The 65,706-nt window shown below is 38.2% G+C and overlaps 3 protein-coding genes, 1 long non-coding RNA gene and 1 pseudogene across 4 annotated transcripts; all 5 read left to right on the top strand.

Annotated features, from left to right (window-relative positions):
* Window positions 1–23,082: 23,082 nt before the first annotated feature.
* On the top strand, window positions 23,083–28,013 carry LOC131536707 (gastrula zinc finger protein XlCGF49.1-like). The gene has a single exon (XM_058769765.1). The coding sequence runs from the start codon at window positions 23,880–23,882 to the stop codon at window positions 24,594–24,596; it is 717 nt and encodes a 238-aa protein (XP_058625748.1). The 5' UTR covers window positions 23,083–23,879; the 3' UTR covers window positions 24,597–28,013.
* A 1,606-nt stretch (window positions 28,014–29,619) lies between these two features.
* Window positions 29,620–31,068, top strand: LOC131536719 (uncharacterized). The gene is made up of 3 exons (XR_009270056.1): window positions 29,620–30,253; window positions 30,558–30,621; window positions 30,959–31,068. It is a non-coding gene; the product is annotated as an uncharacterized LOC131536719 (long non-coding RNA).
* Window positions 31,069–37,599: 6,531 nt separating this feature from the next.
* LOC131536688 (gastrula zinc finger protein XlCGF57.1-like) lies at window positions 37,600–44,232 on the top strand (annotated as a pseudogene).
* A 143-nt stretch (window positions 44,233–44,375) lies between these two features.
* Window positions 44,376–50,850, top strand: LOC131536689 (zinc finger protein OZF-like). The gene is made up of 2 exons (XM_058769730.1): window positions 44,376–47,095; window positions 49,012–50,850. The coding sequence occupies exons 1-2, from the start codon at window positions 47,065–47,067 to the stop codon at window positions 50,394–50,396; spliced, it is 1,416 nt and encodes a 471-aa protein (XP_058625713.1). The 5' UTR covers window positions 44,376–47,064; the 3' UTR covers window positions 50,397–50,850.
* Window positions 50,851–54,700: 3,850 nt separating this feature from the next.
* Window positions 54,701–60,026, top strand: LOC131536698 (gastrula zinc finger protein XlCGF8.2DB-like). Its single transcript, XM_058769743.1, has 2 exons — window positions 54,701–54,825; window positions 57,197–60,026. Exons 1-2 carry the CDS (start codon window positions 54,717–54,719, stop codon window positions 58,129–58,131), a joined length of 1,044 nt encoding a protein of 347 aa, XP_058625726.1. The 5' UTR covers window positions 54,701–54,716; the 3' UTR covers window positions 58,132–60,026.
* The last annotated feature ends 5,680 nt before the right edge of the window (window positions 60,027–65,706 follow it).

Below are 65,706 nucleotides of genomic sequence, written 5' to 3'. Positions count from 1 at the left end.
TGGTGCAAGCATCATGATATGGGCATGTTTCTCCTACTATGGTGTTGGGCCTATTTATCGCATACCAGGGATCATGGATCAGTTTGCATATGTTAAAATACTTGAAGAGGTCATGTTGCCCTATGCTGAAGAGGACATGCCCTTGAAATGGTTGTTTCAACAAGACAATGACCCCAAACACACTAGTAAACGAGCAAAGTCTTGGTTCCAAACCAACAAAATTAATGTTATGGAGTGGCCAGCCCAATCTCGGACCTTAATCCAATCGAGAACTTGTGGGGTGATATCAAAATGCTGTTTCTGAAGCAAAACCAAGAAATGTGAATGAATTGTGGAATGTTGTTAAAGAATCATGGAGTGGAATAACAGCTGAGAGGTGCCACAAGTTGGTTGACTCCATGCCACACAGATGTGAAGCAGTTTTAAAAAACTGTGGTCATACAACTAAATATTAGTTTAGCGATTCACAGGATTGCTAAATCCTAGAAACAAAAACGTTTGTACAAAATAGTTTTGAGTTTGTACAGTCAAAGGCAGACACTGCTATTTTTTTGAACACACCCCTTTCAACTAATTGCCCAATTGCACAGCCTTAAGAGCGTGCATATCATGAATGCTGGGTCTTGTTTGTTTTCTGAGAATCTACTGCACCTACTGGTAACTTGTTTGCCACGTAGCAATAAAAAATATACTAAAAACCTTGATTATTCTGGTTAGTCACATTGTACTGCTATTATTTTGAACAATACTGTAAGCCAGCTCATAATATTCCGGTGCAACTCATTTTATATGTGCTATATATAGGTAGAGACCAGTGGCGGCTGCTGGCCTTTCAAAGAGGGGAAGCTCATTTTTGGCCTACATCATAAAAAATTGTCCATTTATTTATACTTAAATTCTGCCCTAGGTTCCTTTTCAAGAAAATGCTCTGTGACCCTGTCGTACCAACTAGGCGTCTTTTCCAGTGACGCTAGCCTACTGTATGAATGAATGAATGAACAAACAAACAAATCTAAAACAATCTAAAAAAAATTCTAAGGAAATGTGGGAATTAGGTTAAACTGAAACAAGGAATGTGGTGTATAATAGGGTTGTCACGATACCATAAAAATGTCTTACGATACTATACCAGTTTAATTTATAATTCAATTCTACGAAATGAATCAAAATGTAATAAATAAATAGATGTAAGTGAAAACAGACAATATTATTCTCTGAATACTTAATGAATGACTGGCTATTGTTATCCATGAAATGATTTAAACAAAACTCATCTTAGCACTGCACAGAAGCTGCATGAAGTGACATTTAGATGTGGCATTTATTAATTTAGACTGTATTTACAATTGCATAAATAATGTTATGAGATTAATGTTTTAAATACTAAATTCAGAATATAGAAATATGTTGGAAAATAATGTAATATGCCTACTTTTAGACGAGAAACTTAAAAACGGCCAGCAGGTGGCAGAAGTTCGTGACTGAATCACTGAGTCATTCAAATGATTCTTTCAAAACGGCTGAATCCTTCAGGAGCGAATCAAATGACTGTTTTTATGAATGGCTCAGTGAATCAGTGATTCGCCCAAGACAACGCAGATTTGGATTCGAGCACAGAAACGAAACACAAACAGCACTCTTGCTTGTGTCGTGTTGCCGAACTGTCAGGAGCATTTTTTGTTCGCATATCTTGAAATTTCTGAGTTAGCAGCATGTATATTAAAACATAACATTATAAATGAATAAAAAATATATATAATGATTGATAAGAACCAAGTGCAAATCCGCGATGGGACTGAGCTCAAATTGCTTCAGCGTCAGCGACTTTTTATTGTACAAAATCGCTGTCAATAAAAAGGAGATGCAGACCGTCCAATCATCATGCAGAAGCCGGAGTCCAGGCCAGCCCACTCCTCCATTCACCCCCAGAGGCGCTGAGCATCCGTGGGCGGGACATAATCGCAGCATTTATCCAATGACCGTCTAGTTTTGAGGCACTGAAAAAAACTGTTCAAAGCAGCCCCATTGAAGTCAATGGACGGTCGGCTTCAACGGGGAAATGCACTGACGCTACGGGAATGTATGAGAAGGAAATCAAGTCCGCCGACCTGCTATATGTAGCTGATTCTGAACGAACTCGTCTTCGAGATGAACGTGTTCTAACGCATTTTTAGTCAATAAAATGTTAACACAATATTACATATTTGACCATTAATTTTTTGACATTATAGGGGAAGCCGAGCTTCCCTTGCAGTCTTAAAGAAATCCCCACTGGTAGAGACTCTCACAGAAACCTCTCCTGCCTCATTCTTATCAGAATCTGAGAAAAAAATAATTGCAACACCGTAAATAATGACAGCGGCATTAACATACAGTTTTATGTTATTAAATAACATAGAATTTTATATGCAGAATCTTGTAATCCCAGGAAAGTACCCAGATACGTAACTGTACATTTAAATGCTGACAAATAAACACTATCTTAACTGTTTAGGCAGTTAGGCTAATCTCTTAAACAACGTCGTAATGGTATTCTCGATAATCAATATCTTTTAAAGCCTTTATTATTTCTCAACTCTGTGCAGTAAAATTCACATTATTAAAGGTTCACTTTTCATTCATGAAGACTACATGAAGAAATGTGCCAAAAACGTGTCTCGGCGAAAAATGAAATTACCGTTATAACCAGGAGATGGCAGTATAGGATCAATCATTGGCTGCAGTTGCCATTTCAACTGCCTAGGTTTTTCACGTCTTCTGATTTATATGAGCAATATCACACTCGTAGACGTGAGATATGGCTGTATATCGTCACGGCTGTGATTCGGCCGTAGGTAATCACAGCCGTGGCGATATACAGCCATATCTCACGTCTACGAGTGTGATATTGCGTTTACACAACAGTTCAATTGGCACAAGTGTGTAAATAATTTAGAAACAACAACGGAGTATCTTTAACCCTCTGGGGTCCGAGGTCATTTCGGGGCCCTTGAGATGTTTTGACATGCCCTGATATTTGTGCTTATTTCAGCTACTTAAAACATACTATTGACCAACATGTAATTTTTTTTTGTATTCAGCACAAACTGTGCTACAATAATATGTGACCAAGATGGATGTACATGTTTGCATTTTTTAGAAAAAAAAAATTATGCGTGGTTAGTAAGTTTTGGGGGAAAAAATGTAGCTGAAATAAGGCCTTAAAACCCACACTAAATAGTCCTGAACAAGACTTTAGAGTAAACAGTCTTGTAGGCTAGAATATTTACTTCAAAATTATGTGAAAATCATTCTGCTTACTCATTCACAGAAAACAATATATTGATTTAAAATTTTCAAGACATGTTTTGTGATCGAGGGTCTATATGTGAGGGAGTGGCAATGGCCATGAATATTAAGTGAGTCTCACCTGAGAGACAAAGGGCCCTCCCATAATGGCCTCTAATGGCCCATCAGTGTGACTGTGACTTTGAGGCAGGTAAGAGAGAATGTGAGGTTTTTTAAATTATTTGTATTTTATTTACAACACAGTATAATCAAAACATACATAATGAAGGTCAAAGACACATTATTGTGCACACTGATCTAACCACAGAGATGTGAACAGACTTTGAGTCATTCCTGCAACAGATTCTGTTCAACAAGTGAAACAAGTAAAGCATACCTTATATTTACGTGTGTTATTTAACTGTTTCTACTTCTTTCCATGGATTCAAGAAGAAAAAAACATAATCAGTAGAAAAGGAGCTTGTTTTAACATAGAATATCAGTGTAGTTGAACATCTGATGTTGGTGCAGCGCTCTCAGAGGAAAACAGTTTGAAGAGACATCAGGATACATCTGGTGCTGGTATCTGATTCAATAAAATACAAACAAAAAAAACATTTGTGAGCATGTTAATATCAGGAACATCTGTATATATATCATAAATATCATATATATCACTATCATAAAAAAGAGAAAGAAATCTTATATCTGAGAAACTAATTATTATTGTTTAGCACATTATTAAAATCTATTTCTGAACAGAGTAGGCTATTAATAATAAACATGTACTAAACATACGTAGACTCGTAGCATTTATCATCTTACGGTGTACATTCATATTACTTTTATTGTTTTATATAGAGCATGAAAACATCATCGCGTCATAAGAAATTTAAATACAATGAATTGCCCCTCATATTAAAAATGTTTTACACGATTTCAAACATTGTAGTCAGGAATTATAGTTTGGGAAAAACCCAACTATGATTTTGTAGTCATACAGTCTAGTATGTATGATTTTTTAGTAGCCTGTGATATGATTCTGTAGCCGCAGACTCAAGCATGCTTTGTACAATAAAAGGATGTGCTTTGTACTATAAAAATGATATTTTATATCTGAGAAACTAATTATTATTGTTTAGCATGCTATTAAAATCTATTTGTGAACAGAGTATTAATAATACACATGGTCTAAACATTCTTAGATGCGTAGCATTCATCATGTTGTCGTTTGGGAAAAACCCAGCTAACTCTTAGTAAATCTGTTCAAGTTTATGTCACAATAAAACGTTAACTAATGCAAAAAAGAAACATTACTTACTCATCTCCTCTTCTGAATGAAATCGTGTTCTTCTTTCGAGGGAAATCCTGCTTTTACTCGGCGCGTCTTCCACAAACGAACAGTAGCCGCAATGCATCTCCTCACTCTTTGTTTGTTTTGGGCGTTTGCATGTGCGCACGTCCCACGTGGCTATTTACATATGAACTGCGCGAGCCGCGGGATCACATTAGAGATAATGAGTCAGACGGGACAGACTGAACATCATGTTGGTTTCATACGGATTACTTCATCACATAATGTTTGTTTTCGATAAGACTTGTTTCATTTCAAAGTAGACACTTCAAGCTTTCTATAGATATATTTCTCATGTCTCTGTGTTGAGTATTTGCTGAGTTACAGTTCATTTTAGTGACGCGTTTCTAAAAACAGTTCGCGGAGACGGAGAAGACAGAGAGCACACCCTGTTTGTTTTCTTTATTCTTCAAAAGCACAAAGTTTGGTTGTTGTTATGAGTGTATACAAATAAAAGTAGACCCCTTACAGATTCGAATGGTGTATTGCTCTTATCTGTACGATCAAAAATGGCAGAGTAATTCAAGCTCATTTCGGCCTTATCAGGAAAATCTGCCTCAAAACGCGTATCCGCGTTTGTCGACCCCAGAGGGTTAAAAGCCCTCTTTTGTGCAGAACTACTTTCTTCCACCACGGATTTAAATCTAAAGTTGACAGTTTAACAGCTGAGTCTCCGTTACTAATCCCAAAACATTACTTTAGAGCTAGTAACGAAGGAACTTTGAGTTGCTTCATTGAAAGCTTTGTATTACTGTAGTAAAATCTTGCTGTATTATGTAAAATAAGCATTGAGAGAGGTGGACTGAGCGACTGTGTTTACCTGCATCTGATACAGGCATCTCATTCTCCTAACGTTACGTAAGGGATGATCAACGGCTAGCTGTGCATTAAAAAATCTGAATGCACAACGTGGAGGTGAAGAACCAGCTTCCGCTAAATATTCACATATTAAAGATGTTAATAATATTTGCGCTGCAATATTTGACCGGAACGATAAAAATGATGGTTATTTTCAACTGTATTACTATTCAACTTTAACTGTATGTTACTATGGTTCCCAATGTTTATAGGAAGCACTTTTGGGCGCTTCGTGGAAAAAATCCCATTCAAATAGGTTGCCATTGTACGCATAGTCGGTGCAATGGATTGTATGCCAGAAATGGCGTACGTTTGACATTTAAATAGTATGCAAACGGGCATTTTCACCTTACTCCCGGATCCGCAGACCCTACCATGCTGTCCCCGGAATAGGGTGGCTTTGGACACCTGTAGGTGTGCCCTTGTGCTGTCTGACCACTCCCCCCCCCCCACAACCAGGTCCCTGGGCCTCCTAAGTGTCCATTGGATGCTTATTCTGTGATGTAATCAGTGAGTAGTGCCCGAAACCCTACTAAAAATCCTATTTCCCTACTAGTGAATGGTGATGGGGTCAGCTATCAATCCTACCTGTCTACCATTTGTCCATTTGCCTATCTAACAGAGCGGGGTGACCAATCCTGCTTACATACTAGATGTCCATTGGCCTACTAAATTGCTGTTTTGAGGCTAATTCCCTACTAGACGTCCCATTTACCCACTAATTGGATGTAGTGGTCAGCTTGGGTGAGTGACCAGTCCCGCTTACCTACTATTTGTCCACTTCCCTACTAAAATTGCTGATAGCACCTCTAAGGGTCCAGCTTGGATGTATTCTACCTTGAGGATGGCGGCAGGCCCACTAGGTGTCCGCAGGGTTGATATTTGTCCATATCAGGACAGCTTTATTTTTTTGCTTGTTTTGGCCTGAAAACGTCACGGGGCACATGCCTGCGACCCATTGAGCCTCGCCAGTGCCCATTTGGCTGGTTTGTGAAGTACGACAAAAGACCCTCCGATCGACCTGCGCTCTCTGTGCCGCACTCCGGGGTGGCCCCCTGGCTCCCCTGTTGAATTTGGACCCGCTCACACACTTCTAAGGAAATCCCATTCTCAACCTATTCGAATGCGTTTGCCATAGTATGTTCATGGACACAGCTTAGAAAGCTCCGATTGACCCGAGTACGCCATTTGTGCATCATCACGGTCCCCTACAGCGGGCGGAAAAGTTTGGTGACCCTACCACCTCGTTTAGGGGTCAAAAGGTCAAAAAAGGGACAGCGTGTCCACCAAACTGCTACACGATTAGTTGGAGAGTGGGACGTCTCCCGTTCGGAGACGATAGGTCGTAGGACCTCAAAACTTTGCAGCGTTTACCGTCAGAGGCCCCTGAACTGGCCCCCAAAGTTTGGGTTCCCTAGCTGCTTTCTAAACCTTTTAAGTACGGCTGAGTGTGTGGCTGAAATCGGGCCTGTTTCGGAGTGTCTCCCATTGACTTGAATGGCAGAGAGAGAGATGGATGAAAAATAATGAAAAATACTTTTTGGGGTCCTAGGCCTCAGCCCTCTCGGTACATCACTCAGGGGCCCCTGACGGAGCCCCTTGTGAAATTTGGGGCCCCTGGGACCCTTCTAAAAAAGTCCCACTCTCCTCCTATTTGAATGGGCTTACCATAGTAACTTTGTGGACACGGGTCAGGGGTGTCCGATGTAGCCGAATTCTAAACCTTTGTCTCAAGGGGATGCCCTCGAGCGGGCGGAAAAGTTTGGTGGTCCTACGACCCTGTTTAGGGGTCAAACCGTCAGAAAAGGGACAGGCACATGTCTGTATTTTTCCCTGAATATTTTTGATGATTTTTTTTTTAAGTTCTTCCCAAAAGCTGAGGATTTCGGCCCTGTGATATGTTGTACGTGAGGGCCCCACGATCAAGCATTCGACGCCACCAAGCTCTAGCCCCCATATTATTGGTGTTATTAATTAAACTTTAAATAAAATCCCATTAGCAACCTATTTAATAGCGATTAGATAGTGACTTTATGGACATGGGCGGACCAACCCCAAATTCACACCAACCTCTCATCGCGGGCCCCTCAGGCGGGCGGAACAGTTTCAAGACTATGACCTTGTTTAGGGGTCAAAAGGTCAAAAAAGGGACTTTGTGTCCATTAAACTGCTACAGTGCTCTCACATGTCAGATGTAATATCACTTTTTTTAATAAGATTCAAGTGCATCCAAGGACAACATGATCTCTATTTAACATGATTAGTTTGGAGGCACTTGATGCTTTTTTAAAGAACATTCACAGCTTTTATACCTCGATTTTGTGCATGGCTTCTCGTCCATGGTGAGGCCAATTTCAAAAAATCAAATGTATGCATAAAACTACCCAATAAGCATTCAGCACACCTTAACAAACCCATTCATGTAACTTTCAAGTCATATTAATGTATAATTTGCATGCAAAATGACTTGGGAGTGAAAACAGGAAGTGAGCCCACCTGCAACCTATTTAATGGAGACCGGATAGGGGCTTTATGGACATTCTTTTTTTAAGAATAATAAACATTATTATGACATGAAAATCACATCAATGGGTTCAGTTTAATGTGTTGAGTACAGTAGAGGTGGTTTAATTAAGAACAAACATCCTACACGTGGAATAATACCATATACAGGAAGTGTCCATAAAGCACCTATTCAGTCGCCATATAATTTGACATTCTGCATTACTCCTGTCAGAAGGTCCCGCTTGCAACCTATTATATGGGGACTGGATAGGAGCTTTATGGAACTTCATTTTTTATGCATAATAAGCATTCTTATGACATGCAAATTAGGTAAATGGGTCCAACAGACTGTGTTGAGTACAGTAGAGGTGGCTTAATCAAGAAAAGAACATTCTACACCTAAATAATCCCATTTACATAAAGTGTCCAGAAAGCTACTATTTGGGGCTCATACAATAGGTTACAAGTGGGACATTCTGCATTACTCCTGTCGGAAGGTCCCGCTTGCAACCTATTATATGGGGACTGGATAGGAGCTTTATGGACATTAATTTTTTTATGCATAATAAACATTATTATATGCAAATCAGGCATATGGGTCCAACAGACTGCGTTGAGTACAGTAGAGGTGGTTTAATCATGAAAAACATCCTACACACGAATAATGCAATATACAGGAAGTGTCCATAAAACTCCTATCCAGTCCCCATAGAATAGGTTGTAAGTGGGACACATCCCATTTCCAACCTATTTAATGGGCCATGGATAGTATTTTAATGGACAGGGTCCACTTTCTAGTCTATCTGAATGGAAGTCTACTCATGTAGACTAGAAAGTGGACCGGGGAGGCGGGCAGTCCGCTTTCTAGTCTGCTTGAATGGAAGTACAGTCATGTAGACTAGAAAGTGGACCGGGGAGGCGGGCAGTCCGCTTTCTAGTCTGCTTGAATTGAAGTGCAGTCATGTAGACTAGAAAGTGGACCAGAAAAGTCTATAAATGCACCTTGGCCACAGGACCTCCCTCATTTGACATTTTGTCATTTGCTCGTTGTGTCACACTGACCACTATAATCAACCACAGCGTTGCCCAAGTCAGACATGGGTCCAGTAAACTGCCCCATTTGCTTCCGTGGCTACCAAAAATTGAGTCAGCATTTGCGAGTGACTCATAGCGTGCAGAATGTGCAGGAGAGGAAGCTGCTGTTGTCCTTGCAGTCGGGACGGGTCAACGTTAGGGAGGGCACTTGTCCCTTTGCGGGTTGTGGCAAATCCACGACCCGGATGGACCGCCACCTCCAGGGCCACACCGAGCTGAGCACATCGGCTCGTCGAGAGGCTATGTTGGCCTGTAAACGCAAAAAGATATTGAAAGAGCTGGCCGACCTCCGGGCGTCCAATCCAACCGTACCACTGGCCTCTATGCTCGACCTTCAAGACGAGCTAGAAGACCCCGCACCCATCTTAGAGGAGGAGGAGAGCCAGTGCGACAACCCTGCTTGCAAGCAGGCCCGCAAGAGGTTGGAGCACCAGGTCGCAGACTTGAATCTTCAAGTCGACAGCTTAACTTCAACACTGCAGGATGTCAGTCGGCGGTACCGCCTCCTTCGGAGAAGAAGGATCGTATCTCCTGCCTCCCAGGTTGCTCGGGTGAGCAGAAAGCTCAAGTCTCCGCTGCCCAACTGCCGCCTTTCTAAGTCCGTCATGGTCGCCATCAGACGAGAGATGCGGGCCATGATCAAGGCACTGAGGCAGCGGGTGGTGGTTCACGAGGTGGCGATAAAGGCGGCCAAGGAGGAGCGGCTGATCCCTAAATCGATGCTCCAAAAGTGCCGTTCCTTGGCCAGGGAGGCCATCCCAAAAATTCTTGGTAAGTTTTCACCCAACGGCACACATGCCTCTCCAACTTTCCCTTTCAAAGCGCGCCTTAATGGTTCTCCCTCACTCCACGCAGACCGCCTCAGGACAAAACCTGAAGCGAAAGACCAGTGGAGCTTCTATGGCCACCTCACAGCCTACCTCACCTCCATTTACGGACACCGGGCAGGGGTCTTCCAAAACATGCTAATCGAGGAGGTGGAGGGGGCGAAGAAGAGCTCCACTGAAGACTCCTATGTCATCAACGTAAGTGTTTTTCTCAGGTCTCTTGTTGAAATTTCCACAAGCGGTTACGCGATTTTTTTTTGACCGTTTCCACAGATCTCATCGCACAAGACCAACCAGCAGTTCGGGGCTGCGCAGATTGCGCTTAAGAAGGAGGAGTATGACTGGTTCCGGCAGTTCCTGGCACTGAGGTCCGGGCTGTTGGGTGGGACGGCAGCAAAGATGTTTTTACATCCAAGCCCAGCCCCTGTAAGAACTTAAATGCCTATTTCCAAGAGGCTTGGAAATCGATGGGGTTGCCCGGGTTTCCAACATTTACTGACATCCGCACTGCTATCGCCACCCATGTAAGTTCTGATGCATATTGTATGTGTGTGTGTGTCTTTGTGTATGTCTACACTCCTCTAAGTCATTGGCTACGCTTTCTTCTCTCTGTCCAGGCCAAGAACAGCCACAAGCCGGAAGAACGATACAAAATCTCACAGTTCATGTGTCACGACACATCCACTGCTGACAGATTTTATGCAGTTAACCTCAACCCGACGCAGGCGTTGGAACATCGCCTGCTTTTCGAGCAAGCCCTCGAGGGACCTGAATCCTCCCCTGTCAAGGGGGAGGCTGTCCCAAAACCCACCAAACGCAAGCGGGCCGCCGCCACTGCCACCAAAGCCAGAAAGAAACCTGTCAAGGCTCCCAGCCCATCATCTTCCTCAGCCAGCAAAACCAGCCAGGTAAGTCAATCTCTTTCTGGTCTGCTTTAACAGTTTTGAAAGTTCAGACAAATTGCCGATTACCTTCTAATTCTTTCTAGGAGGGCACAGATATTTGTATAATGGCATAGGTTGCAAGTGGGATCTCCAGATCTCAGCATTGGAAAGCTCTAGAGTCTTTAAATCTCCTCAAGGCATAGATGTGCACATGAGTGCAGGTTTCGATTAAGATAGGAGCACAAGTCCTGTCTCTCTGGACCTTTCCAGAGCTGAGATCTGGACATCCCACCTGCAGCCTTTTCCATTATACAAAATAGGAGGTTGGTGGACAGTGGAATTTTGGCACCAAATTTGGTTCTACACACTCAGCGAGGCCTGCTGAGTGCTGATAAATAGGTTTTATTAAAATATTTAATCCTGAAAGGTCTTAAAAGTTTGGTGGCACTACAACATGTCTGTATTTTTCCCTGAATATTTTTGATGATTTTTTTTTTAAGTTCTTCCCAAAAGCTGAGGATTTCGGCCCTGTGATATGTTGTACGTGAGGGCCCCACGATCAAGCATTAGACGCCACCAAGCTCTAGCCCCCATATTATTAGTGTTATTAACTAAACTGTAAATAAAACATGATTGGTTTGGAGGCAATTTATGCTTTTTTAAAGAACATTCACAGCTTTTATACCTCGATTTTGTGCATGGCTTCTCGTCCATGGTGAGGCAAATTTCAAATAATCAAATGTATGCATAAAACTACCCAATAAGCATTCAGCACACCTTAACAAACCCATTCATGTAACTGTCAAGTCATATTAATGTATAATTTGCATGCAAAATGACTTGGGAGTGAAAACAGGAAGTGAGCCCACCTGCAACCTATTTAATCTTCTATACTGGGCCTGTGGACACATGTTAACAAAGTGTATTTTTCATAAGCATGAGCGATATGCTTGATGAAACCACCGTTACTGTACACAGGACACTCAACTGAACCCATTCATGTCAGTTTCATGTTATAATACTGTATAATTTGCATAAAAACTGAATATACATGGAACCACTTTAAATGACCCATTTGGGATGCATCCCAATTCCAACCTATATAATGGGCCTGAGATAGGTGTTTTATGGATACAAGGGTGTTTAATGCACATTATCCATTATTATGACATGCAAATGAGATAAATGAGTACTGTAGACTCTGCTGAAACAGTAAAGGTGGTTTGTTCAAAAATAAACTATCTTGATGAAACATGCATATCAGCACTCAGCAGGCGCCCCTGAGTGTGTAGGACCAAGTTTGGTGCCAAAATTCCACTGTCCACCAACCTCCTATTTTGTATAATGGCATAAGTTGCAAGTGGGATCTCCAGATCTCAACACTGGAAAGCTCTAGAGTCTTGAAACCTGCACTCCTATGCACATCTATGCCTCCCCTTTCAGAATCTGGAGTTTCAGGGAAATTTATGGAACTTTTTTTCTGACCCCAAAAAGCCGACAATTCAAGTTTATCCAAATGACTTGAAATTCAAACTGCTGATAGAAGTGACTTAGACTAAGACAGGAGCGCAAGTCCTGGCGCTCTGGACCTTTCCAGAGCTGAGATCTTGACATCCCACTTGCATCCTATTTCCAACCTATATAATGGGACTCAAATAGGTGTTTTTTGGACACCGTGGTTTTAGGCTCTCTCCTCTACTATCTAAACTATCTTGACAAAACCGGTATATCAGCATCCATAAGAACCTCCAGAGTCAGCAGCACCAAGTTTCATTCCAAAATTAATTTGCATGTCAAACCTTCCTATTTTAGGCCCAACAAATAGGTTGGAATGGGATCTAGATTGGTAGACAATTATTCATTTACATTGTTACAACAATCCCATTAAATTAATTGCAAATGGGATATGTGTCCACTTGCAAGTTATTGAATGGGATCGGTTTAGCAGATTGGAGGACATTTATCCCACTAACCTATTATTGTGCTCTTATTCAATAGGTTGCAAATCCCACTTGCAGTATTGTAGTAGGTAAGTGGTAAAAATAGTAGGTTCGTGGGATGGGGGCGTGGCCATGTAGTGGTCAGCAGTGGTCAGCCTGCTTATCTGGATAGGAAATGGACAAAAGGCAGGTAAGCGTTTTAGAACCATTACCTCTACCACAAAAGACTGCTTTATAAATAATCTTCCTGACTTATCTCAGTTCCTCAGTATATCCAATAGCTCAAAACAACTTGATGATGTAACAGGAACTATGGACTTTCTCTTTTCTAGCACTTTAGATGCGGTTGATCCTTTACGCTTAAGGAAGATTAAGGATAAGAGTCCAACACTCTATAATGAGCACACTCGCGCCCTAAAGAGAGCAACCCGGAAAATGGAGCGCAGCTGGAGGAAAACTAAATTAGAGGTATTTCGTTTAGCTTGGCGGGAAAGTACCCTATCCTACAGAAAAGCATTAAAAACTGCTAGATCTGATTACTTTTCGTCTCTTCTAGAAGTAAACAAACATAACCCTCAGAATTTATTCAATACAGTGACTAAATTAACGAAAAATAAAGCATCAACAGGTGTTGGCATTTCCCAAGAGCATAGCAGTAATGACTTTATGAACTATTTTACTTTCAAGATTGATACTATCAGAGATAAAATTGTATCCTTGCAGCCGTCAGCTACAGTATCGCATCAGATAGCACACTATAGATCCCCTGAGGAACAATTCCATTCATTCTCTACTGTAGGAGAGGAAGAATTGTATAAACTTGTTAAATCATCTAAACCAACAACATGTATGTTAGACCCAATTCCATCTAAACTACTAAAAGAGCTGCTTCCAGAAGTCATAGATCCTCTTTTGGCTATTATTAATTCATCATTGTCATTAGGATATGTCCCCAAAACCTTCAAATTGGCTGTTATTAAGCCTCTCATTAAAAAAACCACAACTTGACCCCAAAGATCTAGTTAATTACAGACCAATCTCAAATCTCCCTTTTCTGTCAAAGATACTAGAAAAGGTAGTGTCCTCACAATTATATTCCTTCCTAGAGAAAAATGATATCTGTGAGGAATTCCAGTCAGGATTTAGATTGTATCATAGTACTGAGACTGCTCTCATTAGAGTTACAAATGACCTGCTTCTATCATCTGACCGTGGTTGTATCTCTTTATTAGTTCTACTGGATCTTAGCGCTGCGTTCGACACTATCGACCACAACATTCTTTTGAATAGACTACAAAACTTTGTTGGCATTAGTGGAAGTGCCTTAGCATGGTTCAAATCATACTTATCTGACTGCCATCAGTTCGTAGCAGTGAATGAAGAGGTATCATATCGATCACAAGTGCAGTATGGAGTACCTCAAGGCTCAGTACTAGGGCCGTTACTTTTCACGCTTTACATGTTACCCTTGGGAGATATTATCAGGAGACATGGTGTTAGCTTTCACTGTTATGCTGATGATACTCAGCTCTATATTTCTTTGCGGCCCGGTGAAACATCAAATTGAGAAACTAACGGAATGCATAGTCGATATAAAAAACTGGATGACGAGTAATTTTTTACTGCTAAATTCTGAAAAAAACAGGTGTTAATTATCGGACCTAAAAACCCCACATGTAACAACCTAGAACATTATCTAACACTTGATGGCTGCTCTGTCAATTCTTCTTCATCAGTCAGGAACCTAGGTGTACTGTTCGATAGCAATCTTTCATTTGAAAGCCATGTCTCTAGCATTTGTAAAACTGCGTTTTTTTTAATCTCAAAAACATATCTAAATTGCGACCTATGCTCTCAACGTCAAATGCAGAAATGTTAGTTCATGCGTTTATGACCTCAAGGTTAGACTATTGTAATGCTTTATTGGGTGGTTGTTCTGCACGCTTGATCAGCAAACTACAGTTGGTCCAAAATGCAGCAGCTAGAGTCCTTACTAGATCCAGGAAATATGACCATATTAGCCCGGTTCTGTCAACACTGCACTGGCTCCCAATCAAACATTGGATAGATTTTAAAATCTTGTTAATTACTTATAAAGCCCTAAATGGTTTAGCTCCTCAGTACTTGAGCGAGCTCTTATCGCATTATAGTCCTCCACGTCCGCTGCGTTCTCAAAACTCTGGCCGTTTGATAATACCTAGAATATCAAAATCGACTGCGGGCAGCAGATCCTTTTCCTATTTAGCACCCAAACTCTGGAACAATCTACCTAACACTGTTCGGGAGGCAGACACACTCTGTCAGTTTAAATCTAGATTAAAGACCCATCTCTTTATCCTGGCGTACACATAACACACTAATACGCTTCTATTATTCAAATCCGTTAAAGGATTGTTAGGCTGCATTAGTTAGATCAACTGGAACCGGGAACACTCCCCATAACACAAGATGTACTCGTTACATCGTAAGTAGAATGGCATCTACGCTAATATTTGTCTGTTTCTTTCCTATGATCAGATGGTGGATCAGCACCAAGAGATGATGTTAATCATCTAAATGTCTGCAGCCCTGATCATCAGCGGAGACCAGGACACCCAGATGACCCCCAGAGACCTCGATTAAAATACAATAATACTAAAAAATATAATAAAATACCTAACTACATAATACTACTATTGTTAGAACTTGAAACTTTTGAACTGTGGGTTTCGTCTGGTCAGAGGAGAACTGGCCCCCCGACTGAGCCTGGTTTCTCCCAAGATTTTTTTTCTCCATTCTGTCACAGAGGGAGTTTTGGTTCCTTGCCGCTGTCGCCTCTGGGTTGCTCAGTTGGGGACACCTAATTTCTAGCGATTATCGCCGATTTGATTGCACAGATACTATTTAAACTAAACTAAGCTAGACAATATTATCTCTGAATTCAATAATGAAATGCCTTTAACTGAAAATTGAGTGTTTAATCTTATCATTATATATTACTGACACTCTGTCCTCCAATTTGATACTGTTAAGTGCTTTGACACAATCTGTATTGGTAAAAGCGTTATATAAATAAAGGTGACTTGACTTGACTTGTAAGTAAAAATATCTTCCGTTTAGAAAAGCATTTATTTTTCAAAGTGAACTGCCGCTGAACCGCTTGAGATCCTGTCTCTGAAAACGTTGAAGCAAATTTTCAAATAGACATTATCTTTATTAACAAACCGCATATTTTAAGTCCAAGCAAGCACATTCTCGCCAAAAAAGTCCTTAAAAGTGCATTCCGTGACACAAAACAGTATTATTTTTAAATTATAGTGGATTTGGGTGTCCGCCATGACATTAGACCAGATAGACAAAACATAGACCCTGCTAGAACAAGCGGAGTGATACAAAATTGTGAAAGGGCGTTCCTGTAGCGATACCAGTACAATATCTCATGGCTCTCAACCAATCAGATTTGAGAACCAGAACAAACTGTTGTATAATATAAAATAAATATTATAACAAATTTAGTACTTTATCGCACTGAAGTATAGCAAGTGCAGGAAGTCACAAAGTCACTTGTCATTTAAAGAAATAAATAAAGGATAGACAACAGCCTATAATGCTGAATTATTTAAATATCTAAATACAAAATAAATAAGTTGGTATAACAATAATGCATTAAATATTTTGAAATATTTAGATTTAATTTAATAACTACATTGTTTAAATTTTATCCAACACAGACTTGCTGCTGTAGTTTTGTTAGTCTGAGCACAGCTCAGCTCGTCAGATGATTCATCCGTTGCCACTGTCAATCGCAGCATAATTTTGTATGTAATATTAATTATCTTGTTTGGATGCGGGGGGTGGATTGGGGGGGCTAATAGGGATTTCGCCTAGGGCGTCAAAATGGCTAGAAACGGCCCTGTGAACAGTCATATGTTATTTCATATTTAGTTGAAATATCAAGTAATACACAGGACACTTTCTATGAATGGTACAAACGAGTCTAAAACTGAAATTTTTTTTCTCTCTTTTTTTATTTTCAACAAATGGTCAATGAAAGGAGGTGTGAGAAAAATCTTGAATTCTGATTCCAGATTTCCTGAATTTGATTTATGTCTAAATCTGCTTCAAATTGTTGTGAACTTTTATCTTCTACGAAGCAGAGACCAGGAGACGTTGGGATATCTTTCATACAGAAGTTCCTCTTTATTGAGAACTCGCTGCGTCGCTGTAGTCATCCAAGTCTAAACTAAAAGCAGTGATACATTGTAGTTTTAAATACATTTAGGGGCAGTGCTTAGGAGTGAAAACAAAGCACCTGGGTGACGACCTTTAAGCATGCAAATGAGGTATTCAGGTATAGAATCCTGCCCCATTTAACCACTCCTAATCTAATCAGCCTAACTGCCCAAAGATTGGGGCAGGGGCATCAAGAGCAATTACAAACAAAAGGCAAGAGTCTCCGTCGTCTGGCTCATTAGACTTACAATAAGAGAACAGGAACTGGCAGGGACCTCTTGAATCGTTCATCTGGTGTCATCATCTTCACCATAAATGCTAAATACAATGTATATAACTTCTTCAGTTTGTACACTATTACATTGGAATCTAAATTAAACATTTAAATAAATTTGTAATCCCACAATTCCCCCTTTGAGAGTTCTAATAACTCTCACAAAATACAAATTTAGACACTTAAAAGTTCATTCTTGTAACATGTAATCGTTACAGGCACATAGCACTTGTTCTGTGTTGATTGTCTGTAGGGACGAACTGCATGCTGACACAGAAACAAACATGCAGCTCCGTGAAGTTCTTAATAGTCTTTTCTGGTTGGAACTGTCATTTCTCGTGATGGGCGTGAGTCATTTGTTGCATGAAACACTTGATACTAACAGGTTTCGAACCATGAAGAATTATCTTCAGCCATCAGGTGTAATTTTGCTGAAAGATCAAGAATGTCTTGATCATGTTGCTGGATGACTGAAGTTCTCGTATGTGATTCTCTGCGTTGTGTATTTTTTCTTTGTTCTGTCTTCCGTGACAGTTGGCTCGGCAGTGGGTCTCGTTGTCTTTTAGAGGTTGTGGCTTCATACGCAGGTGAGGAGTTCGGTGCGCATGGGTCTTGGAACAGCCATCAAGTGGTATCTGCACAGAGGAAGAAAGAAAACAAAAGACAGCAGTATTTGTTCTAAAGACTACAAACATTAGGGTTGTATCCTCTGTTCAATCTCGTCTGCTATTGTTGTTCCTTCTTTCCCTATTTCTTAATTCCTGTGACACCTAAAGAACAGTGAGGTGAGGGTGGACTAGTGGATGGGGAAGGCCTATGAGGGTGTGTTCACCACAGGGTTGGCCCCCGAAGCCTGTTGCATCCGGTTCTTCCCTGCGGCTCCTCACTGGTCCATGTGTCCTAACCTATCCCTGTAGGTGGAGGAACAACTTTACAGTGTGACACATGAGTCCAAGTTTTCCTTCCCTGACACAATACTGCAGCTGCTGTAATCAACATCACTTGATGTGGTCCGTACCACTTAGGCTCTAATGGCTTGTTTCTGAACGACTTTATCATGACCCATTAACCTGGGATGATAGTGTGTCCACCTTCTAGTGGAGTCTGCCAACACGACTCAACTCTCTCTCTGGCACTCTGTACTGCCTTTGTGAGGTTTTCACAGTAAGCGATCAGGGCATCTGAAGCAATGTGAACATCAGCATTTCTAAGATCAATCACACCTGGCATCTGCATAGGACGCCCAGTAATAATCTCATGAGGGCTCAGTCCTACTGATCTGTTAGGTGACGCTCTCATACTACACAGTACTGCGGGCAGTGCTTCAACCCATGGTACTCCTTCCTGATGCATTTTGCTTAGCCTGGTTTTGATTGTTCTGTTTGATCGTTCAACCTGTCCTGATGCTTGTGGCCTATAGGGACAGTGAAGGTTCCACTTAATCTTCAACATTCTAGACACTTCCTTGACTACCTGTCCTGTGAAGTGGGTACCTTGATCTGAGTCAATGCAATCTGGTAATCCCCATCTAGGAATGAAATCAGTAACAAGACATTTAGCAGTATGTGCAGCTGTAGCACGCCCTGTTGGATAAGCTTCTACCCATCTTGAGAATTTGTCTATTACTACCAAAACGTCAGTTTTTCCTTTACAAGGGGGCAATGATATGTAATCAACTTGCAGGTGACGAAATGGCCCTGGTGGAGCTGGGGTATGTGCTGCTGGTGTGGTGGCTGCTGGTACCTCATTATTTTTCTGACATGTTACACATCTCTTGACTGTTTCAGTGGCTATGTTTCTGAATTTTGGATTCCACCATTGATTTGAGAACCTGTGATTCATCGTTGCTGGACCACTGTGACCCAAATTGTGTATTTGTTGAGCCAAATATGGCAACAGTGATTCGGGAGCAACATACTTTCCCCCTTTGGTCCAGCAGCCGGATGAATCCACAGTGGCTCCTTTTTCTAACCATGTCCATGCTTCATATAGAGGAACGTCTTTATACAGATCAATGATTGATTCCGGAGGTAGAATTGTCTTCTGTGCTGTACTACCTGAACACACTTGTACAGTTGCATAGAAACAAGCCTGTTTAGCCGCTACATCAGCAAGAGCATTACCTTTAGCTTCCGTAGTATTAGTTGTGAGGTGTGCTTTCACTTTGATCACCGCTAATTTCTTTGGGAGTTTCATGGCAAACATTAAATCTTTCACTAATCCAGCATGCTTAATGGGGGATCCAGCAGAAGTTAGAAATTACATTACATTCTGACCTAACACCATTCCTGATGAAGCCTGAAGCGCTAGATGAACTGCCTGTACTGCTCTGAGGCATGGGCCCATACCTTGAGCGACTGTGTCAAGTTTACCAGAATAGTAATGAATTGGGCGTAAGCTGCCCCCATGATCTTGCATTAGACATGCAGTCATAAAGCCTAAGTGTTCATGGACATAAAGCACAAAGGGTCTATCTGATTGGGCAATTCCTAATGCTGGTGCTTGACATAGTGCTCTCTTCAAATCATTAAAAGCTTTGAGATGAATTTCTTCCATACAAACAGTATCTGAATCTTTACCATGGCCTTTCAACAAATCATAGAGAGGCTGCGCAATCGAGGCATAGTCTTCAATCCAAGGTCTACAGTAACCTGCTGTTCCTAAAATGAGCGGAGTGTTTTAATGGTAGTAGGCGGAGGTATGGCTTTGACTGAAGCCGCCGATCCTGTGTAATGGATCTATTTCCTGCACCAATTGTTTGACCCAGAAATGTGACTTGCTTTTTAGCAATTTGAGCTTTGTGAAAGCTGCATTTGTGTCCTTTTATGCAAATAGTCCAACAATGCTGTCAATTCAATTTGATGTACCTCGTGGTCTGTTGAGGCAAGCATAATATCATCGACATATTGAATCATAGTGGACTGTTTGACTGGACATTCTGGGTCACACAAATCACGTCTGACAGCCTGATGATATATAGTTGGGGAGTTTTGCAATCCCTGTGGCAATCGTGTCCACTGGTATTGTTCATAGTCAACTGTGAAAGCTAACCATGACTGGCTGTCAGAGTGCAACGGTACAGAAAAGAATCCATTAGACATATCAATTACTGAAAAAATCTTACAATCTAATGGTAAGCCATTACAAATTGTAGATGGATCTGCCACTAGGGGGGTGATTTTATCAATATGTTTATTGGCTACTCTGTAGTCTATTGTAAGTCTCCATGTCCCATTTGATTTCTTGATGGGCCATATGGGTGAATTCCATGGACTGTTGGTTTTAACTAGCACTCCTTGCTTCAGCAACTTTTCTACAATAGGTTTGATTCCCTGTATAGCTTCCTTATTAATCGGATATTGTTTGGTGACCGGAGGTGGATTTCCCGTCAATTTAACTGGTTCTACACCTGTTAACAAACCACAATCATCCTTGTCTTTAGCCCAAATTAGATGATTCTGTAAGAAAGCATACTCAGTAGGGATTGCATTATTGGTAGAAACTTGTGCTGAGGAAATTTTTATGCTAGCGGATTCTGAGGACACGTCTAACGTTAGATGTACTTGTCTCAGAAGATCCATGCCTAAAATTGCACCTGTATTTAATGGAGCACATAGCAATTTTGTAGTCAGAGTTTTTGGGCCAAATTGTACCTCTATGGGCGGGTTTCATACAAAACAGAATCTTCACCTATTACGCCAGTTAAACAAAGTTTGGTTTTCTTGTATGGGATGTTTAAAACTTGTGCCAATTTTGTAGAAATTACTGTACACTCTGCACCTGTATCAATCAAAAAAATCAATCTCTTTCTCTTTTACGCTACCTTTCACAAAAATTCTTTTGTCATTGTGATGGATTACAGGGGAAAGGTAGCTACTCACAGCCCCAACAATTAGTTTTTTTCCTGGTCTTGTTGTGCTCTTACAAGAGCCTGTACGAGCTGTCCTAAAGTTTCAGTGGTCACTGGCGGAACTACTTCAGGGTTGTAGGCAGGCTGAGGAGGAGCAGAATTATGCATAGCATTTCTTTTACTATCTTGCAACTTCTTCCTACACTCTTTCTCCCAATGTCCTAATTTTTCACAGTAGTTGCATTTGCCTTCTCTTTTAGACCATCTCTTGTCTTGTTTTGTTGTGTTAAACGTAGCTGCTGCTACTGTCACTTTTGCCTTGACATCAGCATCTCTTTCCCATGTAGCTAACCTGTCTAGGTTACTTCTGAGAGTTCTGTTAGACCAAGTTAGATCTAAGAATGGTAAAGCTTTTCTGTATTCGGCTACAAGGCCATCTGACCAGATACGAACTAGGGGTCCCTTGTCATCTAGCACACTTTCAGGGTCATCAACAATTCCACTGTAAATTACAGCTGACTGACAAAATCTCTCAGTATATTCACTCACAGTTTCTTCTTTCTTGTGCACACAGGTAGTAATTCTAGACCAATCTATTTTGGGTCCTAAGATATTCTTTAGGATTTTCAAAATACCTTCTCTTAAATCACCTTTACTTGCATGTCGCAGTTCAGAAGTAACAGCAGTTTCAAAACTGTTGAATTCAGATTCAGTTAGAATTTGTGACATCAACTGCGTTACCTCTGTTAAAGACATGTCGTAAAGGCGCATTTTACTGATCAATACTCTTCTAAATTCAGAAAAATGTGTGCGTGCTGAGGGTAAGCTCTGAGACAGTCTCTCTATATCTTTAGGTCCTAGTGTTTTGGCAACAGTTTGTACTTGCACAACAGAAGAGTTGAGGGAACACTTTCAGTTTCCTCAATTCTGAGAGATCTTCTCCGAGCACCACAAACATTGACCGAATTTACAGGCACATCAATTACTGATTGGAGAGCTACATCTCTTTCAAAGAATGCTTGTAAATCAGGGTAAATTTGTATGTAATATTAATTATCTTGTTTGGATGCGGGGTGGATTGGGGGCTAATAGGGATTTCGCCTAGGGCGTCAAAATGGCTAGAAACGCCCTGTGAACAGTCATATGTTATTTCATATTTAGTTGAAATATCAAGTAATACACAGGACACTTTCTATGAATGGTACAAACGAGTCTAAAACTGAAATTTTTTCTCTCTTTTTTATTTTCAACAAATGGTCAATGAAAGGAGGTGTGAGAAAATCTTGAATTCTGATTCCAGATTTCCTGAATTTGATTTATGTCTAAATCTGCTTCAAATTGTTGTGAACTTTTATCTTCTACGAAGCAGAGACCAGGAGACGTTGGGATATCTTTCATACAGAAGTTCCTCTTTATTGAGAACTCGCTGCGCGTCGCTGTAGTCATCCAAGTCTAAACTAAAAGCAGTGATACATTGTAGTTTTAAATACATTTAGGGGGCAGTGCTTAGGAGTGAAAACAAAGCACCTGGGTGACGACCTTTAAGCATGCAAATGAGGTATTCAGGTATAGAATCCTGCCCCATTTAACCACTCCTAATCTAATCAGCCTAACTGCCCAAAGATTGGGGCAGGGGCATCAAGAGCAATTACAAACAAAAGGCAAGAGTCTCCGTCGTCTGGCTCATTAGACTTACAATAAGAGAACAGGAACTGGCAGGGACCTCTTGAATCGTTCATCTGATGTCATCATCTTCACCATAAATGCTAAATACAATGTATATAACTTCTTCAGTTTGTACACTATTACATTGGAATCTAAATTAAACATTTAAATAAATTTGTAATCCCACAAAATTTTTTGAACATTTAGTAAATTAAGTAAAATCTCATTTGTATTTACTTGCAATAAACTTCAGTTTATTTTAAATTGTAGAAGTCAGTTATGGTAAATTTTTACCCTTTTGGTAAAAGGGTTGATGAATGCGGTCAAAACTACTCTGTGTGTGTGTGTGTGTGTGTGTTTGTTCACTACTCACTGCTGTGTGTGTGCACTTGGATTGGGTTATATCAGTGTTTCCCAACCCTGTTCCTGGAGGCACACCAACAGTGCACATTTTGGATGTCTCTCTTATCTGACCAATATATTTCTAGTCCTGGAGTCTCTACTAACGAGCTGATGAGTTGATTCAGGTGTGTTTGATCAGGAAAAGCTGGGAAATGTGTAGTGTTGGTGTGCCTCCAGGAACAGTGTTGGGAAACATTGGGTTATATGCAGAGCACAAATTCATGTACGAGACACACATATCACTTTCACTATGGTTTGTGTAAAAGCTGAGATTTGATTGAGATTCAGTGGGTCAGTGCTAATGCTAAAAATGTTCATTTAAATTGTTTTCATTCATTTTAAAATAAGTATTTGTGTTTTAAAAAGAATAACCGATCAATGTGCTTAATTCATGAAAAGTTCCAGGGACATATAATTGTTTATTAAAATATAATCTAAATTCACTGTACTATTGTATTGCAATTGTCCATGTTCTGGTGTTATATTTGAGTTCACTTTGACATTTCCCTTTAATTTTTTAATGATATACAGAAAATAAAATCCCCCATGAGTGGTTTGGAGAATGGATGGATGAAAATAAAACTTTGTATTATTTTATTTTAGACTTCATGTAACATGTCGAGGAGAGTGAAGGAGAGGAGAAAAATCATCACGTCCAAACTGGAGAAAAGTCATTCAGGAGAGCCAAAAATTCTTACCCTCAGACTGGAAAGAGATTACCAAACAAACAAAGCCTTAAACTTCACATGAGGGTTCATGGTGGAGGGAAGATGCACACATGTGATCAGTGTGGGAAGAGTTTTGCACAAAAATCAAGCCTGAAGACACATATGATAATCCACAGCGGAGAGAAACCACACACGTGTGATCAGTGTGGGAGGAGTTTTACACAAAAATCAGGCCTGAAGACACATATGACAATCCACAGTGGAGAGAAACCGTACTCATGTGATCAGTGTGGGAACAGTTTTACACTTAAAGTAAATCTTAAGTTACACATGAGGATCCACACTGGAGAAAGGCCGTACCCATGTGATCAGTGCGGGAAGAGTTTTACAGATGCGAGCACTCTTAAATCACATCTGCGTTCGCATTCTGGAGAAAGACCATTTTACTGTGACCAGTGCGGGAAAACGTTTACATCAGCTTCAATCCTAAGGGTTCACCTGAAAATTCATACAAAAGAAAAGCCTCATGTGTGTTCTTTGTGTGGAAAGTGTTTTAGTGTGCTGAGTGTCTTAAAAGAACACCAGAAAAGACACAGTGGTGTGAAGGAACATATGTGCTTTGATTGTGGGAAGACCTTTGTTACTGCCGCTGAGCTGAGAAAGCACCAGACAGTTCACACTGGAGAAAAGCCTTACAAGTGTTCACACTGTGACCAGAGATTTCATTGCCCAGGATATGTGAAAACACACGAGAGGATCGTGTGGGAAGAGTTTCACACAAAAAGGAAACCTTAAGATTCACATGAAAATCCACAATAGAGACAAGCCACATGTTTCACACATGTAGCACTCTGAAGTTACATCTGCATTCTCACTGTGGACAAAATCCATTTAACTGTGATCAATACAGTAAAAGAACGAGCATTATACCTGAAGAAACATGTGAAAGTTTGTACGAAGGAGAAGCCTCACTATTGTTTTATGGCTGAGTGTTATGAGAATGTGTTTAAGATTCACTGATCTTGTGTCTTGATTTAACGTCACATGAAAAACTATGTGTGAATGTTTAAAGGGTTACTCCACTTGTTATTAATCACTTACCCCCATGTCGTTCCAAACCCATAAAAGCTTTGTTCGTCTTCAGAACACAATTTAAGATATTTTAGATGAAAACCGGGAGGCTTGTGACCGTCCCATTGACTGCCAAGTAAATTACACTGTCAAGGCACAGAAAAGTATAAAAACATCGTTAAAATAGTCCATCTGCCATCAGTGGTGCAATGAGAACACTTTTTGTACGCAAAGAAAATAAAAATAACGACATTCATTCAACAATTCGTCTCCTCTCTGTCTCTCTGTGTCAGCGCAGTCTCCTCTCTGTCTCTCCCCTGGTGAAAAAAACTATAGAAAGTTTTACTGGTTATAATGGGAATTTTATTGGTTTTAATGGAAACCAGTACATTTAATGGTTTCTAGTGTGTTTTGGGACATATTCCATTATGATTGAATGGTTTTAACAAGCCACCAATAGAAGACAACAAATTACCCGCAGGGACAATTACAGTTTCCATTAAAACCAATACAATTCCCATTACACCCATTATTCTGATTTAGATTTAGATTTTTTTCTTTAATTTCTTTATAATTATCACAGTAATTCAAAAACAGTAACAAAATCACAGTAAACAAAACAGATTTAATATAGATAGATTTTTTTTAAATATAGATAATATAAATAGATTTTTCATTTAATAATGACTCATAAATAAACTTTTTTGCTTATTCTTCAGTTATGTTTTATAATGTGAAGGCATTAAGCTTAGTTTTGGACTAATAAGGACTCTCAATTCAAGATCCAGTTTAACAGGCTTAGACCTTTCCATTGCACAAAAGGTTATTTGCAGCTGTCACGAATCTGGTCTGCACTTCCGTCCATTCACCACCAGAGGTCACTCGCTCACCACATGGACTTTCACACCACACATCACATGGACTCCATTTCCCATCATCCAACACTGATCACAGCTGTCACCAATCACTCATTGCACTAATCACACGCACACCTGATCCCACGCACATACTGATCACACACGCTTTATAAGCCTTGGACTTTCTCTGCCTCTCGGCCGAGTATTGTTTGCGTTTACCGCTCCCCTAGCTGTAGCAACTTTCAGAGCCCTTGTTAGTGTCTTAGTCTTCCCTGTTCTCCCGTGTTTGTTTCTAGTCTGTGTTCCCTGGATTAACCCTTGCCTTGCCGTTTGGACATTGTTTGCACCCCTACTGGACTCTAGCCCGTTTTACTTGGATTACCTCTCCTGTCTTGCCCCTTTGGATACTGTTTGCCGATCATCGACCCATGCTTGTCCTAGTTTACTCTTTGTCTTGCCCATGTTATACCTGTTTGCCACTGTTCGACCCTGCCTGTTATGACCATGTCTTTCTCTAATAAAAGCCTGCGAATGGATCCGCATGTCTCTCGTCTCGTCAGCCCCGTAACAGAATACTCGGCCGCACAAGGATCCAGCGGCTTTTCCAAGGAACCCTGGCCAGGTATGGATCCATTCGACCAGCTGCTCAATCTGCGACAAGGTAGTTAATCTATTGAAGAGTACGTCATTCAATTCTGTGAGCTGGTGTATAGGATTCCTTTTGATGAGGTTGTCTTAAAGGACATTTTCCGTTTTGGATTAAGTGAGCCAATCAAGTCATGTTTACCGGAAGGAAAGTTTAATTGTAGTTTGACTGATTTTTTTGGACTATGCTTTGCTATGTGCTGGCTCTGTTTACTGTGGGTGTCGCGGAAGAGGAACGCGACGGCGTGTCTGTGACTGAAATGGCAGATGTATCAGCGTGCGCTCACGAAATGGCAGTGACACCGAAGCCCGTTCACAAAATGGCGGCCACAACAACACCCCGTCACGTCATTGCTGCAATTCATGAGCCAAGTCAAGTCACAGTCAATCTACATGAATCAAGCCAAGTCACAGCTAATTTTCACAAACTAAGTGAAGTCACAGTTGATGTCAGAGAGTCTAGTCAAGTCAACGTTGATCGTCATGAATCAAGCCAAGTCAACGTTGATCGTCATGAATCAAGCCAAGTCAAAGCTGATCTTCACAAGTCACAGCAGCACGTCTCAGCCGCGCGTCCAGAGTCACAGCAGCACGTCTCAGCCGCGCGTCCAGAGTCACAGCAGCACGTCTCAGCCTTTCACGTCACAGCTGACCGTCCAGAGTCACTTCACGTCTCAGCTGATCTCCTAGAGTCTCGTCACGTCATGAGTCAAGTCACGTCTTAATAAGCCTTGGACTTTCTCTGCCTCACTGCCGAGTATTGTTTGCGTTTACCGCTCCCCTAGCTGTAGCAACTTTCAGAGGCCTTGTTAGTGTCTTAGTCTTCCCTGTTCTCCCGTGTTTGTTTCTAGTCTGTGTTCCCTGGATTAACCCTTGCCTTGCCGTTTGGACATTGTTTGCACCCCTACTGGACTCTAGCCCGTTTTACCTGGATTACCTCTCCTGTCTCGCCCCTTTGGATACTGTTCGCCGATCATCGACCCACGCTTGTCCTAGTTTACTCTTTGTCTTGCCCATGTTATACCTGTTTGCCACTTTTCGACCCTGCCTGTTATGACCATGTCTTTCTCTAATAAAAGCCTGCAAATGGATCCGCACGTCTCTAGTCTCGTCAGCCCCGTAACAGCAGCACACAAAGGTCCTTTAGACTATAAAACACATCTCCCCCATCTTTATTTGACCCTCTAACTCTAGCACTCTCTATTCATAAAAAAACTTGTCCCTTTTAAATGTGCACTCTATTCATTTACTGCTTGTTTTCTTTAGAAAAGTTTTTTTTTTTTTTTTTTGTTTGGTATTCTGTCTGTTTTCTTTTTATTTATTATATAATTTAAAATTAGCTGTACTGCGTTAAGCTAACAGAGACTTGTTTGTAGGGTTTATACATAAATATAATTTAATTTAGCTCAAAGGGAATCATTTATGATTTTAAAGGGAATTTGAACAGAATCACTGTTTTGCGGCTGGTCACTGAGTCGGCAGCTATTCACTGAACGAGCCGTATAACATTAATTCTGCACTGGATATTAAAATCTAAAATATAGTGAAAACACTATTAATAAGCACAGTAACAAGATCGGCAGATTAAGACATTAACTTGTAAGCACAAAACACAAGATACTTCTCTTTTCAATATAAACCTAAGACAAACTAATCTAACATGAACACACACATTCACACGTTGCAGAGAGAGAGAAAGGATGAGTTTAAGAGAATGTGAAATCCCAAGTTTATAGCAATATGTGCTATTGCATAGACCTGAACAACCATCAATCACTTAATTAACCTTCGCATTGAGTTTCTCAATGAGGCTAAAATTTATATTAAATGCACCAGTTCAGTTAGAATCTGGAGTTTGTACTTGCGTTGCCTTGTGTTACAGGGATTCCCTTCGTCGTTGCAGGAAAGGGGTTTTCCCGAGTTGGTGATTGGCTGGAAGTTCAGTAGTCTTTGAAGTGATGTCTTGGGAAGCCAATGGTTGGGCGTTGGCTGAGGATGGTCTTAGAGTCCGTTGCTGGTTGAAGTTTGAAGCGGGTGCAGTCGGAGCTGGACTTTGCGGCAAACTTAACTTTTGAACACGAGACTCAACGGAAAGAAAAGAAACTAAAGTAAAAGAATAAAATGAGTAATGAGACTAGGTGGTTTTTCTTCTCATCGTGGTGTTAAGTGGCAACTGGCCTGTAGGCCAGAGCACGCTCAAAGAGCGCTAAAACAGCGTCAAAACGCAGTGGTGAGGAGAAGGGACGAAGAGAGAGAGGGGAGATTTGATGGTGTCCTGAGTTCTTAAACTCGGCTTCTGGACACATCCCATCTGGCGTCTTGACCAATTAGATAAGATAATAGCCTATCTAGGGTTGTTCCTTCCATCATAAATCAGCATGTTATCAGTCACATGGTCTGAATTTTACACACTCTTGCAAAGTATAATTTTGGATGTGATTTCTATAACCAGAATATGATACATTTGACAGAATCAGTTGGAAGAAACGTTTCAAGCTAGAAATGTCAAACTCATACATACCAAACACGACTAACCTTAAAGTCATTCAATAGTTATTAGAAAGACATACATAATATGTGCTTAAAACATGATAGTCTAATGTGTGGTTACATACATAATATAGTGTCATGCCTAGCAATGTCCTTTTAGGATGGTTTTATGTGCATATGAAAAAGAAAGTCTCTGTGGAGACCAAAAGACATCTTCTTTGGACAGGAATTTCAGTCTGGTTCTTTGTCTTGTATGTGTGGGGGAGAAGTCAATCTAAAGAAGCTTGTGATTTCTCTTGTGGAACACATGTGATGGCCATCTCTTTGACCTTTAATCTTGACTATTTGTCCCAAATTTGACGATCTCCTTTCGGCATTGTACTTATCAATAAGTGTTCTTTTGTCTTAATGTTGCAAGCTGTTCTGTGAAAGAGGCTTGTTGGTAAGGCTTGCTCAAGGGGTCGGAGATAAAAATCTTTACGACGTTGTCCTGTTTTGTTCTTGGGGGTCTCCTGGAATTTCGGCTCCTCATGTTCCGATGTTCCGATCGAATTTTAGTTTTGTCTGACTCGTTCTGACGCTACATGTTATAGCACTTGTGTATCATTGCTCTTTTGTTGATTTTGATTGCTTCCATTGTCCTCATTTGTAAGTCGCTTTGGATAAAAGCATCTGCTATAAATGACTAAATGTCATATAAAGTCTTAATTTTGAGTTATATAAACAGTGTTGTGGTGTTTATTAATTAATTTAATTTATTAATTAAGAAAAGAACAGTAGTTATTTTTAATATCTATTTTAATGCTGTTTTACATGACTCAAAACTCTGAAAATCCTAAAATTTCACGTCACTTACTAGTAGCTATACAATTATGTAGGCTAATTTACAGAAGTCGTTGCTGATTTAAGTATTAGTTAACAAGAGCAAAGTTTAGCATAAAAAATGCAATAATGCTTTAAAATTAAACAAAAAGGCTGAGTGATACAAAATCTTAAAATATAAAAGTGCCACTTTGTCCCACTAATTTTGCGATTTTAATAGTATTTTAATGAGATTTTAAATTGTTTAAAGTGTTCTAATTGTAGATGTTTATTTAAACGCTGCGTGACTGTGATGTGTTTTAATGTGCGTGAGCGCTGAGTCTCATTCAAACGCAGGAGTTTCCATGGCAACACTGCAAATGATAAATCTCAACACTCCTTCTCTCGCTGCTGTTTTCACCGTTTTGAGGTGAGTTTAGTCCCTATAATGACACAAATAATACATATAACTGTTCCTGACACTTTTTTTACTTTTAATTGACTCGCTTGTGTTGAATATTCACTTCATAGAAATAGTTTACAGTCTTTGAAAAAAGTCTGTTAGCATCTCAACTGTTTTCAGGTGAGGTAAGTTAAGCTAACTCTATAGTTTGAGCTCTTATTTATGAAAGTTTTGACTTTTAATCACATCTTTATGTGTAGATGAGATGTTTTGATAGCTTTGTAAAGGTTTTGCTGTCAGTTTGTCAATGGTTTATTGAACTTATTTTGCCTAAAATATGCGCTGTACTGTTAATCTGTGACGTCACTTACAAAGAGTGCAAATTAAATTAATGTTATTTCAAATGTGTTTTGATCTTTAATGGTAAACAAATATTGGCAATAATTGTTCTGTGGTTTTGGAAGTGATAAAATAACTTATTTACAACAGAAAAGAAGCTCCAAGGTTTCAATATTTCTGAAGGGAGCTGCTGAAAGAAATGCAGGAAACACAGGTGAGCTGAGAAAGTTCATTAAATACATTAAATTAATTTTTAGTGTACATATTAAATACAACATATTAGCTTATATCACCATGCATCTTTTATATTACAGTTATTTTAGGAAGGTTTTGACATCCAAACATGAGGGACACAAACCTATAAACATTAATTCTGTTACTTAGTGTGTGTGTATATATATATATATATATATATATATATATATATATATATATAGAAGAAGAATAGAATAGAAGAAAATATATATTTTCTAAATATATATGTATAATCTATATTAGATTTCATACTAAATAATGTTGGTTCTGTGACAAATTGCAAGTTATGTTTCTAGATTCTTCTATGCTGATGGCCGTGCAGCAGAGTTGGAGTGGACCTCCTGTTAGACAACATCTCTAAGGCGCTATGAACCATGTGACTAGCAAGTAAAACCTCAAACATACACTACTGTTCAAAAGTTAGGTTGGTATGATTTTTATGTTATGTTGAGTTAATTGAAACACAAGTTATCTTTGCCAGTATGGTTCCTTATGTGGGTTCTCGCTCCATAATTATTTGCACATAGGAGAGCTTTAGCATAAACCCCCCGGAACTAGGGCTGGGCGATATATCGAATGTGATGTTCATGCACATCTAGTCAGTAAAGCCGGTTCCGTGATTAACGCTAAATCTCCATCACCTGTTTTAAATAGAGCGCCATTTAATACACAGAGCCGTAGTTCACTGACAAGCTACGCAATATCGCATTCATTATCACAGATGGATCGCCTTCGATAATGATCATGATATTGCGTAGCTTGTCAGCAAACTACGGTTCTGTGTATTAAATGCCGCTCCATTTGAAAACAGGTGATGGAGATTTGCGGCTAATCACAGAACCGTAGTTTGCTGATTAGTTGCGCATGAATATCACGTTCGATATATTGCCCAGCCCTACCTGGAACCATCAGCTTGAGTGAAATATAGGATGATTAAGAACATAAGTAATGTCTTTAATGAAACAGTGGTAACATGTAGACGTTGCAGTTAGATTTACCCAAAACTAATTATATCTCATGTTTAGCCACTACAGAGACATCAGGGCCAGCGGCAAATGTCAGAAGGACTAGCCGTGGTGAGGCTGCTACATGAGCACTGAACGCCCGCTGATCGCCTGGAGCTCACATCTCCGAAATCGGCGAAGTACATGTTCAAATAGGCGCTGTCTTTATAAACAAACAGCAGATTTGAGTTTTAAACAACTACATTCTCGCCTGAAATGCTCTTAAAACTACATTTCATGTACACAATAACAGTAAAATTTTGAAAATTATGCGAATAAATGGTGGTTGAAATACAATGCTGCGTGAACTCAACCAATCAGCATGTTCAGCACCCAAGTCCCACCCCCGAAAGTTCATGACCTTTGAAAAAGCACATCCTCGCAAGCAGGGACTTTCTGAGGGGCAAATTTTTACCCGTAACTTTATTTAGATCCTGGTTCCTGCGGTGGAAACACACAGAGCACCGGCCCAAAGTCCCTAGTTCCTTAGGAAAGGTCCTGTGGTGTAAACGGGCTTTTACATTTCATGCGGTCGTTACTATTTTACCGATGTCTATACTATGTTTCTGGGCCTTGAACATGTCAGTTCTGTTGCTGTCTATGCAGGGTCAGAAAGTTCTCGGATTTTATCAAAAATATGTTAATTTGTGTTCTAAAGATGAAAGAAGGTCTTACAGGTTTGGACCGACATGAGGGTGAGTAATTAATGACAGAATTTTCATTTTTGGGTGAACTATCTATTTAAGGTTAAGGTCTACAAATGATCAAACATAATAGACTTAAATATTTCATATCATAATTTAACAGCAATGCACTTTGTGTGAGAATTTCCTTCTCAAACTCTGCCTCCACTTTACTTATGTATGTGTACTTTAGCATGCTATGTTAATCATACAATCATACTGCAATGTTTGTGGGAGGATTACATTGGATTTGAAATAGACAAAACTCAAAACTAAGCATGTATACAACATTTCACCATGTTTTATTCTCCTTGTAAAAGACATGAATGTTGTAGCTTTAGTCTCCGCAGGTCAACTCAGAGTGTTTAACTTTGTAATTCAAAACAGTACTTCATCCTTCATCATATACTGTATGTTGTGACAATAGGGAGGCGCACAGACTTTGAAAACCCTTGTATTAATGCAGGCAACTTTGTATTTATAAATTAACTTACACTACGTAATGAAAACCATTTGGTAATGGTCTTATGGGTTAAAATTTGATGGTTTGTAATGGTATTTGTAGTGGAAACCATTAAAATTTCTGTGATAGTTTCTATCGTTTTTTTTAATGGAACCATCAGAACCAATACAAAACTGCAATGGAAACCATTATGTGCAAATCATGACCAGTACAAATTTGTAATGGAAACCTATACAAACCAATAAATCCTAATGGAATATGCCCAAAACACACTACGAATTGGAAACCATTTGGTAATGGTCTTATGGGTTAAAATTTGATGGTTTGTAATGGTTTTGTAAGGGAAACCATTAGGAATTCTGTAATGGTTTCTATAGTTTTTTTTTATCAGCAGGGTCTGTGTCAGCGTAGCGCCATTTTGGAGAGCATCCAATGGACGCAAAGTCGTCGCTATTCTCTGTCATCAGTAACGCATGGGATACATATTGTACGTTTATTTACAGAAGTCGTTGCTGATTTAAGTATTAGTTAACAAGAGCAAAGTTTAGCATAAAAATGCAATAATGCTTTAAAATTAAACAAAAAGGTTGAGTGATACAAAATCTTAAAATATAAAAGTGCCACTTTGTCCCACTAATTTTGCGATTTTAATAGTATTTTAATGAGATTTTAAATTGTTTAAAGTGTTCTAATTGTAGATGTTTATTTAAACGCTGCGTGACTGTGATGTGTTTTAATGTGCGTGAGCGCTGAGTCTCATTCAAACGCAGGAGTTTCCATGGCAACACTGCAAATGATAAATCTCAACACTCCTTCTCTCGCTGCTGTTTTCACCGTTTTGAGGTGAGTTTAGTCCCTATAATGACACAAATAATACATATAACTGTTCCTGACACTTTTTACTTTTAATTGACTCGCTTGTGTTGAATATTCACTTCATAGAAATAGTTTACAGTCTTTGAAAAAGTCTGTTAGCATCTCAACTGTTTTCAGGTGAGGTAAGTTAAGCTAACTCTATAGTTTGAGCTCTTATTTATGAAAGTTTTGACTTTTAATCACATCTTTATGTGTAGATGAGATGTTTTGATAGCTTTGTAAAGGTTTTGCTGTCAGTTTGTCAATGGTTTATTGAACTTATTTTGCCTAAAATATGCGCTGTACTGTTAATCTGTGACGTCACTTACAAAGAGTGCAAATTAAATTAATGTTATTTCAAATGTGTTTTGATCTTTAATGGTAAACAAATATTGGCAATAATTGTTCTGTGGTTTTGGAAGTGATAAAATAACTTATTTACAACAGAAAAGAAGCTCCAAGGTTTCAATATTTCTGAAGGAGCTGCTGAAAGAAATGCAGGAAACACAGGTGAGCTGAGAAAGTTCATTAAATACATTAAATTAATTTTTAGTGTACATATTAAATACAACATATTAGCTTATATCACCATGCATCTTTTATATTACAGTTATTTTAGGAAGGTTTTGACATCCAAACATGAGGGACACAAACCTATAAACATTAATTCTGTTACTTAGTGTGTGTGTGTATATATATATATATATATATATATATATATATATATATATAGAAGAAGAATAGAATAGAAGAAAATATATATTTTCTAAATATATATGTATAATCTATATTAGATTTCATACTAAATAATGTTGGTTCTGTGACAAATTGCAAGTTATGTTTCTAGATTCTTCTATGCTGATGGCCGTGCAGCAGAGTTGGAGTGGACCTCCTGTTAGACAACATCTCTAAGGCGCTATGAACCATGTGACTAGCAAGTAAAACCTCAAACATACACTACTGTTCAAAAGTTAGGTTGGTATGATTTTTATGGTTCTGACAGTTATGTTATGTTGAGTTAATTGAAACACAAGTTATCTTTGCCAGTATGGTTCCTTATGTGGGTTCTCGCTCCATAATTATTTGCACATAGGAGAGCTTTAGCATAAACCCCGGAACTAGGGCTGGGCGATATATCGAATGTGATGTTCATGCACATCTAGTCAGTAAAGCCGGTTCCGTGATTAACGCTAAATCTCCATCACCTGTTTTAAATAGAGCGCCATTTAATACACAGAGTCAGAAGTTCACTGACAAGCTACGCAATATCGCATTCATTATCACAGATGGATCGCTTCGATAATGATCATGATATTGCGTGGCTTGTCAGCAAACCACGGTTCTGTGTATTAAATGCCGCCCATTTGAAAACAGGTGATGGAGATTTGCGGCTAATCACAGAACCGTAGTTTGCTGATTAGTTGCGCATGAATATCACGTTCGATATATTGCCCAGCCCTACCTGGAACCATCAGCTTGAGTGAAATATAGGATGATTAAGAACATAAGTAATGTCTTTAATGAAACAGTGGTAACATGTAGACGTTGCAGTTAGATTTACCCAAAACTAATTATATCTCATGTTTAGCCACTACGGAGACATCAGGGCCAGCGGCAAATGTCAGAAGGACTAGCCGTGGTGAGGCTGCTACATGAGCACTGAACGCCCGCTGATCGCCTGGAGCTCACATCTCCGAAATCGGCGAAGTACATGTTCAAATAGGCGCTGTCTTTATAAACAAACAGCAGATTTGAGTTTTAAACAACTACATTCTCGCCTGAAATGCTCTTAAAACTACATTTCATGTACACAATAACAGTAAAATTTTGAAAATTATGCGAATAAATGGTGGTTGAAATACAATGCTGCGTGAACTCAACCAATCAGCATGTTCAGCGCCCAAGTCCCACCCCCGAAAGTTCATGACCTTTGAAAAAGCACATCCTCGCAAGCAGGGACTTTCTGAGGGGCAAATTTTTACCCGTAACTTTATTTAGATCCTGGTTCCTGCGGTGTCATTATGTAGATTACACACATCCAAACTGGACAATACAGGGTGCTGTTTAAAAGCAATAAAAATGCATTTTGTTAAAAATGGCTGTGGCATCCATGTTTCTTGTTCACAGCCACAAGAGGCCATAACTCTGCTATGCTTATTTTTGCTTGAGTTAATCATTGCAGTTTTGTTGGTGATGCCTTCAAGTGCATTTGGGAAACTTGTGATGTTTTGTTTTTTAAAAAGGACGAGCGTTTCAGTTTGTCCCACCCAAACTTCCTTTAATCACATGCTTATGTTCCTCTGAAGAGGTGAGACCAGCATGACACTTTTTAAAAAAGTTTAAATTGTATTATATTCAGAATACACTAATGGCTGTTTTCTCTGTGTATTACAGCACTGGACGAATGTTTAGGTCTTATAATGTCATTAGCACTGCTGGTGTCCTGTAGTTGCGAGTTTAATTTACGGCAGAAAATGTAAACACAGGAAAAAAATGTAAGTTCTTATTCAGTGAGTGATAATTATTCAAACGAGGAAAACTCAGGTTTAAGAGATGCATTATGTTGTAGAAGTTATGTTGTGTAGTTTTCTTTCGAGCCATGTACTAGAGGGCGCAAAAGGTATTTATGTTGTTAAATCGACATAGTGACTGGGCATGAAGAAGGTCAAACAAACATTTGGCCATTGTGATGGACTTAGTAGTTATTTAGGTATTTACTGTTTTGTATTCTGGTTGTGTATGTATTTAATTAAAAAACAATTAAATAAATAAATAATAAAAATTTAGTAGTTAGATTTTAGTAGTTGCTTTTCTTTCTTTCTTTTTTTTTTAAAAATGTCTTTATTGTTACTGTTTGAATTTTTCAACAAAAAGGAGACAATAAATGGATTGGAATATCCAAGTGTATTTTTTAAAGTATGTCTTTTTTCCAAGTAGAAACAACGCGTCAGAAACAAGATTGTAAAATGGACAATCATGCACCTACAAACATTCTGTACACATTGATTTCAGAGAATTGTAAGATAACTGAATTTAACTGCAGTGTGTTACTGATGGTAGCCTTTGTTACTTTGGTCCCAGCTCTCTGCAGGTCATTCACTAGGTCCCCGTGTGGTTCTGGGATTTTTGCTCACAGTTCTTGTGATCATTTTGACCCCACGGGTGAGATCTGCGTGGAGCCCCAGATCGAGGGAGATTACCAGTGGTCTTGTATGTCTTTCATTTTCTAATAATTGCTCCCACAGTTGATTTCTTCACACCAAGCTGCTTACCTATTGCAGATTCAGTCTTCCCAGCTTGGTGCAGGTCTACAATTTTGTTTCTGGTGTCCTTTGACAGCTCTTTGGTCTTGGCCATGGTGGAGTTTGGAGTTGGACTGTTTGAGGTTGTGGACAGGTGTCTTTTATACTGATAACGAGTTCAAACAGATGCCATTAATACAGGTAACGAGTGCAGGACAGAGGAGCCTCTTAAAGAAGAAGTTACAGGTCTGTGAGAGCCAGAAATCTTGCTTGTTTGTAGGTGACCAAATACTTATTTTACCAAGGAATTTACCAATTAATTCTTTAAAAATCCTACAATGTGATTTTCTGGATTTTTTTTCTTCTCATTTTGTCTCTCATAGTCGGGGTATACCTACGATGAAAATTACAGGCCTCTCTCATCTTTTTAAGTGGGAGAACTTGCACAATTGGTGGCTGACTTTTTTGCCCCACTATACCTAATAGAATAAATAATAGAATAGATTGACCTTTATGGCAGCCATTGGTTGTTAAGTTATTCATCTAAATTGTCAAAACAATTTTAAATAGAATAGTTGATTTAATACATTACATTAATGACACTTATATAAAAATAAACAAGAATGATATCAAAAGTTATCATATAACTATATTTTTTGTGCAATGACAAATAAATGAGAAAATGTTCCTTTTTATTTTCTACTCATTGGTTGATGATGCATCAACATCCTTATATCTAATGATGCTACAACTTAAGAGTAAATACTGTTGTTAATAATGGAGCATCTTCCCCTCTGTTGTAAATGGTGAAGCTGTACATTATGGGGAAAAATGTTTTACGATAGTTTAAAATATTGTAACAATATTCTGTTTTTTGTGAACTTATACCCACAAAGGGGCGACGTATCCTGAAAATTAAGTGGTGTTGTGGCGGGGGGATCATGAAATTGTATTATTTGAGTCCTAATAAGATAGCAATACATTATTTTTCTGGTGTTTCTTTATGGTCTTGCCCTTTTTAGAGTTAATTACCTTTAGCGGTTAATGATACGGTCTCCCACACAAAAAGTAGGCAGAAAAATACTATAACCATGGTGATTTGTATTTGTTTTGACACATTTTTAGTGAGTGAGTGAAGTGACATACGGCCAAATATGGTGACCCATACTCAGAATTTGTGCTCTGCATTTAACCCATCCAACATGCACACACACACAGCAGTGAACTCACACACACTCGGAGCAGTGGGCAGCCATTTATGCTGCGGCGCCCGGGGAGCAGTTGGGGGTTTGGTGCCTTGCTCAAGGGCACCTCAGTCATGGTATTGAGGTGGAGAGATCACTGGACATTCACTCCCCCCACCTACAATCCCTGCCGGCCTGAGACTCAAACTCGCAACCTTTGGATTGCAATTCCAACTCTCTAACCATTAGGCCACGACTTCCCCACTTTTATGTCTCATTGTTAGAGATAATAATAAAGTATAGAGTAGTTTTATACACTTTTAGCGTTTCTTGATTCAAATGCTGTTTCTGAACAATTAAATAAGGTGTGAATACAGTGAAATCTCTGCTGATGATCATGTAAAGCTTTTCAGAAGAGCTGATTTCATGCTAATAGTTCCTGTTTTCACCTCATTCATGATGCTGATGTCTTCAAATCACCTGTGAACTGCCACTTAAAGCTCATTCAATTGGTGTAAACAGACTGAAACCAACTGCAGTTCAACTAAGCTGAAATGTTTTTTTGTTGCTTACACATCTGTGTAATTACTTCTGAATCAATTTATTCTTCTGTTTTATTCATATATTTTTATATTTGATTTCTTTATATATGTATTCATCTATTTCTTTGTTAGTTTGTTCTTATGATAGATGAACAAATTAAAAGTTTAAGGTTTATATTAGATTGACTTGCAAATAAATCAAAAACTCATAGAATGTGAACTTTTACTTTTACCTATCCATCTCTGAATATGTGAACACAAAACATTGAATGCTTAAAATGTGTGAAATATTGAAAACATCAATTCATTAACTGATTATTTTGGATTTTAGCAGATCTGCTATTCCTGCCACACAGCTTGAAGCTCCTCCCACAACAACTCACCTTCAATGAAGCTCCTCCCACAACAACTCACCAATAAATGCTGAAATATCCCCATCAGCCTAGAAGTGAAGCAGAGCTGAACACTGAGGACACGAGAGACCCAGAACCCTGCAGAATGGAACATGAAGAGACCGAAGAACAAAGAGGTTGGTGTTTATTTTTGAATCATCATTTATGATTAATGAACATTAAATCATTATATTTGTAGTATGAAAAGTCATGTTATTTCACATTTAGTTAAAATCAGTAATAAACAGGATACTTTTCTGTCTTTTATTTTTTATTTTCAACAAATGGTCAATGAAAGGAGGCGTGAGGAAAAATCTGAAATTTTGATTCCAGATTTCCTAAATTTGATTTACATCTATATCTGCTTCAAAAATTTTGAACATTTTGTAAATTAAGTAAAATCTCATTTATATTTACTTGCAATAAACTTCAGTTTATTTTAAATTATAGAAGTCAGTCATGGTTATTTTTTACCCTTTTGGTAAAAGGGTTGATGAATGCAGTCAAAACTACTCTGTGTGTGTGTGTACATGGACATCAATACTCCGATTTTAATACGATTAAGACAATACTCTGATTAACAGTCTACCATGTAAACAGAGATTTTTGATTACCTTAGTCCGGCTAAAGTCATAATCAAAGTAAACAAAAATCGAATTAAGACGCGGAGTATTCCTATTTTAGTTGCATTATTGAAGTGCAATACAGACATGTAAACACCTTAATCAAACTATTACCGTCCTGTCGCAGTTTGCGACAGGATACACACACGGCAGTGTTCAACCGTTTGACGGCAAATAAAAGAGCTTCAACACTGCCGTCGTCTGTTTGCACGTACAAATAATTAACTGCACTTGAAGCTTTCATAAAATGAAAAATGAAACGCCCAAAACTGTATATGGCATCATCACAAAGACGGACTATATGTTTATACGTGAAATTCTGGAGGAGACATCGGATGCCGTCGCGTGGTGACGTAATGATGTGTGCCATTAATCAATCTATGTACTATAACATGTAAAACGGGAACATTAAAGGATTATTCAAAAGCAACTCGAGTAAACACCATAATCGTAATATTGTCTTATTCAGAATAAGATAAATAATTAGATTACTGATGTCCATGTAAATGTAGTCATTGTTTCCCAGCCCTGTTCCTGGAGACACACCAACAATACACATTTTGGATGTCTCCCTTATATGACCAATATATTTCTAGTCCTGGAGTCTCTACTAACGAGCTGATGAGTTGATTCAGGTGTGTTTGATCAGGAAAAGTTGGGAAATGTGTAGTGTTGGTGTGCCTCCAGGAACAGTGTTGGGAAACATTGGGTTATATGCAGAGCACAAATTCATGTACGAGACACACATATCACTTTCACTATGGTTTGTGTAACTGATCTATGTGCCTAATTCAAGAAAAGTTCCACTGACATATAATTGTTTATTAAAATGTAATCTAAAGTCACTGTACTGCAGTATTGCAATCGTCTATGTTCTGGTGTTATATTTGAGTTCACTTTGACATTTCCCTTTAATTTTTTAATGATATACAGAAAATAAAATCCCCCACGAGTGGTTTGGAGAATGGATGGATGAAAATAAAACTTTTTGTATTATTTTATTTTAGACTTCATGGAACAGATCGAGGAGAGTGAAGAACTGAGTGAAGGAGAAGAGAAAAATCATCACGTCAAAACTGGAGAAAAGTCATTCAGGAGAGCCAAAAATTCTTGCCCTCAGACTGGAAAGAGATTACCAAACAAACAAAGCCTTAAACTTCACATGAGGGTTCATGGTGGAGAGGAGATGCACACATGTGATCAATGTGGAAAGAGTTTTGCACATAAAGGAAGCCTGAAGAAACACATGAGGATCCACAGCGGAGAGAAACCACACATTTGTGATCAGTGCGGGAAGAGTTTCACACGAAAAGATAACCTTAAAGAACACATAAAAATCCACACAGGAGAGAAACTGTACTCATGTGATCAGTGTGGGAAGAGTTTTGCATGTAACGTAAACCTTAAGATACACATGAAAATCCACACTGGAGAGAAACCGCACACGTGTGATCGGTGTGGGATGAGTTTTGCACGAAAATCAAACCTCAAGACACATATGATAATCCACAGCGGAGAGAAACCACACACATGTGATCAGTGTGGGATCAATTTTACACAAAAAGGAAACCTGAAGACACATGAAAATCCACACTGGAGAGAAACCACACATTTGTGATCAGTGTGGAAAGAGTTTTACACAAAAAGGACACCTTAAGTTACACATGAGGATCCACACTGGAGAGAAACTGTACTCATGTGATCAGTGTGGGAAGAGTTTTACACAAAAAGGACACCTTAAGTTACACATGAGGATCCACACTGGAGAAAGGCCGTACTCATGTGATCAGTGCGGGAAGAGTTTTACAGATGCGAGAACTCTTAAATTACATCTGCATTCGCATTCTGGAGAAAGACCATTTTACTGTGACCAGTGCGGGAAAACTTTTACATCAGCTCCAATCCTAAGGGTCCACCTGAAAATTCACACAAAAGAAAAGCCTCATGTGTGTTCTTTGTGTGGAAAGTGTTTTAGTGTGCTGAGTGTCTTAAAAGAACACCAGAAAAGACACAGTGGTGTGAAGGAACATATGTGCTTTGATTGTGGGAAGACCTTTGTTAATGCTGCTGAGCTGAGAAAGCACCAGACAGTTCACACTGGAGAAAAGCCTTACAAGTGTTCACACTGTGACCAGAGATTTCATTTCCCAGGATATGTGAAAACACACGAGAGGATCCACACTGGAGAGAAACCGCACACATGTGATCAGTGTGGGAAGAGTTTCACGCAAAAAGGAAACCTTAAGATTCACATGAAAATCCACAATAGAGACGAGCCACATGTTTCACACACGTACAGCACTCTTAAGTTACATCTGCATTCTCACTGTGGACAAAATACATTTAACTGTGATCAATACAGTAAAATAACGAAGTCAAACTATGTGTGAATGTTTAAATGCCTCTACTTCTCCTGACCAGGTGCTGCTTAAGCCATTCAGGGTACTATTATCTTTAGGGACTTTTGTATCGTCTATTTCATGCTTTGGTTAAGGAGTCACTTTTGAAGTTTAACTGCCAATAAAATACAGTGCATCACAGGCTTAGTTGGACTTCATGACTGCAGCACCAAAACGGCACATTTTCAATCAAGAATCCTGCTGAAGATACACCCGGATCTCTTGGTCTTTGCTTCTGAGTGTCCTACTGTCTTTTAAAATTACACAAGAAAAGACATGATGTGAAAGGTCATATGTGACCCTGGACCACAAAACCAGTCTTAAGTGTCAATTTTTCAAAATTGAGATCTATAAATCATCTGAATGAGCTTTCCATTGATGTATGTTTTGGTAGGATCGGACAATATTTGGCCGAGATACAACTATTTGAAAATCTGGAATCTGAGGGTGCAAAAAAATTAAAATATTGAGAAAATCGCCTTTAAAGTTGTCCAAATGAAGTTCTTAGCAATGCATATTACTAATCAAAAATTAACTTTTAATATATTTAAAGTAGGCAATTTATAAAATATCTTCATGGAACATGATCTTTACTTAATATCCTAATGATTTTTGGCATAAAAGAAAAATCAATAATTTTGACCCATAAAATATAGTTTTGGCTATTGCTACAAATATACCCCAGCGACTTAAGACTGGTTTTGTGGTCCAGGGTCACATATTTTGACTGTGGGAAGAACTAAAGCTGCACTAGAGAGATCACGATGGAGACAAACCTTATAAGCTTTCACACTTTGAAAAGCAGTGGCAGTCTAGACCACAGTAACTCAGCTCTACTGAATGTTTCAAGCTGATTTTGAGACGTAGGCTAACATTTTATTGTGATATGATAATGAGCAGTGAAAACAGCACATTTTCAACATCTATGCTAGGGTTACACGATTATGGACATATTAGAATTGTTGATTATTTCCGTTTGTATTGTAATTGTTGATGTACATTAAAATACTTTGAGGGTGGCAACTGCACATCATTATGTAGATTACACACATCCAAACTGGACAATACAGGGTGCTGTTTAAAAGCAATAAAAATGCATTTTGTTAAAAATGGCTGTGGCATCCATGTTTCTTGTTCACAGCCACAAGAGGCCATAACTCTGCTATGCTTATTTTTGCTTGAGTTAATCATTGCAGTTTTGTTGGTGAAGCCTTCAAGTGCATTTGGGAAACTTGATGTTTTGTTTTTTAAAAAGGACGAGCATTTCAGTTTGTCCCACCCAAACTTCCTTTAATCACATGCTTATGTTCCTCTGAAGAGGTGAGACCAGCATGACACTTTTTAAAAAAAGTTTAAACTGTATTATATTCAGATTACACTAATGACTGTTTTCTCTGTGTATTACAGCACTGGACGAATGTTTAGGTCTTATAATGTCATTAGCACTGCTGGTGTCCTGTAGTTGCGAGTTTCATTTACGGCAGAAAATGTAAACACGGGAAAAATGTAAAAAAGGTACAATAACAATTTAACAAAATAACAATTTTAATCACCATCTTTCTTATTCAGTGAGTGATTATTATTAAAACGGGTAAAACTCAGGTTTAAGAGATGCATTATGTTGTAGGAGCCATTTTCAGTTGTGTAGTTTTCTTTCAAGCCACTAGAGGGTGCAAAAGGTATTTCTGTTGTTGAATCAGCAAAGTGACTGGGCATGAAGAAGCTCAAACAAACTTTTTGGCCATCGTGATGGACTTAGTACTTAAACGCTACTTTAAAATGTATTTGTTTATTGCTGTTTGAATTTTTGAATCAAAAAGGAGACAATAAATGGATTGGAATATCGAAGATTGGAAGATTGTAAAATGGACAATCATGCACCTACAAACACTAATATATAATAATACATAATTTTTGATTGTGAAATCATTCAGTTTGGATGTGTAGCTAATATGTAAATATTCATATGCCTGCATATACGTAATAAAATAAATGTACCATTCGGGCTGCCATTGGTTGTCGGGTCATTCTACAGAAACGTCCACTTTTGTTATGGCAAGATGTTTTAAAATGTATTTCTTTTTTTTAACATTTAAACTTACACATTAGATTACCTTTTGAATTTATGAATACACATAAATGACAGCTTAATGTTTTTTGTCTTTTTTGTACATTTATTTAAAGACCACATTGTCACTGGTCAATTCTTACTACTTTGGCAATTTTAAAGGTTTTTATGAAATATTATTTCTCATTTTTTTTCCAGCACATGTAGTCAGAGTTACAGAAAAATAATGATAATGCAACAAATAAGGAGACCGTTTTATTTATTTTAATCAGGTTTGTTAAAAGTGTGATTGAATGATAGTTCATTTGCGCAACCGTGTATTTGTTATAAAAATGAAAATATTTGAAAAACAGTTATAAACAAGTAATGATGCAATCCTTTAAATCGTAACTCTTGAGTGTAGCAGAATTCAATGGATGTAAAATTGTCATGTCACATGTGATACATTTTATTTAATGTGACAGAAAAAAAAAACACGGTAACACCAGTGACACAATGAAACACCAGTGACATACATTAGACCAAAGATCCTTATTCTTCAACTATAATTAATAGATGAGACTAAATTGTTACATTTGGCATTTAGTGAAAGCAGTTAGTAAAAGAATATGAACATAAACTGATCTTCACTGGTGTAACCCATAAAGATGGTAACACCAGTGACAGTAACACCAAAGACAATTTTCATGAAAAATGCTTTTTAGAAAATGGCTGCTGCAAGATACAGTATCAAACCACATGTTGTCAATCATGGTAAACTCACCAAATTAAGTACCGTATTGTCCCGAATATAAGACGACCCTGATTATAAGACGACCCCCCTTTTTCCAGATGTACCTTTTGGAAAAGGGCTTTTTGAAAACCAAATCTTGTTTTGTTTTTTTGTTTTTCTTTGTAAAACACATTTTTTCTTAAATTATTTTCAAATTGCATATTTTTCCTATTTTAATTTTTGTTTTGAAAGTATGGTAGCCTAAATACTGGTAAAATGTACCAACAATGACATTGAAAAATATACACTTTTTGATATACCACTGAAATAACAGGTAGCCCATCTGAATTATATAACAATTAGGCTATCCATCTCATAGTAGCCTACCAAAATGTTATTATCAGTATACGTGAAATCTTATTGTAGTCTTCAAATCTGGGTACTGTCTTATATTTTAAAATCGCTTACAGAGGAAGTTTGGTCCCATCAGGCTAACATGACAGTCACGACTCATGCTGCTGTAAGCTTTTCTTTTTCTTTTGTTTTCACTCGCGATCTTTACAACACACATTACATTACACATTTCATGGCACACTCGTTTTATGCGTTTTTGGCGCCACCTATTGTTGTGGGTGTATTACTGACATGTCAAAGTCTAGACCCCGAATATAAGATGACCGCGTTTTTTCAGATGTATTTCCAAGAGAAAAACATTGTCTTATATTCGGGTCAATACGGTAGTTTAATCCAATTATATTCTGGTTTTTTACAATTCCCTAAAAATCAAGTGGGTCACATCAGTGACGTCAACTAAAAGCTTCATATGAAATCATGAGATAAATTAGAACATTTCTGATAACTGAAAAGAGACAATGGACTTATAATAGGCCTTTCTTCATAGATGTTTAGAAAATAGGAAGGAGGAAGTCAAATGATGTCATCAGTGTGATATTTATTACAAAATAAATTATTTTTGTTAAACAGTAACACCAGTGACACAACTGCAGGGGACCATTACTTTCATTATATATTTTATGATATTTATTTGGCATTTTGTTTTTTATGTCATTCACATCATATATTTGATAGTTATGATTACATTATTGTATTTTAAATGGTAGAAAACCCTGTTTTTGACCTCAAAATAAAGCACTTTGCCGCTGTACACGGCTGTGGGGACGAGCAGTTTTGTGGTGCTTGGAATTCTTTATAATTAATTAAAAACAAATATTGCCACATTGATGGCGCAAGAAGGTCTAATTGTTCAAATAACACATTGTTTTATTTTAAAATATTAAAAAATTGTAACCCTAATGTGTTTTTCAATTGTAATATTTCTGTAAAGGCAAGGAACAGAAAAATTTACATTTCTGTAGAATGACCCTGTTAAGTTATTCATCTGAATTGACAAAACACAATTTTAAATAGAATAGTTGATTTAGTACATTACATTAATGACATGTAAATTAACAACAGATAAACATGGTCATTTGTTTTGACACATTTTTATGTCTCATATTGTTAGAAATAATAATAAAGTATAGAGTAGTTTTATACACTTTTAGCATGTCTTGATTCAAATGCTGTTTCTAAACAATTAAATAAGGTGTGAATACAGTGAAATCTCTGCTGATGATCATGTAAAGCTTTTCAGAAGAGCTGATTTCATGCTAATAGTTCCTGTTTTCACCTCATTCATGATGCTGATGTCTTCAAATCACCTGTGAACTGCCACTTAAAGCTCATTCAATTGGTGTAAACAGACTGAAACCAACTGCAGTTCAACTAAGCTGAAATGTTTTTTTGTTGCTTACACATCTGTACAATTACTTCTGAATCAGTTTATTCTTCTGTTTTATTCATATATTTTTATATATGTATTCATCTATTTCTTTGTTAGTTTGTTCTTATGACAGATGAACAAATTAAAAGTTTAAGGTTTATATTAGATCGACTTGCACATAAATCGAAAACTCAAAGAATGTGAACTTTTACTTTTACCTATCCATCTCTGAATATGTGAACACAAAACATTGAATGCTTTAAATGTGTGAAATAATGAAAACATCAATTCATTAACTGATTATTTTGGATTTTAGCAGATCTGCTATTCCTGCCACACAGCTTGAAGCTCCTCCCACAACAACTCACCAATAAATGCTGTAATATTCCCATCAGCCTAGAAGTGAAGCAGAGCTGAACACTGAGGACACGAGAGACCCAGAACCCTGCAGAATGGAACATGAAGAGACCGAAGAACAAAGAGGTTGGTGTTTATTTTTGAATCATCATTAATGATTAATGAACATTATATTAAGTAATTATATTTGTAGTATGAAAAGTCATGTCATTTCATATTTAGTTAAAATCAGTAATAAACAGGATACTTTTCTGTGTTTTTTTTTTTTTTCAACAAACGGTCAATGAAAGGAGGCGTGAGGAAAAATCTGGAATTCTGATTCCAGATTTCCTGAATTTAATTTACATCTATATCTGCTTCAAAATTTTTGAACATTTTGTAAATTAAGTAAAATCTCATTTATATTTACTTGCAATAAACTTCAGTTTATTTTAAATTATAGAAGTCAGTCATGGTTATTTTTTACCCTTTTGGTAAAAGGGTTGATGAATGCAGTCAAAACTACTCTGTGTGTGTGTGTGTGTGTGCACTTGGATGGGTTATATCAGTGACTACGTTTACATGGACATCAATACTCAGATTTTAATACGATTAAGACAATACTCTGATTAACAGTCTACCATGTAAACAGAGATTTTTGATTACCTTAGTCCGGCTAAAGTCATAAAGTAAACAGAAATCGAATTAAGACGTGGAGTATTCCTATTTTAGTCGCATTATTGAAGTGCAATCCAGACATGTAAACACCTTAATCAAACTATTACCGTCGTATAGGACTTTTCAACCGTTTGACGGCAAATAAAAGAGCTTCAACACTGCCGTTGTCTGTATGCACATACAAATAATTAACTGCACTTGAAGCTTTCATAAAATGAAACACCCAAAACTGTATATGGCATCATCACGAAGACGGACTATATGTTTATACGTGAAATTCTGGAGGAGACATCGGATGCCGTCGCGTGGTGACGTAATGATGTGTGCCATTAATCGATCTATGTACTATAACATGTAAAACGGGAACATTAAAGGATTATTCAAAAGCAATTTGAGTAAACACCATAATCGTAATATTGTCTTATTCAGAATAAGATAAATAATTAGATTACTGATGTCCATGTAAATGTAGTCATTGTTTCCCAGCCCTGTTCCTGGAGACACACCAACAATACACATTTTGGATGTCTCCCTTATGTGACCAATATATTTCTAGTCCTGGAGTCTCTACTAACGAGCTGATGAGTTGATTCAGGTGTGTTTGATCAGGAAAAGTTGGGAAATGTGTAGTGTTGGTGTGCCTCCAGGAACAGTGTTGGGAAACATTGGGTTATATGCGGAGCACAAATTCATGTACGAGACACATATATCACTTTCACTAGTTTTGGTAAAAGGTGAGATTGGATTGAGATTCAGTGGGTCAGTGCTAATGCTAAAAAGGTTAATTTAAATTGTTTTCATTCATTTTAAAATAAATATTTGTGCTTATATTGTTTTAAAAAGAATAACTGATCAATGTGCCTAATTCATGAAAAGTTCCAGGGACATATAATTGTTTATTAAATGTAATCAAAATTCACTGTACTATTGTATAGACTTGGTCGGCATTGCTGGGAACGCCCACAAAAACGTCATATCCGTTTATGCCGTGGGGGAAAACAAACCGTTCAAATTAATGTACGGAGACCTTGTTAGATGCTTGAGCTTTACTTTTTGTTATGATTTCAATTGATTTTTGCTTGGTGCAGTGCCGAAAAGTTGCTGTGTGGCGTTCTGTACCTCTAATAAAAAAAAAAAAATTATATGCAGAGCACAAATTCATGTACGAGACACACATATCACTTTCACTATGGTTTGTGTAACTGATCTATGTGCCTAATTCAAGAAAAGTTCCACTGACATATAATTGTTTATTAAAATGTAATCCAAAGTCACTTTGTCATTTCCCTTTAATTTTTTAATGATATACAGAAAATAAAATCCCCCACGAGTGGTTTGGAGAATGGATGGATGAAAATAAAACTTTTTGTATTATTTTATTTTAGGCTTCATGGAACAGATCGAGGAGAGTGAAGAACTGAGTGAAGGAGAAGAGAAAAATCATCACGTCAAAACTGAAGAAAAGTCATTCAGGAGAGCCAAAAATTCTTGCCCTCAGACTGGAAAGAGATTACCAAACAAACAAAGCCTTAAACTTCACATGAGGGTTCATGGTGGAGAGGAGATGCACACATGTGATCAATGTGGAAAGAGTTTTGCATATAAAGGAAGCCTGAAGAAACACATGAGGATCCACAGCGGAGAGAAACCACACACATGTGATCAGTGCGGGAAGAGTTTCACACGAAAAGATAACCTTAAAGAACACATAAAAATCCACACAGGAGAGAAACTGTACTCATGTGATCAGTGTGGGAAGAGTTTTGCATGTAACGTAAACCTTAAGATACACATGAGGATCCACACTGGAGAGAAACCACACATTTGTGATCGGTGTGGGATGAGTTTTGCACGAAAATCAAACCTCAAGACACATATGATAATCCACAGCGGAGAGAAACCACACACATGTGATCAGTGTGGGATCAATTTTACACAAAAAGGAAACCTGAAGACACACATGAAAATCCACACTGGAGAGAAACCACACATTTGTGATCAGTGTGGAAAGAGTTTTACACGAAAAGGACACCTTAAGTTACACATGAGGATCCACACTGGAGAGAAACTGTACTCATGTGATCAGTGTGGGAAGAGTTTTACACAAAAAGGACACCTTAAGTTACACATGAGGATCCACACTGGAGAAAGGCCGTACTCATGTGATCAGTGCGGGAAGAGTTTTACAGATGCGAGAACTCTTAAATTACATCTGCATTCGCATTCTGGAGAAAGACCATTTTACTGTGACCAGTGCGGGAAAACTTTTACATCAGCTCCAATCCTAAGGGTTCACCTGAAAATTCACACAAAAGAAAAGCCTCATGTATGTTCTTTGTGTGGAAAGTGTTTTAGTGTGCTGAGTGTCTTAAAAGAACACCAGAAAAGACACAGTGGTGTGAAGGAACATATGTGCTTTGATTGTGGGAAGACCTTTGTTAATGCTGCTGAGCTGAGAAAGCACCAGACAGTTCACACTGGAGAAAAGCCTTACAAGTGTTCACACTGTGACCAGAGATTTCATTTGCCAGGATATGTGAAAACACACGAGAGGATCCACACTGGAGAGAAACCGCACACATGTGATCAGTGTGGGAAGAGTTTCACGCAAAAAGGAAACCTTAAGATTCACATGAAAATCCACAATAGAGACAAGCCACATGTTTCACACACGTACAGCACTCTTAAGTTACATGTGCATTCTCACTGTGGACAAAATCTATTTAACTGTGATCAATACAGTAAAAGAACAAAGTCAAACTATGTGTGAATGTTTAAATGCCTCTACTTCTCCTGACCAGGTGCTGCTTAAGCCATTCAGGGTACTATTATCTTCAGGGACTAGGTTTGCTAGAGCAATTTTTTGTATCGTCTATTTCATGCTTTGGTTAAGGAGTCACTTTTGAAGTTTAACTGCCAATAAAATACAGTGCATCAATCACAGGCTTAGTTGGACTTCATGACTGCAGCACCAAAACAGCACATATTCAATAAAGAATCCTGCTGAAGATACACCCGGATCTCCTGGTCTTTGCTTCTGAGTGTCCTACTGTCTTTTAAAATTACACAAGAAAAGACATGATGTGAAAGGTCATATGTGACCCTGGACCACAAAACCAGTCTTAAGTGTCAATTTTTCAAAATTGAGATCTATACATCATCTGAATGAGCTTTCCATTGATGTATGTTTTGTTAGGATCGGATAACATGTGGCTGAGATACAACTATTTGAAAATCTGGAATCTGAGGTTGCAAAAAAATCAAAATATTGAGAAAACCGCCTTTAAAGTTGTCCAAATGAAGTTCTTAGCAATGCATATTACTAATCAAAAATGAACTTTTAATATATTTAAAGTAGGCAATTTACAAAATATCTTCATGGAACATGATCTTTACTTAATATCCTAATGATTTTTGGCATAAAAGAAAAATCAATAATTTTGACGCATGCAATGAATTTTTGGCTATTGCTACAAATATACCCCAGCGACTTAAGACTGGTTTTGTGGTCCAGGGTCACATCTGTGTTTTGACTGTTGTAGCATTTACAGATTTAACAAATGAAATTAGTTATTAGATTAACAAATAATCACAGACCCCTCACCCAATACACATACTTGGGTGCCCCTATGTCTGTGGGCGCCTCCAGGCCCCCCCGGTGCCATGGCAACCCATCAGATAACACTAGTTTTATTGCTCAAAGGAATGCAAACGGCCGAGCAACACTCACTTCATATCCCCTTTAGGAAAAAGACATTATTCCATAAAATGGATTCTTCTTTAATTAATTAATAGAAAACCCTTTCTTTGAATGAACACACATATCATTAGGTCATTGTGTATATTATTACTGCTCTTGTATATGTTTTTGTGTATTGTATACTGTTTTATGCATGCTTATGATAGATCACTAGTTAATATCACTCTAACTGTAACATGTTTGGTCTCTATCAATTCATCTTCGGATGATCTAATTGAGAGTGAATATTACATGTTGATACCTATGCAACATATTAATGTCCTAAGAATCTTTAATGGTTTGTATAACAACTATTAATCCAACCCTTTTGCAAATTAACATGCTCTCAGACAAAGAGCCATAAACCCCCCCAGTATTTCCAAACTCCCGCTTGGAATTTCAGCCTTTCTCATTGGTCAAGCCCATCCTGAGAGGTGTGACTCTTCGCAGACCTTAAAGAGCTCACGCACAGTTTCCTCTTGTGCACTCTCTTCTGCTAAAAATCCCGGACTGCTGCCCGTGTGGAGAGCCTGAGCCGGTGCCGGCGTGCCCGGTGGGCTCCTACATATCTCAGTTTTGTGGTTCTGTTAGATTCTAAAAGGATGTGAGCTAGAACTCTTCGGGACACTTAAGTTTTGCGCCAGGCTTTGCGGCCTTGACTTTCCATTCAACCGAAGCTCCGCGGACCTCAGAACAAGAATAACCTCTTTGGAATTCATCACTCTTCAACCCGGAAGAACGTGATCGCGAGTCCAAAACCTTGAAACCATCAAGACTTGTCATTCGAGACTGTATTCCAGACACACGCCAACAGCCGTGGAAGTGCAAGTATGGTACATCTAACTAAACTAAACAGAGATTTGGTATAAGTTATAGACTCCGTTATGAACGGCGCTGATGGTTTTACTCAGGTGGGTCATTGACTCTTTCCATAACTGCATTCTGTTTTCTCTAATGGCTTCATTCATCCACTTTAGCTCCCCTTTTGTATATACGCGCGAGTGTATGTATGTTTGTTTGTTTGTTTAGATTAGTTATGCGTGTTAGGGTTTAGTTAATAAAAGTCGTGTGCACAAATTACATGAGTTTCTGGTTCTGCCTTGCAAATTAATGTCCCTTTACGATTCTGACCCTCGCTACATGCTCTAATGCATTAATACTTAAGAAAGTATTTTCTGTGGCCACGAAAATATCCTTTCTTAGAGTTGATATGAACTTACACTGAATGGTCGCTGGACGTTTTTTAAAAAGGACGAGCATTTCAGTTTGTCCCACCCAAACTTCCTTTAATCACATGCTTATGTTCCTCTGAAGAGGTGAGACCAGCATGACACTTTTAAAAAAAGTTGAAACTGTATTATATTCAGATTACACTAATGACTGTTTTCTCTGTGTATTACAGCACTGGACGAATGTTTAGGTCTTATAATGTCATTAGCACTGCTGGTGTCCTGTAGTTGCGAGTTTCATTTACGGCAGAAAATGTAAACACGGGAAAAATGTAAAAAAGGTACAATAACAATTTAACAAAATAACAATTTTAATCACCATCTTTCTTATTCAGTGAGTGATTATTATTAAAACGGGTAAAACTCAGGTTTAAGAGATGCATTATGTTGTAGGAGCCATTTTCAGTTGTGTAGTTTTCTTTCAAGCCACTAGAGGGTGCAAAAGGTATTTCTGTTGTTGAATCAGCAAAGTGACTGGGCATGAAGAAGCTCAAACAAACTTTTTGTCATCGTGATGGACTTAGTACTTAAACGCTTCTTTAAAATGTATTTATTGTTTGTTGCTGTTTGAATTTTTGAATCAAAAAGGACACAATAAATGGATTGGAATATCCAAGTGTATTTTTTAAAGTATAACCATTGAGTATCAATGTCAGTCTTCTTTTCAAGTACAAACAACACGTCAGAAACAAGATTGTAAAATGGACAATCATGCACCTACAAACACTCTAATACATAATAATACATAATTTTGATTGTGAAATCATTCAGTTTAGATGTGTAGCTAATATGTAAATATTCATATGCCTGCATATACGTAATAAATAAATTTACCATTTGGGCTGCCATTGGTTGTTAAGTTATTCATCTAAATTGTCAAAACAATTTTGAATAGAATATTTGATTTAGTACATTACATTAACGTGTAAATTAATGACACATAAAAATAAATAAGAATATAAAAAGTCATTTTGATATGTTGTAAGCACATTTTGTGCTATGACAAGTAAATGAGAAAATGTTCCTTTTTATTTTCTATAATAACTCATTGGCTGATCCATTACCATCCTTATATCTAATGATGCTACAACTTAAGAGTAAATACTGTTGTTAATAATGGAGCATCTTCCCCTCTGTTGTAAATGGTAAAGCTGTATGTTATGGGGAAATGTTTTACGATAGTTTAAAATATTGTAACAAGTATTCTGTTTTTTTGTGAATTTATGCCCACAAAGGGGCGACATATCCTGAAACATAAGAGTCACGTTTTAAAAAATAAAAATAAAAAAATCATGAAATTGTATTATTTGAGCTCAATAAGATGCAAAATATCAATAAATTATTATTCTGGTGTTTCTTTATGGTCGTCCCCTTTTTAGGGTTAATTACCTCTAGCGGTTAATGATACATTCTCCCACATGAAAAGTAGGCAGAAAAATACTGTAACCACGGTCGTTTGTTTTGAGTGTGTTTGTATTTGTTTTGACACATTTGTATGTCTCATATAGTTAGAAATAATAATATAGTATAGAGTAGTTTTATACACTTTTAGCGTGTCTTGATTCAAATGCTGTTTCTGAACAATTAAATAAGGTGTGAATACAGTGAAATCTCTGCTGATGATCATGTAAAGCTTTTCAGAAGAGCTGATTTCATGCTAATAGTTCCTGTTTTCACCTCATTCATGATGCTGATGTCTTCAAATCACCTGTGAACTGCCACTTAAAGCTCATTCAATTGGTCTAAACAGACTGAAACCAACTGCAGTTCAACTAAGCTGAAATGTTTTTTTGTTGCTTACATATCTGTACAATTACTTCTGTTTATTCTTATATTTTTATTCATTTTATGTGTATTCATCTATTTCATCTATTTTGTTACTTTGTTCTTATGACAGATAAACAAATGAAAAGTTTAAGTTTTATATTAGGTCGACTCGCAAATAAATAAAAAACTCATAGAATGTGAACTTTTACTTTTATCTATCCATCTATGGAAATGTGAACACAAAACATTGAATTCTTCAAATGTGTGAAATAATGAAAACATCAATTCATTAACTGATTATTCTGCTATTCCTGCCAGACAGCTTGAAGCTCCTCCCACAACAACTCGCCAATAAATGCTGAAATATTCCCATCAGCCTAGAAGTGAAGCAGAGCTGAACACTGAGGACACGAGAGACCCAGAACCCTGCAGAATGGAACATGAAGAGACCGAAGAACAAAGAGGTTGGTGTTTATTTTTGAATCATCATTAACAATTAATGAACATTAAAGGTCATTATATTCGTAGTATGAAAAGTCATATGTTATTTCATATTTAGTAAAAATATCAAGTAATACACGGGACACTTTCTATGAACGGTACAAACTGGAGTGTAAAACTGAAATTTTCTTTTCTGTCTTTTTTTATTTTCAACAAATGGTCAATGAAAGGAGGTGCGAGGGAAAAAAATCTGGAATTCTTATTTCAAATTTCCTGAATTTGATTTACATCCGCTTCAAAAAATTTTAACATTTCGTAAATTAAGTAAAATCTCATTTATATTTACTTGCAATAAACTTCAGTTTATTTTAAATTATAGAAGTCAGTCATGGTTATTTTTTACCCTTTTGGTAAAAGGGTTGATGAATGCAGTCAAAACTACACCGGATTGGATGGGTTATATCAGTGTTTCCCAGCCCTGTTCCTGGAGGCACACCAACAGTGCACATTTTCGATGTCTCTCTTATCTGACCAATATATTTCTAGTCCTGGAGTTTCTACTAACGAGCTGATGAGTTGATTCAGGTGTGTTTGATCAGGAAACGTTGGGAAATGTGTAGTGTTGGTGTGCCTCCAGGAACAGTGTTGGGAACATTGGGTTATACGCAGAGCACAAATTCATGTACGAGACACATATCACTTTCACTAGTTTTGGTAAAAGGTGAGATTGGATTGAGATTCAGTGGGTCAGTGCTAATGCTAAAAAGGTTCATTTAAATTGTTTTCATTCATTTTAAAATAAATATTTGTGCTTATATTGTTTTAAAAAGAATAACTGATCAATGTGCCTAATTCATGAAAAGTTCCAGGGACATATAATTGTTTATTAAAATGTAATCAAAATTCACTGTACTATTGTATAGACTTGGTCGGCATTGCTGGGAACGCCCACAAAAACGTCATATCCGTTTATGCCGTGGGGGAAAACAAACCGTTCGAATTAATGTACGGAGACCTTGTTAGATGCTTGAGCTTTACTTTTTGTTATGATTTAAATTGATTTTTGCTTGGTGCAGTACCGAAAAGTTGCTGTGTGGCGTTCTGTACCTCTAATAAAAAAAAAAAACGATCTGAAGATTTATATACTGCCGAATAAACAGATGGAAGCAGCACAATCTGAGCAGGTAGCACACACCATCAGAACTCCGACAGCAGTTATGGATATACAACGTATGAAACGTATCAAGCTTAATATTCATATTTATTTGCACTCCAGATAGACTAGACTACCCTTCAATGACTGGTCATTAGTCCCGTCCCGCCTGCACTGCAACCTGTGTTCTGGGCTTACAGCAACCCTCCTTCACATCAAATATATGTCACTCCCTGATATTTTGTGATGTAAATGTCATAATCTATTAAAACATTTATTTCATATTATTATATACAATCCCTCACGAAAATTAACAATGGTATTACTATAGTAAATGTAGGCTATAGTAGGCTAACCGTATTTTTTGGGTGTTTTTATTACCAGTTGTAGCCTATAACCACAGTTTTACTACAAATACCATGGTTAAACTATGGTTAGTGTTGCAAAACATGTTTCATTTGTTTTTTTACCGTGGCTTACCTATAATAACCATGTTTTTTTTTTTTTTTTGGTTGTAACCACAGTTAATTTTCGTAAGGGATATTTTCATGTTATTTTAGATCTTTTTATTTTACGGCGTGTATTTGTGAAAATGATTAGGCTATACGTTTAGCACACACCACATAGTGCTGTGCATTTCAAAGCACTTCAGTAGACCTTTAATGTTACCTATGTTTTGTCAATGTTAAAATTATTTTTAATATAGAAATAAAAAAGTATGACAGGCTTTTACTGTAGTCTTTATCACTTCATTAAGATTAAACAGAATAGAATGACAAATGTTTACTTTCACAAGCCGTCACGAATAGGTTTGTAGTAAGCTGTCTCTTGCCTGGAGACTCAATCAGGTAACAAAAAGAATCGGGAAACGACACCTCTGGCCATTCCGCTGGTCGTTTGTCCAGTTACAGATACCGTACGGACAGTCTGACACAATACTGCTCAGTTTTTCGACGTATCTTGCTCTGTCGAGCAGCAGAAATGATTTATGTACACCATTCTGGGTCAACACCATGCTTTTCCAATGAGGGGGAAAGGATCATTTTCCCCCACCCTGACTCCGCCCACACAGCTATGACACGACACCGACCAGGTCAATTGCAATTGTCTATGTTCTGGTGTTATATATGAGTTCACTTTGTCATTTCCCTTTAATTCTTTAATGGTATACAAAAAAATAAAATACCCCATGAGTGGTTTGGAGAATAGATGGATGAAACTTTTTTTTTTTTTCTTTTTAGACATAATGGAACAGATCGAGGAGAGTGAAGGGGAGGAGAAAAATCATCTCATCAAAACTGGAGAAAAATCATTCAGGAGAGCCAAAAATTCTTGCCCTCAGACTGGAAAGAGATTACCAAACAAACAAAGCCTTAAACTTCACATGAGGGTTCATGGTGGAGAGAAGATGCACACATGTGATCAATGTGGAAAGAGTTTTGCACTTAAAGGAAGCCTGAAGAAACACATGAGGATCCACACTGGAGAGAAACCACACACATGTGATCAGTGTGGGAGGAGTTTTACACAAAAATCAGGTCTGAAGACACATATGACAATCCACAGCGGAGAGAAACCGTACTCATGTGATCAGTGTGGGAACAGTTTTACAGATGCAAGAACTCTTAAATTACATCTGCATTCGCATTCTGGAGAAAGACCATTTTACTGTGACCAGTGCGGGAAAACTTTTACATCAGCTTCAATCCTAAGGGTCCACCTGAAAATTCATACAAAAGAAAAGCCTCATGTATGTTCTTTGTGTGGAAAGTGTTTTAGTGTGCTGAGTGTCTTAAAAGAACACCAGAAAAGACACAGTGGTGTGAAGGAACATATGTGCTTTGATTGTGGGAAGATCTTTGTTACTGCCACTGAGCTGAGAAGGCACCAGACAGTTCACACTGGAGAAAAGCCTTACAAGTGTTCACACTGTGACCAGAGATTTCATTTGCCAGGATATGTGAAAACACACGAGAGGATCCACACTGGAGAAAAGCCGTACTCATGTGATCAGTGTGGGAAGAGTTTCACACAAAAAGGAAACCTTAAGAGTCACATGAAAATCCACACTGGAGAGAAGCCGTACTCATGTGATCAGTGTGGGAACAGTTTTACACAAAAACGAAGCCTTAAGAGTCACATGAAAATCCACACTGGAGAGAAACCGCACAGATGATCAATGTGGGAATAGTTTTGCAAAAAAAAAATACCACCTTAAGAAACCCATAAAAAACCACAATAGAGACGAGCCACATGTTTCACACATGTAGCACTCTGAAGTTACATCTGCATTCTCACTGTGGACAAAATCCAAAACTGTAATCCAATACAGTAAAAGAACAAGCATTATACCTGAAGAAATGTGAAAGTTTGTATGAAGGAGAAGAATGTGTTTAAGATTCACTGATCTTGTGTCTTGATTTAACATCACATGAAAAACTAAGGTGAACGACATTGTATTGGTCATTCAACATGATGGCGTCAGTTTAGTGACTAGATTCAATAGTTTCAAGTGAGAACGTTTAAATGCCTCTACTTCTCCTGACCAGGTGCTGCTTAAGCCGTTCAGGGTACTATTATCTTTAGGGACTAGGTTTGCTAGAGCAATTTTTTGTATAGTCTTTTGATGCTTTGGTTAAGGAGTCACTTTTGAGGCTGTGTGTAAGTTTAACTGCCTATAAAATACAGTGCATCAATCACAGGCTTAGTTGGACTTCATGACTGCAGCACCAAAACGGCACATTTTCAATCAAGAATCCTGCTGAAGATACACCGGATCTCTTGGTCTTTGCTTCTGAGTGTCCTACTGTCTTTTAAAATTACACAAGAAAAGACATGATGTGAAAGGTCATATGTGTTTTGACTGTGGGAAGAACTAAAGCTGCACTAGAGAGATCACGATGGAGACAAACCTTATAAGCTTTCACACTTTGAAAAGCAGTGGCAGTCTAGTCCACAGTAACTCAGCTCTACTGAATGTTTCAAGCTGATTTTGAGATGTAGGCTAACATTTTATTGTGATATGATAATGAGCAGTGAAAACAGCACATTTTTAACATCTATGCTAGGGTTACACGATTATGGACAAATTAGAATTGTGATTGTTTCGCTTTGTATTGTAATTGTTGATATACATTAAAATACTTCTGAGAGTGGCAACTGCATGTCATATGTAGATTACACACATCCAAACTGGACAATACAGGGTGCTGTTTAAAAGCAATAAAAGTGCCTGGTTTAATGCTGTAACGGGGCAAACGAAACATGAGACGTGCGGATCCATGTGCAAAGCTTTATTAAGACCGAGAAGTGGTCATAAACACAGGCAGAGCAACGGCAAACAGGAATGGCATGGGCAAGACACCGTAATCCTAGGACAAGCTTGGGTTGTCGATCGGCAAACAATATCCAGAGGGCTAGACAAGAGGGGTAATCCAGGTACACGAGCAATGGTCCAGGCAGGGGCAAACAGAGTCCAAGTGGAAGGCAAGGGGTTAGTCTCAAGTCTACTTTATTTATAAAGCCCTTTTTCTCTACAAAGTAGACCAAAGGACTGTACAGCAACACTACAATAGATATCAACAATAACAATTAAAAATCAACAATTAAAAGCCAAAGAAAACAAATATGTTTTCACACGGGATTTAAAAACATCAACTGAGGGTGCAGATCTGATGTCAGGTGGAGGAGTATTCCATAGTCTTGGGCCAGCAACCGAAAATGCACGATCCCCTTTAGTTTTCAGACAAGTTTTCGGAATTAAGAGCAGTAAGCAATTGAATGATCTTTGAGGTCTACAAGAGTTCATATGAATCAGGTCCTTAATATATTCTGGGGCCATATAATGGACAGCTTTAAAAACATACAGCAACACCTTATACTGAATCCGATATTTAACCGGAAGCCAATGCAACTTTTCCAAAACTGGAGTAATATGCTCCCTTCTCTTTGTGCTAGTAAGGAGCCTCGCAGCTGCGTTCTGGACCAACTGCAATTTTGAAATGAGAGATTGGCTTACTCCCAAATAAAGAGCATTACAGTAATCCAAACGGGAAGAGATGAATGCATGAATTACAATCTCAAGGTCAAGAACAGACAAAAAGGACTTCATTTTTGCAATAGTCCTCAACTGAAAAAAACAACAACTTTTCACCACACATTTAATTCGGTGATCAAACGTTAGAGCAGAGTCCAAAAAAAAAAAAAAAAAAAACACCCAAATTTCTTATTTGGGACCGCACATTTGCTGTCCATGTACCCAACACATCGTTAATGTTACTGTTAATGTTACTGTCAACCCTATTTGGACCAAACATGATTACTTCAGATTTACTCGCATTTAGCTGTAGGCAATTTTGCTCTAACCAGCACTTCACTTCCTCGAGACATACTAACAAAGACGATTAAGAACTTAATTCTCCAGATCTAATAGGCAAGTAAATCTGAATATCATCAGCATAAAGATAAGACATACTGTGTTTTTTAAAAATAAGGCCTAAAGGCAACAGAAAAAGTGAAAACAAAATAGGCCCCAAAATGGAGCCCTGAGGTACTCCACACTCAAGAGAGGCTGAAGAGGAAGAAAATTCCCCAACCCTCACTGAAAAAGATCGTCCCGTCAAATAAGAAAACCATTTTAAAACAGTCCCTCTCAGCCCCACTGCATGTTCTAAACGATTAATAAGAATTTTGTGATCTATTAGATCAAAAGCTGCACTAAGGTCGAGCATGATTAAAGCTCCTCGACTACCCGAGTCTGCAATGAGTAACAAATCATTGGACACTCGCAATAAAGCTGATTCAGTACTGTGTCCTGCCCTAAAACCAGACTGAAAAGCATCTAACACATCATTGTTAGCCAGCTGAGAACTCAGCTGAGATAAAACCACTTTCTCCAATACCTTAGAAAGGCAGGGCAGCTTTGAAATTGGCCGATAATTCGTGAATTCCAAAGGGTCCAAAGCAGACTTTTTAAGAAGGGGCTGAATGACCGCTTGCTTAAGACACGATGGAAAAATACCAGTAGAGAGACTACAGTTCACAATAGATATAATACTTGGCCCAATAAAATCAGCTGTCGCACCAAGCAAACCTGAAGGCAAAACATCCCAACTGGTTGCTGGGCGTTTCAATTGAGCAATGATATAACTAATATCGGTAGATGAAACCAGATCAAGTTCATCAAAAATGTTAACATTACTAGAGTCATCTACTACCTTTCCATCCAAACCATGAAACCTGGACCTAATATTTTTAGTTTTTCCAGAGAAAACACTTCTCACAACACTCTATAGATGGAGATATTGTAACAGGATTTGGATTAAAAAACCTATTAATAGATTGAAACAATTTTTGGCGAGTTTGAGTGCTGTGATATAATATTTGAAAAATAAGCAGCTTTAGCATCCTTTACAGCTTTCTGGTACCCAAAAAGTGAATTTCGTAAAATCTGGTGAGAAACCAGAAGTTTATTTTTCTTCCAAGCCCGTTCTGCCTTCCTACACTACTGTCTGAGAACACGCGTATGTTCATTTAACCATGGCTGATTATTTACCTTACGATGCTTAACCTTGTAAGGAGCAACAGAATCCAAGACTTCAGAACATATAGAATTAAAAACAGTAGACAATTCATCTGGATCTGCCGTAAGTGGCGCAGACTCCAGCCAGGATACATCAGAAAAGGTACTAAAAATCTCACCAAAAACCTGTGGTGTTGATGGAGTAATTATACGGGAAAAAACAGAGGAATGACCCACCCTTATTTCATTTAGCACATTTACACTGAAAGTAACAGGCATATGATCCGAAATACAAACATAATTGACATTAACATCACAAATTGACAACCCTAGAGAAAAAACAAGGTCCAAAGTATGTCCTTTCTCATGCGTAGGGCCTGAGACATGTGGAGTAAAATTAAATGAATCCATCAGATCTGAAAACTCCTTAACCAAAGGCTTACCAGGACAACAAATATGAATGTTAAAATCCCCAACAATTAAGATATAATCAGACAATAATAAAATAGAAGATAAAAAATCTGAAAATTCCTGGATAAAAGCCTGGCTGTACTTTGGAGGTCGATAAATAACCACACCCAAAACAGGCTTAAAAAAAAACTCTAGTTTTAACAACTGAATTTCAAAGCTGGAATAGTTCATAGTCGATAAACGATGACATTTAAACTGCTGTTTGCACACTGTAGCTAGACCCCCACCACGACCCACTGATCTTGGAGTATTAATTAAATTATAGTGAGTTGGACAAATTTCATCACATAGACTCCACTCATCTACATTTACCCAAGTCTCTGTGAGAAATAGGAAGTCCAAGACATTGTGTGAAATAAAATCATTTAAAATGAACGTCTTGTTTGTAATCGAACGTGCATTAACCAGCGACATCTTTAAAGTCTGTGAGACCGTAGAAGTGACAACTGTGGCTTGGCCAGACTTTACCATCTTAGGATAAAGTAAGTTACTCAATTCAACACCTCTGAGACACGACGAAGGCTTTGCATCCAAGTAAAAGGGCAAAGCCGACGAACATCCATCTGGGTAAACTGGCAGCAAAAATGAACGGCGCCAACCCCAAGACTCCACAGCAAAATCCAATCTGTCTTCTCTTACACGCTGCACCACATCAGGATATCTCCGCAAAAATCTCCGCTTCACGTGAGCACCTGCACGCCTCCCCCGTCTTCGCTTACAGCAGACACATCCAGCCGGAGAACACTGTATACGCCGAGGCAGCGCAAAATGAGTGAAAAAAAAACACTTATTTCCACTACTAATCGACATGTCCAAAACAAACGAACGAATCTGAAGCAGGGTACTGCGATCATAAACCCACAGCGACTGACACGGACAAAACAAAAAATATAAAAGAACAAAAAAAAGAAACAAACTAGTAAACGAAGAGGAACGACGGCAAGCCACTACACTGGTCGGCACCATCTTGGTTAATCCAAGATACAATGGCAGGAGAACAGCAAACAGAAAAAGGCAACACAAAATGACTAGACTAGAACCAGACACTGAGACTAGAAACTAAGACAGGGAAATGGCTCCGTAGAGTGCTATCACTTGGAGAGCGATAAACACAGACAATACAGGAACTTAACAGAAAACACAGAATGGCTCAGTAAGGCAACTAACACTTGAAGAGAACAATACGCAGATCAATACTCGGCAAACTGTGAACGGAAGTCAATGGTTTATATAGGGTGTGTGATAGTTCTCAGGTGTGAGCGTGTGACTGAGACAGCTGTGATGATGACAGTGTGCTCAGTGCAATCAGCTGTGTGTGTCGTCAGTGCAATGGATGATGGGAATTGTAGTCTGGTGAAGTGCAACAGTAGTGTAGTGCAAGAGTCCATGTGGTGAGCGAGTGACCTCTGGTGGTGAGTGAACGGAAGTTCATAGACCGGATTCGTGACAAATGCATCTTCACTTTGTTAAAAAATGGCTGTGACATCCATGTTTCTTGTTCACAGCCACAAGAGGCCATAACTCTGCTATGCTTATTTTTGCTTGAGTTAATCATTGCAGTTTTGTTGGTGATGCCTTCAAGTGCATTTTGGAAACTTGTGATGTTTTCTTTTTTAAAAAGGACGAGCATTTCAGTTTGTCCCACCTAAACTTCCTTATGTTTCTCTGAAGAGGTGAGACCAGCATGACACTTTTTTAAAAAGTTTAAACTGTATTATATTCAGATTACACTAATGACTGTTTTCTCTGTGTATTACAGCACTGGACGAATGTTTAGGTCTTATAATGTCATTAGCACTGCTGGTGTCCTGTAGTTGCGAGTTTCATTTACGGCAGAAAATGTAAACACGGGAAAAATGTAAAAAAGGTTTGACATGCAAAAATAACATGATTAAAATAACAATCTTTCTTATCCATTGAGTGATTATTATTAAAACGGGTAAAACTCAGGTTTAAGAGATGCATTATGTTGTAGGAGCCATTTTCAGTTGTGTAGTTTAAAAGTTGCAAAAGGTATTTCTGTTGTTGAATCAGCAAAGTGACTGGGCATGAAGAAGCTCAAACAAACTTTTTGGCCATTGTAATGGACTTAGTACTTAAACGCTTCTTTAAAATTTCTTTATTGTTTGTTGCTATTTGAATTTTTGAATGAAAAAGGAGACAATAAATGGATTGGAATATCCAAGTGTATTTTTTAAAGTATAACCATTGAGTATCAATGTCAGTCTTCTTTTCAAGTACAAACAACACGTCAGAAACAAGATTGTAAAATGGACAATCATGCACCTACAAACACTCTAATACATAATAATACATAATTTTTGATTGTGAAATCATTCAGTTTGGATGTGTAGCTAATATGTAAATATTCATATGCCTGCATATACGTAATAGAATAAATTTACCATTCGGGCTGCCATTGGTTGTCATTCTACAGAAACGTCCACTTTTGGTATGGCAAGATGTTTTAAAATGTATTTCTTTTTTTAACATAAAATTATCATCATGTTACATGTGATACATTTTATTTAATGTGACTGAAAAAAAAACACACGGTAACACCAGTGACACAATGAAACACCAGTGACATACATTAGACCAATGTAGCACATTTTAGCTCAAGGGGGAATTTTAATAATTAATCGTAACTCTTTATAATTAATTATAATATTTGGATAAGTTAATAGAATTAGCTTGATAAAGCAGAATTTACAGTTTATTGATCAGGTCATCTAGTGAACGCTCAGTATTGATTATTTATGAATTCAAAGAAATCTTAATTTCTAGGGTAAGAGAAATACCCTTTTTTGAAAGTACAGTACTACTCGGAGCATGTAACAAGATCTAAATCATTAAATTGACTTTGTTGCAAGCAGGGAATCAGAAACAAATACTCACATGTATTGTGGATGAAGTTTTATTAACTAAATCACAAACACATAACTAGACTAAACAAACACATACATATATATATATATATATATATATATATATATATACACACACACACACACACACACGCGCGCAAACATAGATGGTACATGAGAAGGGTAAGTGAGACTGGATGAATGTAACCAGGCAGAAACAGGGGAATGACCATCTGAAAGAACCATCAGTCTCTAATTCAAAGCACAGTATACGATAGCTTACAACAAACCTCTGTGTGGTGAAAGGAACGATACTTGCATTTGAGTTGGCTGTGGAACGGGAGTCTCGTGAATCTTCTGAAGAAGGTCTGGATGGTTCCATTTGATGGCCGAAGTTGCAATCTCTTGAAACTCTGAGGTTGTTCTGGACTCTGTTGTGGTTGAGAGCAACATGATCTCACAGAATTCCGTGTAATGTTCACGGACTTAATTAACCTCCAAATCTGTGGTGGCATCACGGAATCGCAGAAAATTCCGTGATGGGCTCACAGAAGTGAAACCAATGTAAGTCAGTGACAGGCATCAGCCGTGCTCCACGCACAGAAACCCTTAGCATCAATATGCCGACGCCATACTGGGAAATTTATCGTCATCATTATTGTTCAGAACTGGGTAGGTTTAGGGTGGGGGTGAGGGTGGGGTCAGGTACTCCAGTGAAAGTATAACTGCATCGGAGTCACTCTTTTTACGTGGTCCGATGCAGCGCTGGTGTTGAACCAGTGAATCCGTGCATGGACCACGGCTGATGCCTTCTGTGAGCCCATCACGGAATTTTCGGCGATTCCGTGATGCCACCACAGATTTGGGGTTAATTAAGTCTGTGAACATTACA

Source organism: Onychostoma macrolepis, chromosome 03 (genome assembly GCF_012432095.1).
Source record: "Onychostoma macrolepis isolate SWU-2019 chromosome 03, ASM1243209v1, whole genome shotgun sequence".
Taxonomy (NCBI): Eukaryota; Metazoa; Chordata; class Actinopteri; order Cypriniformes; family Cyprinidae; genus Onychostoma; species Onychostoma macrolepis.
This window is presented reverse-complemented; position numbering and strand designations above follow the sequence as displayed.

Bases quoted from the DNA above. Each gene is read 5' to 3' on its own strand.
- LOC131536689 (XM_058769730.1), top strand. From the start codon at position 47,065: ATGGAACATGAAGAGACCGAAGAACAAAGAG. The intron at 47,096-49,011 runs GTTGGTGTTTAT...ATTTTATTTTAG, and splicing joins AGAGACCGAAGAACAAAGAG to GCTTCATGGAACAGATCGAG.
- LOC131536707 (XM_058769765.1), top strand. From the start codon at position 23,880: ATGAGGGTTCATGGTGGAGGGAAGATGCACACATGTGATCAGTGTGGG.
- LOC131536698 (XM_058769743.1), top strand. From the start codon at position 54,717: ATGCTGAAATATTCCCATCAGCCTAGAAGTGAAGCAGAGCTGAACACT. The intron at 54,826-57,196 runs GTTGGTGTTTAT...TTTTCTTTTTAG, and splicing joins AGAGACCGAAGAACAAAGAG to ACATAATGGAACAGATCGAG.